The sequence below is a fragment of the Paramormyrops kingsleyae genome, chromosome 24, assembly GCF_048594095.1.
Source record: "Paramormyrops kingsleyae isolate MSU_618 chromosome 24, PKINGS_0.4, whole genome shotgun sequence".
Classification (NCBI taxonomy): Eukaryota; Metazoa; Chordata; class Actinopteri; order Osteoglossiformes; family Mormyridae; genus Paramormyrops; species Paramormyrops kingsleyae.
Genome location: NC_132820.1, coordinates 27,055,730 through 27,126,593, shown reverse-complemented (window position 1 = coordinate 27,126,593; position 70,864 = coordinate 27,055,730). Strand labels below are relative to the sequence as shown.

The 70,864-nt window shown below is 44.5% G+C and overlaps 2 protein-coding genes and 3 long non-coding RNA genes across 6 annotated transcripts in view; 2 read left to right on the top strand and 3 right to left on the bottom strand.

Moving 5' to 3' along the window:
* The first annotated feature begins 19,953 nt into the window (after positions 1–19,953).
* Positions 19,954–20,695, top strand: LOC140582425 (uncharacterized). The gene is made up of 2 exons (XR_011985394.1): positions 19,954–20,313; positions 20,523–20,695. It is a non-coding gene; the product is annotated as an uncharacterized lncRNA (long non-coding RNA).
* A 2,898-nt stretch (positions 20,696–23,593) lies between these two features.
* LOC140582244 (nicotinamide/nicotinic acid mononucleotide adenylyltransferase 1-like) lies at positions 23,594–29,996 on the bottom strand. The gene is made up of 6 exons (XM_072706468.1): positions 29,990–29,996; positions 29,039–29,262; positions 27,298–27,406; positions 26,859–27,042; positions 26,681–26,748; positions 23,594–25,301 (listed from the first exon to the last, which is right to left on the bottom strand). Exons 1-6 carry the CDS (start codon positions 29,994–29,996, stop codon positions 24,820–24,822), a joined length of 1,074 nt encoding a protein of 357 aa, XP_072562569.1. The 3' UTR covers positions 23,594–24,819.
* A 3,655-nt stretch (positions 29,997–33,651) lies between these two features.
* On the top strand, positions 33,652–39,379 carry LOC140582420 (nicotinamide/nicotinic acid mononucleotide adenylyltransferase 1-like; the record flags this gene model as incomplete). The annotated part of the gene is made up of 5 exons (XM_072706777.1): positions 33,652–33,759; positions 35,555–35,663; positions 35,919–36,102; positions 36,213–36,280; positions 37,672–39,379. Coding segments are annotated over 5 exons (951 nt in total), but the record flags the coding sequence as incomplete, so codon positions are not given.
* A 1,482-nt stretch (positions 39,380–40,861) lies between these two features.
* On the bottom strand, positions 40,862–43,463 carry LOC140582423 (uncharacterized). The gene is made up of 4 exons (XR_011985391.1): positions 42,666–43,463; positions 42,006–42,456; positions 41,559–41,630; positions 40,862–41,425 (listed from the first exon to the last, which is right to left on the bottom strand). It is a non-coding gene; the product is annotated as an uncharacterized lncRNA (long non-coding RNA).
* Positions 43,464–62,354: 18,891 nt separating this feature from the next.
* LOC140582222 (uncharacterized) overlaps positions 62,355–70,864 on the bottom strand; it is a 13,115-nt gene continuing 4,605 nt past the window's right edge. Inside the window, exons 1-3 of one of the 2 annotated variants that reach the window (XR_011985174.1) lie at positions 69,747–70,864; positions 68,450–69,252; positions 62,355–68,317 (exon numbers count right to left, since the gene is read on the bottom strand). The exon at positions 69,747–70,864 is cut by the window's right edge and continues 1,491 nt beyond it. This is a non-coding gene — a long non-coding RNA (uncharacterized lncRNA). The remainder of the gene's footprint in view (positions 68,318–68,449; positions 69,253–69,746) is intronic. The other variant, XR_011985173.1, reaches the window with a different exon arrangement.

The following is a 70,864-nucleotide window of genomic DNA, read 5'->3' as shown; positions in this document are numbered from 1 at the left end:
CTCCTGCTGAAGGTGCCTGTCTGCTTCCTGCTGAAGGTGCCTGTCTGCTTCCTGCTGCTGAAGGTGCCTGTCTGCTTCCTGCTGAAGGTGCCTGTCTGCTTTCTCCTGCTGAAGGTGCCTGTCTGCTTCCTGCTGCTGATGGTGCCTGTCTGCTTTCTCCTGCTGAAGGTGCCTGTCTGCTTCCTGCTGCTGAAGGTGCCTGTCTGCTTTCTCCTGCTGAAGGTACCTGTCTGCTTTCTCCTGCTGAAGGTACCTGTCTGCTTTCTCCTGCTGAAGGTGCCTGTCTGCTTCCTCCTGCTGAAGGTGCCTGTCTGCTTCCTGCTGCTGAAGGTACCTGTCTGCTTCCTGCTGCTGAAGGTGCCTGTCTGCTTCCTGCTGCTGAAGGTACCTGTCTGCTTCCTGCTGCTGAAGGTGCCTGTCTGCTTTCTGCCGCTGAAGGTGCCTGTCTGCTTTCTCCTGCTGAAGGTGCCTGTCTGCTTTCTCCTGCTGAAGGTACCTGTCTGCTTCCTGCTGCTGAAGGTGCCTGTCTGCTTTCTCCTGCTGAAGGTGCCTGTCTGCTTTCTCCTGCTGAAGGTGCCTGTCTGCTTCCTGCTGCTGAAGGTGCCTGTCTGCTTTCTGCTGCTGAAGGTGCCTGTCTGCTTTCTCCTGCTGAAGGTACCTGTCTGCTTCCTGCTGCTGAAGGTGTCTGTCTGCTTTCTGCCGCTGAAGGTGCCTGTCTGCTATCTCCTGCTGAAGGTGCCTGTCTGCTTTCTCCTGCTGAAGGCGCCTGTCTGCTTCCTGCTGCTGAAGGTGCCTGTCTGCTTCCTGCTGCTGAAGGTGCCTGTCTGCTTCCTGCTGCTGAAGGCCCCTGTCTGCTTTCTCCTGCTGAAGGTGCCTGTCTGCTTCCTGCTGAAGGTGCCTGTCTGCTTTCTCCTGTTGAAGGTACCTGTCTGCTTCCTGCTGCTGAAGGTGCCTGTCTGCTTTCTCCTGCTGAAGGTACCTGTCTGCTTCCTGCTGCTGAAGGTGCCTGTCTGCTTTCTGCTGCTGAAGGTGCCTGTCTGCTTTCTCCTGCTGAAGGCGCCTGTCTGCTATCTCCTGCTGAAGGTGCCTGTCTGCTTCCTGCTGCTGAAGGTGCCTGTCTGCTTCCTGCTGCTGAAGGTGCCTGTCTGCTTCCTGCTGCTGAAGGCCCCTGTCTGCTTTCTCCTGCTGAAGGTGCCTGTCTGCTTCCTGCTGAAGGTGCCTGTCTGCTTTCTCCTGCTGAAGGTTCCTGTCTGCTTCCTGCTGCTGAAGGTGCCTGTCTGCTTTCTCCTGCTGAAGGTATCTGTCTGCTTCCTGCTGCTGAAGGCGCCTGTCTGCTATCTCCTGCTGAAGGTGTTTGTCTGCTATCTCCTGCTGAAGGTGCCTGTCTGCTTTCTCCTGCTGAAGGTGCCTGTCTGCTTTCTCCTGTTGAAGGCGCCTGTCTGCTTTCTCCTGCTGAAGGTACCTGTCTGCTTTCTCCTGCTGAAGGTACCTGTCTGCTTTCTCTTGCTGAAGGCGCCTGTCTGCTGTCTCCTGCTGAAGGCGCCTGTCTGCTATCTCCTGCTGAAGGTGCCTGTCTGCTTCCTGCTGCTGAAGGTGCCTGTCTGCTTCCTGCTGAAGGTGCCTGTCTGCTTTCTCCTGCTGAAGGTGCCTGTCTGCTTTCTCCTGTTGAAGGCGCCTGTCTGCTATCTCCTGCTGAAGGTGCCTGTCTGCTTCCTGCTGAAGGCGCCTGTCTGCTATCTACTGCTGAAGGTGCCTGTCTGCTTCCTGCTGCTGAAGGTGCCTGTCTGCTTCCTGCTGAAGGTGCCTGTCTGCTTTCTTTTGCTGAAGGTGCCTGTCTGCTTTCTCCTGTTGAAGGCGCCTGTCTGCTATCTCCTGCTGAAGGTGCCTGTCTGCTTCCTGTTGAAGGCGCCTGTCTGCTATCTCCTGCTGAAGGTGCCTGTCTGCTTTCTCCTGCTGAATGTGCCTGTCTGCTTTCTCCTGCTGATGGTGCCTGTCTGCTTTCTCCTGCTGAAGGTGCCTGTCTGCTTCCTGCTGCTGAAGGTGCCTGTCTGCTTTCTCCTGCTGAAGGTGCCTGTCTGCTTTCTCCTGCTGAAGGTACCTGTCTGCTTCCTGCTGCTGAAGGTGCCTGTCTGCTTTCTGCTGCTGAAGGTGCCTGTCTGCTATCTCCTGCTGAAGGTGCCTGTCTGCTTTCTCCTGCTGAAGGCGCCTGTCTGCTATCTCCTGCTGAAGGTGCCTGTCTGCTTCCTGCTGCTGAAGGTGCCTGTCTGCTTCCTGCTGCTGAAGGTGCCTGTCTGCTTCCTGCTGAAGGTGCCTGTCTGCTTTCTCCTGCTGAAGGTGCCTGTCTGCTTTCTCCTGTTGAAGGCGCCTGTCTGCTATCTCCTGCTGAAGGTGCCTGTCTGCTTCCTGCTGAAGGCGCCTGTCTGCTATCTCCTGCTGAAGGTGCCTGTCTGCTTCCTGCTGCTGAAGGTGCCTGTCTGCTTCCTGCTGAAGGTGCCTGTCTGCTTTCTCCTGCTGAAGGTGCCTGTCTACTTTCTCCTGTTGAAGGCGCCTGTCTGCTATCTCCTGCTGAAGGTGCCTGTCTGCTTCCTGTTGAAGGCGCCTGTCTGCTATCTCCTGCTGAAGGTGCCTGTCTGCTTTCTCCTGCTGAAGGTGCCTGTCTGCTTTCTCCTGCTGATGGTGCCTGTCTGCTTTCTCCTGCTGAAGGTGCCTGTCTGCTTTCTCCTGTTGAAGGCGCCTGTCTGCTATCTCCTGCTGAAGGTGCCTGTCTGCTTCCTGCTGAAGGCGCCTGTCTGCTATCTCCTGCTGAAGGTGCCTGTCTGCTATCTCCTGCTGAAGGTGCCTGTCTGCTTCCTGCTGCTGAAGGTGCCTGTCTGCTTCCTGCTGAAGGTGCCTGTCTGCTTCCTGCAAAAGGTGCCTGTCTGATTTCTCCTGCTAAAGGTGTCTGTCTGCTTCCTGCTGCTGAAGGTGCCTGTCTGCTTTCTGCTGCTGAAGGTGCCTGTCTGCTTTCTCCTGCTGAAGGCGCCTGTCTGCTATCTCCTGCTGAAGGTGCCTGTCTGCTTCCTGCTGCTGAAGGTGCCTGTCTGCTTCCTGCTGCTGAAGGTGCCTGTCTGCTTCCTGCTGCTGAAGGTGCCTGTCTGCTTCCTGCTGAAGGTGCCTGTCTGCTTTCTCCTGCTGAAGGTTCCTGTCTGCTTCCTGCTGCTGAAGGTGCCTGTCTGCTTTCTCCTGCTGAAGGTATCTGTCTGCTTCCTGCTGCTGAAGGCGCCTGTCTGCTATCTCCTGCTGAAGGTGTCTGTCTGCTATCTCCTGCTGAAGGTGCCTGTCTGCTTTCTCCTGCTGAAGGTGCCTGTCTGCTTTCTCCTGTTGAAGGCGCCTGTCTGCTTTCTCCTGCTGAAGGTACCTGTCTGCTTTCTCCTGCTGAAGGTACCTGTCTGCTTTCTCTTGCTGAAGGCGCCTGTCTGCTATCTCCTGCTGAAGGCGCCTGTCTGCTATCTCCTGCTGAAGGTGCCTGTCTGCTTCCTGCTGCTGAAGGTGCCTGTCTGCTTCCTGCTGAAGGTGCCTGTCTGCTTTCTCCTGCTGAAGGTGCCTGTCTGCTTTCTCCTGTTGAAGGCGCCTGTCTGCTATCTCCTGCTGAAGGTGCCTGTCTGCTTCCTGCTGAAGGCGCCTGTCTGCTATCTACTGCTGAAGGTGCCTGTCTGCTTCCTGCTGCTGAAGGTGCCTGTCTGCTTCCTGCTGAAGGTGCCTGTCTGCTTTCTTTTGCTGAAGGTGCCTGTCTGCTTTCTCCTGTTGAAGGCGCCTGTCTGCTATCTCCTGCTGAAGGTGCCTGTCTGCTTCCTGTTGAAGGCGCCTGTCTGCTATCTCCTGCTGAAGGTGCCTGTCTGCTTTCTCCTGCTGAATGTGCCTGTCTGCTTTCTCCTGCTGATGGTGCCTGTCTGCTTTCTCCTGCTGAAGGTGCCTGTCTGCTTCCTGCTGCTGAAGGTGCCTGTCTGCTTTCTCCTGCTGAAGGTGCCTGTCTGCTTTCTCCTGCTGAAGGTACCTGTCTGCTTCCTGCTGCTGAAGGTGCCTGTCTGCTTTCTGCTGCTGAAGGTGCCTGTCTGCTATCTCCTGCTGAAGGTGCCTGTCTGCTTTCTCCTGCTGAAGGCGCCTGTCTGCTATCTCCTGCTGAAGGTGCCTGTCTGCTTCCTGCTGCTGAAGGTGCCTGTCTGCTTCCTGCTGAAGGTGCCTGTCTGCTTTCTCCTGCTGAAGGTGCCTGTCTGCTTTCTCCTGTTGAAGGCGCCTGTCTGCTATCTCCTGCTGAAGGTGCCTGTCTGCTTTCTCCTGTTGAAGGTGCCTGTCTGCTATCTTCTGCTGAAGGCGCCTGTCTGCTTCCTGCTGCTGAAGACACCTGTCTGCTTTCTCCTGCTGAAGACGCCTGTCTGCGATCTCCTGCTGAAGGTGCCTGTCTGCTTCCTGCTGCTGAAGGTGCCTGTCTGCTTTCTCCTGCTGAAGGTGCCTGTCTGCATCCTGCTGAAGGTGCCTGTCTGCTTTCTCCTGCTGAAGGCGCCTGTGTGCTTCCTGCTGCTGAAGGTACCTGTCTGCTTCCTGCTGCTGAAGGCACCTGTCTGCTTTCTCCTGCTGAAGGTACCTGTCTGCTTCCTGCTGCTGAAGGTACCTGTCTGCTTTCTCCTGCTGAAGGTACCTGTCTGCTTTCTCTTGCTGAAGGTGCCTGTCTGCTATCTCCTGCTGAAGGCGCCTGTCTGCTTTCTCCTGTTGAAGGCGCCTGTCTGCTATCTCCTGCTGAAGGTGCCTGTCTGCTTCCTGCTGAAGGCGCCTGTCTGCTATCTACTGCTGAAGGTGCCTGTCTGCTTCCTGCTGCTGAAGGTGCCTGTCTGCTTCCTGCTGAAGGTGCCTGTCTGCTTTCTCCTGCTGAAGGTGCCTGTCTGCTTTCTCCTGTTGAAGGCGCCTGTCTGCTATCTCCTGCTGAAGGTGCCTGTCTGCTTCCTGTTGAAGGCGCCTGTCTGCTATCTCCTGCTGAAGGTGCCTGTCTGCTTTCTCCTGCTGAAGGTGCCTGTCTGCTTTCTCCTGCTGATGGTGCCTGTCTGCTTTCTCCTGCTGAAGGTGCCTGTCTGCTTCCTGCTGCTGAAGGTGCCTGTCTGCTTTCTCCTGCTGAAGGTGCCTGTCTGCTTCCTGCTGCTGAAGGTGCCTGTCTGCTTCCTGCTGCTGAAGGTGCCTGTCTGCTTCCTGCTGAAGGTGCCTGTCTGCTTCCTGCAGAAGGTGCCTGTCTGATTTCTCCTGCTGAAGGTGCCTGTCTGCTTTCTCCTGCTGAAGGTGCCTGTCTGCTTTCTCCTGCTGAAGGTGCCTGTCTGCTATCTCCTGCTGAAGGTGCCTGTCTGCTATCTCCTGCTGAAGGTGCCCGTCTGCTTCTTGCTGAAGGTGCCTGTCTGCTTCCTGCAGAAGGTGCCTGTCTGATTTCTCCTGCTAAAGGTGTCTGTCTGCTTCCTGCTGCTGAAGGTGCCTGTCTGCTTTCTCCTGCTGAAGGTGCCTGTCTGCTTCCTGCTGAAGGTGCCTGTCTGCTTCCTGCTGCTGAAGGTGCCTGTCTGCTTCCTGCTGAAGGTGCCTGTCTGCTTTCTCCTGCTGAAGGTGCCTGTCTGCTTCCTGCTGCTGATGGTGCCTGTCTGCTTTCTCCTGCTGAAGGTGCCTGTCTGCTTCCTGCTGCTGAAGGTGCCTGTCTGCTTTCTCCTGCTGAAGGTACCTGTCTGCTTTCTCCTGCTGAAGGTACCTGTCTGCTTTCTCCTGCTGAAGGTGCCTGTCTGCTTCCTCCTGCTGAAGGTGCCTGTCTGCTTCCTGCTAAAGGTGCCTGTCTGCTTTCTCCTGCTGAAGGTACCTGTCTGCTTTCTCCTGCTGAAGGTACCTGTCTGCTTCCTGCTGCTGAAGGTACCTGTCTGCTTTCTCCTGCTGAAGGTGCCTGTCTGCTTTCTCCTGCTGAAGGTGCCTGTCTGCTTCCTGCTGCTGAAGGTGCCTGTCTGATGTCTCCTGCTGAAGGCGCCTGTCTGCTTCCTGCTGCTGAAGGTGCCTGTCTGCTTTCTCCTGCTGAAGGTGCCTGTCTGCTTCCTGCTGCTGAAGGCGCCTGTCTGCTATCTCCTGCTGAAGGTGTCTGTCTGCTATCTCCTGCTGAAGGTGCCTGTCTGCTTTCTCCTTCTGAAGGTGCCTGTCTGCTTTCTCCTGTTGAAGGTGCCTGTCTGCTATCTCCTGCTGAAGACGCCTGTCTGCTTTCTCCTGCTGAAGGCGCCTGTCTGCGATCTCCTGCTGAAGGTGCCTGTCTGCTTCCTGCTGCTGAAGGTGCCTGTCTGCTTTCTCCTGCTGAAGGTGCCTGTCTGCTTCCTGCTGCTGAAGGTGCCTGTCTGCTTTCTCCTGCTGAAGGTGCCTGTCTGCTTCCTGCTGCTGAAGGTACCTGTCTGCTTCCTGCTGCTGAAGGCACCTGTCTGCTTTCTCCTGCTGAAGGTACCTGTCTGCTTTCTCTTGCTGAAGGTGCCTGTCTGCTATCTCCTGCTGAAGGCGCCTGTCTGCTTTCTCCTGTTGAAGGCGCCTGTCTGCTATCTCCTGCTGAAGGTGCCTGTCTGCTTCCTGCTGAAGGCGCCTGTCTGCTATCTACTGCTGAAGGTGCCTGTCTGCTTCCTGCTGCTGAAGGTGCCTGTCTGCTTCCTGCTGAAGGTGCCTGTCTGCTTTCTCCTGCTGAAGGTGCCTGTCTGCTTTCTCCTGTTGAAGGCGCCTGTCTGCTATCTCCTGCTGATGGTGCCTGTCTGCTTTCTCCTGCTGAAGGTGCCTGTCTGCTTTCTCCTGCTGAAGGCGCCTGTCTGCTTCCTGCTGCTGAAGGTGCCTGTCTGCTTTCTCCTGCTGAAGGTGCCTGTCTGCTTCCTGCTGCTGAAGGTGCCTGTCTGCTTTCTCCTGCTGAAGGCGCCTGTGTGCTTCCTGCTGCTGAAGGTACCTGTCTGCTTCCTGCTGCTGAAGGCACCTGTCTGCTTTCTCCTGCTGAAGGTACCTGTCTGCTTCCTGCTGCTGAAGGTACCTGTCTGCTTTCTCCTGCTGAAGGTACCTGTCTGCTTTCTCTTGCTGAAGGTGCCTGTCTGCTATCTCCTGCTGAAGGCGCCTGTCTGCTATCTCCTGCTGAAGGTGCCTGTCTGCTTCCTGCTGCTGAAGGTGCCTGTCTGCTTCCTGGTGAAGGTGCCTGTCTGCTATCTCCTGCTGAAGGTGCCTGTCTGCTTCCTGCTGCTGAAGGTGCCTGTCTGCTTCCTGCTGAAGGTGCCTGTCTGCTTTCTCCTGCTGAAGGTGCCTGTCTGCTTCCTGCAGAAGGTGCCTGTCTGATTTCTCCTGCTGAAGGTGCCTGTCTGCTTCCTGCTGCTGAAGGTGCCTGTCTGCTTTCTCCTGCTGAAGGTGCCTGTCTGCTTTCTCCTGCTGAAGGTGCCTGTCTGCTTTCTCCTGCTGAAGGTGCCTGTCTGCTATCTCCTGCTGAAGGTGCCTGTCTGCTTCCTGCTGCTGAAGGTGCCTGTCTGCTTTCTCCTGCTGAAGGTGCCTGTCTGCTTCCTGCTGCTGAAGGTGCCTGTCTGCTTTCTCCTGCTGAAGGCGCCTGTGTGCTTCCTGCTGCTGAAGGTACCTGTCTGCTTCCTGCTGCTGAAGGCACCTGTCTGCTTTCTCCTGCTGAAGGTACCTGTCTGCTTCCTGCTGCTGAAGGTACCTGTCTGCTTTCTCCTGCTGAAGGTACCTGTCTGCTTTCTCTTGCTGAAGGTGCCTGTCTGCTATCTCCTGCTGAAGGCGCCTGTCTGCTATCTCCTGCTGAAGGTGCCTGTCTGCTTCCTGCTGCTGAAGGTGCCTGTCTGCTTCCTGGTGAAGGTGCCTGTCTGCTATCTCCTGCTGATGGTGCCTGTCTGCTTCCTGCTGCTGAAGGTGCCTGTCTGCTTCCTGCTGAAGGTGCCTGTCTGCTTTCTCCTGCTGAAGGTGCCTGTCTGCTTCCTGCAGAAGGTGCCTGTCTGATTTCTCCTGCTGAAGGTGCCTGTCTGCTTCCTGCTGCTGAAGGTGCCTGTCTGCTTTCTCCTGCTGAAGGTGCCTGTCTGCTTTCTCCTGCTGAAGGTGCCTGTCTGCTATCTCCTGCTGAAGGTGCCTGTCTGCTTCCTGCTGCTGAAGGTGACTGTCTGCTTCTTGCTGAAGGTGCCTGTCTGCTTCCTGCAGAAGGTGCCTGTCTGATTTCTCCTGCTAAAGGTGTCTGTCTGCTTCCTGCTGCTGAAGGTGCCTGTCTGCTTTCTGCTGCTGAAGGTGCCTGTCTGCTTTCTCCTGCTGAAGGCGCCTGTCTGCTATCTCCTGCTGAAGGTGCCTGTCTGCTTCCTGCTGCTGAAGGTGCCTGTCTGCTTCCTGCTGCTGAAGGTGCCTGTCTGCTTCCTGCTGCTGAAGGCCCCTGTCTGCTTTCTCCTGCTGAAGGTGCCTGTCTGCTTCCTGCTGAAGGTGCCTGTCTGCTTTCTCCTGCTGAAGGTTCCTGTCTGCTTCCTGCTGCTGAAGGTGCCTGTCTGCTTTCTCCTGCTGAAGGTATCTGTCTGCTTCCTGCTGCTGAAGGCGCCTGTCTGCTATCTCCTGCTGAAGGTGTCTGTCTGCTATCTCCTGCTGAAGGTGCCTGTCTGCTTTCTCCTGCTGAAGGTGCCTGTCTGCTTTCTCCTGTTAAAGGCGCCTGTCTGCTTTCTCCTGCTGAAGGTACCTGTCTGCTTTCTCCTGCTGAAGGTACCTGTCTGCTTTCTCTTGCTGAAGGCGCCTGTCTGCTATCTCCTGCTGAAGGCGCCAGTCTGCTATCTCCTGCTGAAGGTGCCTGTCTGCTTCCTGCTCCTGAAGGTGCCTGTCTGCTTCCTGCTGAAGGTGCCTGTCTGCTTTCTCCTGCTGAAGGTGCCTGTCTGCTTTCTCCTGTTGAAGGCGCCTGTCTGCTATCTCCTGCTGAAGGTGCCTGTCTGCTTCCTGCTGAAGGCGCCTGTCTGCTATCTACTGCTGAAGGTGCCTGTCTGCTTCCTGCTGCTGAAGGTGCCTGTCTGCTTCCTGCTGAAGGTGCCTGTCTGCTTTCTCCTGTTGAAGGCGCCTGTCTGCTATCTCCTGCTGAAGGTGCCTGTCTGCTTCCTGTTGAAGGCGCCTGTCTGCTATCTCCTGCTGAAGGTGCCTGTCTGCTTTCTCCTGCTGATGGTGCCTGTCTGCTTTCTCCTGCTGAAGGTGCCTGTCTGCTTCCTGCTGCTGAAGGTACCTGTCTGCTTTCTCCTGCTGAAGGTGCCTGTCTGCTATCTCCTGCTGAAGGTGCCTGTCTGCTTCCTGCTGAAGGCGCCTGTCTGCTATCTCCTGCTGAAGGTGCCTGTCTGCTTTCTCCTGCTGAAGGTACCTGTCTGCTTTCTCTTGCTGAAGGTACCTGTCTGCTTCCTGCTGAAGGCGCCTGTCTGCTATCTCCTGCTGAAGGCGCCTGTCTGCTTTCTCCTGCTGAAGGTGCCTGTCTGCTTCCTGCTGCTGAAGGTGCCTGTCTGCTTCCTGCTGAAGGTGCCTGTCTGCTTTCTCCTGCTGAAGGTGCCTGTCTGCTTCCTGCTGCTGAAGGTGCCTGTCTGCTTCCTGCTGAAGGTGCCTGTCTGCTTTCTCCTGCTGAAGGTGCCTGTCTGCTTTCTCCTGTTGAAGGTGCCTGTCTGCTATCTCCTGCTGAAGGTGCCTGTCTGCTTCCTGCTGAAGGTGCCTGTCTGCTTCCTGCAGAAGGTGCCTGTCTGATTTCTCCTGCTGAAGGTGCCTGTCTGATTTCTCCTGCTGAAGGCGCCTGTCTGCTTCCTGCTGCTGAAGGTGCCTGTCTGCTTCCTGCTGAAGTTTCCTGTCTGCTTCCTGCTGAAGGTGCCTGTCTGCTTCCTGCAGAAGGTGCCTGTCTGCTTTCTCCTGCTGAAGGTGCCTGTCTGCTATCTCCTGCTGAAGGCGCCTGTCTGCTTTCTCCTGCTGAAGGTGCCTGTCTGCTTTCTCCTGCTGAAGGTGCATGTCTGCTTCGTGCTGCATCTGCTTCGTGCTGCATCTCCTTCACGCACGCTTTCTGCATGCCCCAAGTCTTCTGTGGCACCTCGGACATGACCAGTAACCATAACTTTGAGGGCTACATGAAAGGAGAGTCTATATAACAATTTTCTTTGCCAGTTTAATCCCATCTGTTTAAAATTTTTGAAGGCGCCTATCTGCTATCTCCTGCTGAAGGTGCCTGTCTGCTTTCTCCTGCTGATGGTGCCTGTCTGCTTTCTCCTGCTGAAGGTGCCTGTCTGCTTCCTGCTGCTGAAGGTACCTGTCTGCTTTCTCCTGCTGAAGGTGCCTGTCTGCTATCTCCTGCTGAAGGTACCTGTCTGCTTTCTCTTGCTGAAGGTGCCTGTCTGCTTCCTGCTGAAGGCGCCTGTCTGCTATCTCCTGCTGAAGGTGCCTGTCTGCTTTCTCCTGCTGAAGGTACCTGTCTGCTTTCTCTTGCTGAAGGTACCTGTCTGCTTCCTGCTGAAGGCGCCTGTCTGCTATCTCCTGCTGAAGGTGCCTGTCTGCTTTCTCCTGCTGATGGTGCCTGTCTGCTTTCTCCTGCTGAAGGCGCCTGTGTGCTTCCTGCTGCTGAAGGTACCTGTCTGCTTTCTCCTGCTGAAGGTACCTGTCTGCTTCCTGCTGCTGAAGGTACCTGTCTGCTTTCTCCTGCTGAAGGTACCTGTCTGCTTTCTCTTGCTGAAGGTACCTGTCTGCTTCCTGCTGCTGAAGGTACCTGTCTGCTTTCTCCTGCTGAAGGTACCTGTCTGCTTCCTGCTGCTGAAGGTACCTGTCTGCTTTCTCCTGCTGAAGGTACCTGTCTGCTTTCTCTTGCTGAAGGTGCCTGTCTGCTTTCTCCTGCTGAAGGTGCCTGTCTGCTTTCTCCTGCTGATGGTGCCTGTCTGCTTTCTCCTGCTGAAGGTGCCTGTCTGCTTCCTGCTGCTGAAGGTGCCTGTCTGCTTTCTCCTGCTGAAGGCGCCTGTCTGCTTCCTGCTGCTGAAGACACCTGTCTGCTTTCTCCTGCTGAAGGTGCCTGTCTGCTTCCTGCAGAAGGTGCCTGTCTGATTTCTCCTGCTAAAGGTGTCTGTCTGCTTCCTGCTGCTGAAGACGCCTGTCTGCTTTCTCCTGCTGAAGGTGCCTGTCTGCTTCCTGCTGCTGAAGGTGCCTGTCTGCTTTCTCCTGCTGAAGGTGCCTGTCTGCTTCCTGCTGAAGGTGCCTGTCTGCTTCCTGCTGCTGAAGGTGCCTGTCTGCTTCCTGCTGCTGAAGGTGCCTGTCTGCTTCCTGCTGCTGAAGGTGCCTGTCTGCTTCCTGCAGAAGGTGCCTGTCTGATTTCTCCTGCTGAAGGTGCCTGTCTGCTTTCTCCTGCTGAAGGTGCCTGTCTGCTTTCTCCTGCTGAAGGTACCTGTCTGCTTTCTCCTGCTGAAGGTGCCTGTCTGCTTCCTGCTGCTGATGGTGCCTGTCTGCTTCCTCCTGCTGAAGGTGCCTGTCTGCTTCCTGCTAAAGGTGCCTGTCTGCTTTCTCCTGCTGAAGGTACCTGTCTGCTTTCTCCTGCTGAAGGTACCTGTCTGCTTTCTCCTGCTGAAGGTACCTGTCTGCTTCCTGCTGCTGAAGGTACCTGTCTGCTTTCTCCTGCTGAAGGTACCTGTCTGCTTTCTCCTGCTGAAGGTACCTGTCTGCTTCCTGCTGCTGAAGGTACCTGTCTGCTTTCTCCTGTTGAAGGCGCCTGTCTGCTATCTCCTGCTGAAGGTGCCTGTCTGCTTCCTGCTGCTGAAGGTGCCTGTCTGCTTTCTCCTGCTGAAGGTGCCTGTCTGCTTTCTCCTGCTGAAGGTACCTGTCTGCTTTCTCCTGCTGAAGGTGCCTGTCTGCTTTCTCTTGCTGAAGGCGCCTGTCTGCTATCTCCTGCTGAAGGCGCCTGTCTGCTTCCTGCTAAAGGTGCCTGTCTGCTTTCTCCTGCTGAAGGTGCCTGTCTGCTTCCTGCTGCTGAAGGTGCCTGTCTGCTTTCTCCTGCTGAAGGTGCCTGTCTGCTTTCTCCTGCTGAAGGTACCTGTCTGCTTTCTCCTGCTGAAGGTGCCTGTCTGCTTTCTCTTGCTGAAGGCGCCTGTCTGCTATCTCCTGCTGAAGGCGCCTGTCTGCTTCCTGCTAAAGGTGCCTGTCTGCTTTCTCCTGCTGAAGGTGCCTGTCTGCTTCCTGCTGCTGAAGGTGCCTGTCTGCTTCCTGCTGAAGGTGCCTGTCTGCTTTCTCCTGCTGAAGGTGCCTGTCTGCTTCCTGCTGCTGAAGGTGCCTGTCTGCTTCCTGCTGAAGGTGCCTGTCTGCTTTCTCCTGCTGAAGGTGCCTGTCTGCTTTCTCCTGTTGAAGGTGCCTGTCTGCTATCTCCTGCTGAAGGTGCCTGTCTGCTTCCTGCTGAAGGTGCCTGTCTGCTTCCTGCAGAAGGTGCCTGTCTGATTTCTCCTGCTGAAGGTGCCTGTCTGATTTCTCCTGCTGAAGGCGCCTGTCTGCTTCCTGCTGCTGAAGGTGCCTGTCTGCTTCCTGCTGAAGTTTCCTGTCTGCTTCCTGCTGAAGGTGCCTGTCTGCTTCCTGCAGAAGGTGCCTGTCTGCTTTCTCCTGCTGAAGGTGCCTGTCTGCTATCTCCTGCTGAAGGCGCCTGTCTGCTTTCTCCTGCTGAAGGTGCCTGTCTGCTTTCTCCTGCTGAAGGTGCATGTCTGCTTCGTGCTGCATCTGCTTCGTGCTGCATCTCCTTCACGCACGCTTTCTGCATGCCCCAAGTCTTCTGTGGCACCTCGGACATGACCAGTAACCATAACTTTGAGGGCTACATGAAAGGAGAGTCTATATAACAATTTTCTTTGCCAGTTTAATCCCATCTGTTTAAAATTATGATTTCTGCAGTTTCTTTGTTTTATTATGGGTTGGGTGGTAGTCTCAACGTACCCATGATACATTGTTTTTATGGGCAGCAAAATTAAAATGTTTATAAGACTTCCGGTCGATAGGGGGATGTGAAAGGAACAAGGTAGAGGAGCTCCCGCTAACTTTTTCAAAATCCCCACTCCTCAATCTTTCAATCCATAACTAAAGTGTTATATTTTGCTCGGTTTAATTTTTTTCTTCTTTTTTTCTCGGTTTTTGTTTTTTAATTGCGCTTAAATGACCTCAAAACGCGTCAAAGCGGGGGAAAAGGAGGATGCGACACCTGGCTTAAATATGGCGGCCATCACCTTGCTTTTAGAGGAGCACAGAGAAACACTAGCGACCGAGTTCAGAACGTCTTTTAGTTCAATGGAAACTAAACTCGACGAAGTTCGGTCTGCAGTGCAAGACCATGGGCAACGGCTCGGGTCTCTCGAGCTTGTCTCGGAGGATCTAAGCCAGCGTGTTAAAGAACTAGAGAATGTTTGCTCCGGCCTCAGCGACAGCAATACTAAACTACTGGCCAAAGTTACCGATTTGGAGAGCCGAAGCAGACGACAAATCTTGCGCATCTTGGGGCTGGCGGAATCTGAAGGTGGCGTCCTACAGAGTTTTTTGCGGGTCTACTGTGCGACGTTTTTGGAAATGGTACGCTACCCACCCCGCCGGAGATTGATAGAGCCCATCGGTCACCTGTAGCAAAGCCGGATCCAGGACGGAGACCACCGCCTATTATCATCCGCCTCCATCGCTATCAGACAAAGGATACTCTGATCCGAGAAGCCCGACGGAGGGGGAAGCTCGGGTACCATGGTCAGCAGATCCGCATCGTGGAGGACTATTGCCCGGAGGTTTTGGGTCAACGCGTAGAATACAGAGAAGTGATGGCCGAGTTGTATAAACGCGGACTCAAACCTGCCTTGTTGTACCCTGCACAACTCCGCATCACCCTTCTCAACGGTGACAGGAAGTGGCTACGCTCGGTCGCCGAGGCGAGGAAATTTGTGGATGGCCTACCTACTACGTTGGAATTTTCGTGAACGTCTGCTTGGATCGTATTAAACTGAATATTACTGCCTTCTTCGTGTTTGCCTTTATGGTACAGAATTTGGATGTCTATGGCGGACTCGCTCAGATTGCTGTGGTGGCTACCACGTTTATCCGCATGGTAGTTACGTGAGCACTTCACTCTGCCTGAATTTATTTACTTTTTTTTTCTTTCTCTCCCTGTTGTTTTCAGATTGTGCAAAGATGCTTATAGGCAGTCTTGAACCTAATGGTTTGTATTTCTGTTATTTTGGAACATTGTTAATATACTTTGCCAATTTTCAGCAGTATGTAAACTTGGTAATATATTTTGCGTTGGTTTTGTTATGGATATGTTTTTTCAAGAAGTTCATAGTTAACCTTGGAGTGTATTTGAGTACCCAAAATTTATTTGGGAGCTGGAGATTTTTTGAGCGAGACAGGAAGAGTTTCTTTGTGAGGGTACACAATAGGTGTCTTGGTGAACTTGCTGCTAGTTTTTTTGGCAGCTTTCCTGTTGATGGGTAGGGGGGTGGGTAGTGGGTGCGGGGGGGGGGGACATCCTCTAGTGCCAGTCAAATCTCAGGAGATCGTTTTGGTTATGTCAGGACTATTTTGTTATCCATATCTGGAACCTTGTCTTTCAATGTACATGTTAACCTGTTTTTTTAAGATGGAGAATGGGTAGTCATTTAAACTTGGTGAGTTGGAATGTCAAGGGTTTAAACCACCCTGTTAAAAGAAGGAAGGTGTTCTCACACCTCAAACACTATATAACACCAAAGTAATACTGGCCAATGTATATGCCCCCAATGCTGATAATGTAGATTTTTTTGAGCGTGTTTTCTCTCTACTACCGGATCTGAGCTCATACTCTCTCATACTTGGTGGTGATTTTAACTGTTGGCTGGATCCTGTGCTAGATCGATCTTCTGCTAACCCTGTTACAATTAGTAAATCTGCTTCATTTATTCAGTCCTTTTTATCTAATTATGGTGTCTCTGATGTATGGCGTTTTCTCCATCCTAATGATAGAGGGTACTCGTTCTTCTCACAGGTCCACCATACTTATTCTAGGATTGATTATTTCCTAATTGATAGTCAGTTGATCTCACTAGTTCTCTCTTGTGATTACTGGGGCATAGTAATATCTGATCATGCCCCTGTTGTGTTATCCATGACCTTTCCCGATGTCTCCCGATACAAGAGACATTGGCGTTTTAACTCAACTCTCCTGACAGATAAGAACTTTTTGAAATTCATGGCAGAGCAAATAATATTCTTTTACCAAACAAATTCTACACCTGGGATCTCCACCCTGGTAATATGGGATACATTAAAAGCCTACCTTAGGGGACAAATTATTTCTTATACCGTTAACCTGAAGAAAAAGGCACATGCAGAGCGGCTTGAGTTGGCCAGTCAAATTAAAGAAATAGATCAGCTTTATGCTAAGTTCAAAAATCCTGAGCTGTATGATAAACGAGTGGAGCTCCAGGCTAAATTTGACCTCCTCTCGACATATTCAGTTGAACGCCAGCTTTTGAGGAGTAAGAGTTTGTTTTATATTCATAGTGATAAATCGGGCAAGATGCTAGCCAACCAGCTGAAAGGTGTCCAGGCAAAACGGCATATCACAAAAATTCGATTGGATAATGGTAACATCACTTCTGACTATTCTAAAATTAATGATACTTTCCGGACTTTCTACTCTCAACTCTATACTTCTGAAGCTCCACAAGATAGTACTCTGATGGAGAATTTTTTAAACTCTTTGAATATTCCTATGCTTTCCTCTGACAATAGGATGAGATTAGATGAACCTATTTCACAGGAGGAAATAGAGGCAGCCATTTCTTCTCTGCAGTCTGGTAAATCCCCAGGATCTGACGGTTTTCCTGTTGAATTTTTTAAAGCATTTTCATCGCTGCTATCACCTCAATTATGTTTAGTTTTGACTGATTCCCTTATGTGTGGTAAACTGCCTTCATCTTTTAATGAGGCATGCATCACCCTTGTCCCAAAAAAAGGTAAAGATCCTGTTGAATGTTCGTCATATAGGCCAATTTCCTTGTTAAATGTTGACGTTAAAATTTTAGCCAAAGTTTTAGCCCGTAGGCTGGAAAATATTATACCCTCAATTATACCCTTTTGCTTCCATGTCTCATTCTCGCCAGTGTGGGGAAGCAATAAAAAAGGCCAATAGGATGTTGGGGTACATCTCCAGGTGTGTGGAGTTTAAGTCAAGGGAGGTAATGCTAAGATTATACAATTCCTTGGTGAGACCTCACCTAGAATATTGTGTACAGGTTTGGTCACCATATCTTAAAAAGGACATAGCGGCCTTAGAAAAGGTGCAGCGTAGGGCCACAAGAATGATTCCTGGTCTTAGAGGAATGTCATACGAGGAAAGGTTATTTGAGCTAAATCTGTTCAGCCTCAAGCAAAGGAGACTGAGGGGGGACATGATCCAGGTCTATAAGATTCTAACAGGTTTGGATGCTGTTCAACCGAATAGTTACTTCAGCATTAGTTCAAATACAAGAACTCGTGGCCATAGGTGGAAATTAGCGGGAGAACATTTCAAACTGGATTTAAGGAAGCACTTCTTTACACAGCGTGTAGTCAGAGTATGGAATAGTCTTCCTGATAACGTAGTGCAAGCTGAATCCTTGGGTTCCTTTAAATCAGAGCTAGATAAGATTTTAACAACTCTGAGCTATTAGTTAAGTTCTCCCCAAGCGAGCTCGATGGGCCGAATGGCCTCCTCTCGTTTGTATAGTTCTTATGTTCTTATGTTCTTATGTTCTTATATCTGAGGATCAAACCGGCTTTATAAAAAATCGTTATTCCTATTTTAATATCCGTCGTTTATTTGATATATTATATTCCCCTTCCGGTCAGACTCCTGAATGTATCCTCTGTCTAGATGCAGAAAAGGCATTTGATCGTGTGGAATGGGAATATTTATTTGCAACTTTAGAAAAATTCAATTTTGGATCTAAATTTATCTCATGGATAAAGCTATTATATCTGTGCCCGTATGCTTCTGTTCTTACTAATTCACAACAGTCACAACCCTTTAATCTTCAACGGGGAACACGTCAAGGGTGCCCCTTAAGTCCATTGCTTTTTGATCTGGCTATAGAGCCACTTGCTATTGCACTTCGAAGCTGTGGGGATGTTTCAGGTATCTGGAGGAGAGGAGTTGAGCATAAAGTATCCCTGTACGCAGACGACTTGTTGATTTATGTGTCAAACCCGAGAATATCTCTGCCTTCCATGATTTCAATATTTACTCAATTTGGTAGTTTTTCAGGATATAAATTGAACTTGCACAAAAGTGAGTTGTTCCCTGTGGATGGAGCACCAATTTCTGAATATTCTAATTTCCCATTTAAAATGGCACAGGACCAATTTACTTACCTGGGTATAACAGTTACAAGGAAGCACAAATGGCTCTTTAAAGAAAATTTTCTTACGCTATTGAATCATACAAAACAGTCCTTGACACAATGGTCCCCTCTTTCTGTATCTTTAGTGGGGAGAATTAATTCCTTTAAAATGAACGTACTACCTAAATTTTTGTATCTGTTCCAGTCAATACCTACCTTTATTCCTAAATCTTTTTTTGTTTCTTTAGATTTCTTTAGGGCAGCGTGTGGCTCAGTGGGCTAAGCCTGTGTGCTTGTAATCACATGGTCACCGGTTCAAACCCAGCCTCAGCACATCTGTGGGTCCTTGAGCAAGGTCCTTAACCCCCAACTCCCTGGGCGCCCCAACAGGTGGCTGCCCTTCACGGACAACTTACTCTATGAAAAAGAGCAAGTTGAGGGAGGCATAAAAACAATTTCCCCACGGGGATCAATACAGTATCTATTATTATTCAGATATATCCTCTTATATATAGAGAGGAAGGCATCCCCGTTTGAATAAAGCTCATCTCCAGAAATCTAGGCGTTATGGAGGCCTGGCTTTGCCTAATTTCCGTTATTACTATTGGGCAGCTAATATACGCTGTATTGCGTTTTGCTTCTATTCCCAAAACAGATAATTGTCCATCCTGGGTGTCATTGGAATTGAATTCAGCTAAAGAATCTTCTGTTTTGGCACTTCTTGGATCCTCACTTCCTTTAGCCCGAAACAAGTCAATTGATAATCCGTTTGTCTGGCATACTGTGAGAGTATGGGCTCAGATGAGAAAACACTTCAATTTAACTGGTTTTTCTCTTTTGAGTCCAATTTTATCAAATCATCTTTTTCAGCCCTCCTTATCCGACCCTGTATTTTATGATTGGCATAGAAAGGGAATTGTGTGTTTTAATGATTTGTTTTTCAACAATAGCTTCGCATCTTTTACTCAACTTTCTGATAGATTTGATCTCCCAAATACTCATTTTTTTAGATATCTGCAGATTAGACACTTTCTCAAATCTCTAATTCGGACTTTCCCTGAGTCACCAGTTATGAATGCAGCTGATATGTTTCTTACTTTGCAACCAACGCGCAAAGGGTTAATATCCGTTATTTATGACAAACTGGCTGGTATGAAATGTCCTTCTATTAATAGAATCAAAACTGCTTGGGAACAGGATTTTAACGTGTCATTGAGTGAGGACACTTGGGACTCAATATTTAAGTTGGTTAATTCAACATCTTTATGTGCCCGCCATTGTCTTTTACAGTTTAAAGTTGTGCACAGAGTTCATATGTCCAAAGTCAAACTATCGCGTATTTACCCGAATGTGGATCCCCGCTGTGACAAATGTGGAAATGAGGATGCTTCGCTTATTCACATGTACTGGTCGTGTCCTAGTCTTGAAGAATACTGGAGGGGGATATTTCAAACCCTGTCCTTAGTCCTCAAACAGCCTATACACCCCGACCCTTTGGTCGCGCTCTTTGGCCTCAGTGATGCTGATACATGTCTGACCCCGGTGAAACGCCGGACACTATCCTTTGCTTCCCTTCTAGCCAGACGTGCAGTCTTACTCAGATGGAAAGGTGCTGCTCCACCCACCCATGCTCAATGGATGAGGGACCTTATGTCCTGTTTAAGCCTCGAAAAGATACGCTACTCGATTAGTGATACCAGTAAAGAATTTCAGAAGGTATGGGGGCCCTTCCTGGAGTATTTTTCAAGTCTTCGGTCTCAGACTCCGTCAATTAGTAATACCCAGTAAGGTTCCAGAAACAATATTGTCGTCGTGTTCTTTTTAATTAGTCAATCTGGCAAGAGGATGGGGTTATTATGTGGTAAGGTTTTTGGGTTTAGAGTTGCACACCTTGTTATCATTACTGGTTTTTGAATATGTCTAAATTATCTTTTTTTTCTTTAATACTCTACTGCAATGTTATCTGATTTCTTCATGCAACCCTTTTAGAATTGACTAATTTAGTGAGGTCATATTTAGTGAGGTCTTTTGAAATAACGTGTGTGGTTTTTGGTTTGTTGTTGGTGTCTTTCTCAGGTTTAAAATCAATAAAAACATCTTTGAGAAAAAAAAAATGTTTATAATTCATTGCTAAATATGGTAAGCAGAACAATCTTTCCACAGAATAAAAAACAATGTATCAACTTGCATACAGTTTTTAAATTTTTACTTACATAGTATTACATAGCATAGTAATGTAGTAGATTTCCAACCATTAGGAATACTGGGGATGGAGAATATAATGAAAGTATTTCTGAGTGTTTACTTATGAATTGTAACTTTTTTATTACTATAGCTACATGGGTTAGCTATAGTAATATTTCATGGGAGATCTGAAAATGTGTTATTAAACTGTGCCGTTACTCAATAAGAAATGCTTCCAGTTACTTGATATGAAAATAAATGACAAAGGCAAACCTGTCTGGATGTAGGAAAAATGAAGTTACTCATTAGACCATATTACTTTTTTCCGTTGCTCAGGGATCCAGGTTTTGTGCTCCGGGCAGCAGCTGATGCATCTAGCACTTTTAAAATTATTACAGCTCTTCAGCAGAGATTGTTATTCCAAATGACCTGCTCTTCACCCTTTTGTGCAGATGAATAAGTCTTGAGAAAAGGCCTTTAATCACAGGTTCATCACTGTCGTGTTTTCTGCATCTAAGGAGTCGGGGAGGAAGCGTTGCTGAGATCCACAGGCAGCCACACTGTGGGGGATTAATGTGCTTCACCACTTCTGCTCCTTCAGATATCAGGGCAGTGCTGCGTAAGGTAGCCCTCAAAGCTCAAAGTGAAGCACAGGAAGGTGGCGGAGCAGCACGGGGACGTCTATGTGGTGAAGACCCTCAGCCACCTGAGGGACTATTCCTTCTGCTTCAGGCTGAATGAGGAGTTTGAGGAGTTCACCAAGGGACTGGATGAAAGGCATTGCAAGGTATGGGAGAGAGCAGCCAACAGACACGATTTATTTCAGAATTGTTTGTACTGTAATGCTATCCACACCTTCTGATTAAGAGCTAAAGCCATGAAAGTGAATGCGAAAGTTCAAACAAGGAGACCTAATGAACGCCAGCGTGTCCAATCACAGCGGTCCAGGTTTTATATAAAGAGTAAATCTAACCCACTTCTTTAACTCCTTTACAGCTATTCGTTCTCCCGCCTCCTCCCCTCCACCTCCTTCGCCTCCTGCCTGGTCGCCCGGCCAGATCTGTCAGCTTCTGAGTCGATGGAACCAACGATCAAGAGACGGGCTTCGCCAAATCACTGTTCACATGCTCATTTAAATTTGTTCAACAAATAAACACTTGTCAACTATCTATTGAGGTCTCCTTGGTTGAAATCACAGGTGCCTTAGATATGCTGTTTGCTGCTTCTTGCCTAAACGGTAACTAATAGCTTTGCTCGGGCTTCGTCCGGCACTCATCAATGCAGTCGCCATGATGCAGGCAAAGCACATGATCATTTGCTGACCTGTTCCTGTCCATCCTCGCAGTCAGTGGTGAGATGGGAGAGTAACACGCTGGTTTGCATACAAACGGGTGAGAAGATGAACCGTGGCTGGGCCCACTGGATCCAGGATGATAGACAATCCAGGGCAACAGTCTTTGTAATGCCATTAGTAATGCAATAAAGCAATACTGAAAGCAGCATTTCTGCTAATTTAAATGTATCAGATTTAACCAACAAGCACACAATTACTATTGCAGAGATATTTTTTTAAAACATTATTCAGTGGATAGCACTGTCGTTTCACACCTTCAGGAACAGTTTGAATCTTGGCTCCACAACATGTGTGTAGAGTTTCCCCATCACAACCCTGTCCAGAATGAGTGATTGAAAATGGATAGGTGATTTACAAATGTATTCCCCTGTATTACACTGTAGGTTGGCCATGAATGCAGGTGAAGAATATTTGTTTGCTGGGTTTAAGTACTGACTCAGATATATTATGATGTTTTTTCAGTGATGAAGGGAACATTAATGTAGGCATGGCCTTCAGAGCCACATGTGTTGTATTTTTACTAGACAGCAACAGGTATGTATATCATATTTCAAATGAATTGAATATAACTTTTAGTAGTTTTCTCTTATTTTTTTTTCCTGAAACTCAGATTAACACTTCGAACAGCTGTGTCACATATGAATAGATCTGTCTTTTTCCTTTCCAGGAACTGTTCTGTGAAGATCAAGTCTGCAAACAAGTTTTCAGAAAGAATGCTTCATCATGCACTGAAATGTATGAGGCATTTTTTAAAGCACCATAGAAAATAGAAAAAGAAAATAGTCATCATTATATAGAATTTGTTTAAAGAGTATTTTTTCCTGTCCATTCCTCAAATTGTCAGCTAAAAGTCTTGTTTGGTTAATATAAGCATTATTGTGTTTCCAGTCTTTGGATTATTTCAGTACATTCGGCGTCTGACCACCTTGTGTTTCCCATTTGCGTTTCTGCTTTAGTGCTCCTTGGGTGTCTGTTATAGACCGTCTCAGGACGGGCAATAAAGTGCGTGTCTTCTCTGGCAAGCAAGTCTCAGTGTCTCTGCTCCATCGGTGCCTCGATCCGCCCAGCACCGAAATGTGTTTTCATCTCGCCGTCAGTGTGCCTCTTTTGCTCAGAATCAGCATCGCAGTTGAGTGTCACGCATCCACTTTGTTTTATGGTCCAAAAAGACCACCTATTCTACAGTTAATGCTTTAAACAGATTCTTTGAGTAGGGTGAACTATGCAAAAGTGGGACACTTTTCGGCAAATGATTTAGAAAAATGTCTTGAAAACCATTTGTGTGGACATTTAGACAATCTATAATCAATATTTAAGAGTTAAATGGGATAAAACATAAAGGGGCGCTTCCCATTTCTTGATGAGCTTGTTTAGGTAAAGTGGGACAGTGGTGTTTTTATATAGAGGCAACATATTCTTTAATTGCACAAAGCAATATTGACCAAGCCATAAATAAAATCATTGTCTTTAAATCCCCTTGAAACATTGCTTGGTATATTTTGCCGACAAAAATTAATATATATTTTTTTGAAGAATGTGCTTTATTTTTTAAAGACTATTTCCAGCTGTCTTTTACTAAAAACCAACATCTTAAACAATATAACCCATTATATGCTTCTAGAGCCTTATCTTTCGAAAGAGTTATTTTGTTTGTCGGTCCACTTGCCGTGCGGTCGCGCTACACATTGAAATTCTGAGAACATCCATCATAAACATCTCACACAAATGAAGACAGTTGGTGAAGACCAAGCCCCATTGTAGCATCATACACTGTTTGTTTTCTTAAGTTGTTGATTTCTTTAAAGTAGCATAGGGCAAAGCTTAAATGTCCCACTTTACCTGATGTCCCACTTTTGCTTAACTCACCCTATTATTATACAGACGTACAGGTAAAATGCATGCAACCTATTTTGAGACTATTTGACTTGGTTTATTAATTACTAGTAGGCTAATTAAGTAGCAATTATAATTAAGTAGTAGTGCACGAAAGCTCACAATTAAGTTGTAATGGAACTACTTCGAAGTTCACCTGTTGTCCATAAAAAAAAAAAAGTCGACTGCGACCTCGTTTGACCCTATTTTAAATGTTTTTGTATGTGAGATTCGTAATATCGTTTTCACCGAGGTGATCTGAGTAAGTTTGTGTGGGTAATTCAGCAACCAGCAATATCCATCAATATGTCCGTTAACATCAGTGGTACCTGGGACATGGTCATTAATGTTAATTTTGATGCCTATATGGTTTCACTCGGTGAGTATGACGAGTTGAACTACTTTTCCCTGAAATGTAATTTTCTGACTTCGGGTTCCAGAATGGAGTCTTCTTGCACATTTAGCTGTCGCCTGGCTGTTTCTGTGTAGCTGCAGTGTTTAATAGACCTAATATTGGATGTCACTAGTAACCAGGTCTTATGGAATATAACCCTAAATGTGTCGCCACTAAGTGGGTCACGTAACAAGGGATCCACACCAGTCCTACTGATTTGTGGCCATTTTTGTGCTTCACAAGAAAAAAAAATGGCAGCCACTCTGTACACACCGGTCCACTCATACACGCAAACATACACACAGTCTGAAAACACAGTGTCCGAGGGGGCGAGCAAAAGAGTAATCCAGTAAACAGGCAGGAGATCAAAAACCAGAAATACAATCAAACCAAAGCAAAAGTACAAAAGGGCAAAAGCAAAAATCAGAAAAGCAATAACCAAAACTGTCAAAGTCAAACTGAACTTTATTGTCATCTTTCCGTATACAAGTATACGGAATATATACAGTAGAGATTCTGTGCAAGACAAGAAGAGTGCAAATGAACTGAGAAGCATTTTAAGTAAAGTGCAGTAAACGCTAACAGCTTTCTGGCGCAGAAGCAAAGTGCAAAGTAAGATTGTTTGTGCAAAATGATTTTTTGTGCAAGTACGGTATGAATAAAATATATCTATGTGCAAATACAGTATAAATACAGTACGATACATGTGAAAATACAGTATAACAACGTATAAGTATAATATCAGAGGGCATATATGTAGCAGCAGGGTCAGTTTAAAATGTAAATTTAAAAAAAAAAAAATAGGAAAACAGTGTAGGTCAGGTGGGTTACGAGAGGGTTGAGGTAGATTGGAGGACCCTGGGGGGTAGCATGGTGTTGAGAAGCCTGACAGCCTGAGGATAAAAACTGTCGTGCAGCCTGGCTGTGATGCTGCAGATTCTCCTCCTGGATGGCAGCAGGGTAAACGGTTCATGTGAGGGTGTGAGGAGTCCTGCACAATGCTGCAGGCTTTTCGAACTGTCCTTGTGGTGAATGTGTCTTGTAGTGAGGGCAGTGGCACCCCGATGATATTCTCAGCTCTTCTAACTATCCTCTGCAGGTACTTGCGATCGGAAACGTTGCCGTTTCTGTATCAGACGGTGATGCAGCTGGTTAGAACGCTCTCAATGGTGCTTCTATAGAACGTAGTGAGGATGGGAGGGGAAGGCTCGCTCATTTCAGCCGCCGCAGGAAGTGTTGTCTCTGCTAGGCTTTCTTGGTGAGGGAGGTGCTGTTGGTCGTCCATGCAAGTTCCTCGGTGATGTGCACCCCAAGGAACTTGGTGCTCTCCACAATCTCCACAGCTGAGCCACTGACGTTAAGTGGAGAATGTGCAGGACGTGTCTGTCATACACCATAATCAAACCAATAAAGTAAACCAATAATAATCAAGCAATGAGCAGAGCTCTCGAATTGTCTTCGGCTTTTCAGGTCAAGGAGCCGGAAATGACGGAGGGTGCATTGGTAAGTCCTGGGCGGAGCAAAGGCCAAACGGAGGGCGTGCTGCAGACGAGACCTGTGGGCGGAGCCAAGCTTGCAGCGGCACGTAACAGGAGATCCCAAACAAATGGGAAGGTAGAAATGGCAAGATGACGAGGCTACAGACGGGCAGAGTGGCAGTGGGGGGGCTGGCCTCAGTCATACTTCCCTGCATGTTTCTGCAGAGGAGCCGACATAACATCTGCGTTCCTCTGCTCATTCTCAGCGGTGTAGAGGCGCCGCTGCCGGATGTAGCTGAGGACCGGTTGAGGTAGCAGGTTCTGCACAGTCTGACCACACTGCAGCATGCGGGGGATGTCTGCGCTCGACTCCTTGACCGTCGACTCGCACACCATGTGGATGTTGTGGAAATGTGGCCGGAGGTCGTCGGAGCCCTGAATAATGGCCTCCAGGTCGGATCCATCGTCGGTGATGCACACCAGTCCAAAGTTTTTGATGATCTCCTCGATGTGCTCGAGCTTCCACAGCCCCGGCACCACAAAGGAGTTCAGCATGTCAGCACCACAGAGAAGCATCAACCGTGGCCCGTCACGAAGACAGGAAGCATCGACAGACATACACATGGATAATTCACTTGGCAGTGGATAACTAAAACTAAATTCCACCAGCTTGTGATCTGAGATTCCAACGAATGAACCAGATGTACCGTCATGGTTCTGGACGGCACGGGAACGAGGCATGGTGCACAAAGAAGGGGCGGACGACCCACTTGCGGCTCCAGCAAACAAAACAGGGTTTATTAAACAAAACTGAAAACACTATAAACACAACTAAACCAAAAAGACCACAAGGGGTCAAAAACAGAAAGGGGAATAAACAAGACTAAATAACAAAAACCAAATACACGCAGAACACTGAAAATATCAAAACCATCAACCAACGATAATCATACACATAGACACGACGCGACGCGATGAACCAGCGGGGAACAGAACAAAAGGCAGGAACTAATATACTACAAGGGTAACGAGACTAACACAGGACAGGTGAGGCTAATTAACAAAACCAAGGAAACAGGGCACAGGTGAAACCAATAAACTCAAAAGGAACTGAAAACAGGGAAACTAGGAACTGACCAAGGAAACGGAAACTAAACACTGGAATTAAACATGGGGCACACAATCAGGGGCACAAGGAACATAACCAAAACCAACTACAAAATCAGACATAAGAACTAAAGGAACTCAAATGAAACACTAGGGAGCCAAAATACCAAAATAGGAGGTGGGATTCAAACACACGACAGAAGGATACTCAGAACAGAAGGGTATACAGACAACCACATGCTCAACACATTGAGCCACAAGACCAGACAGGTAACAGGGGAAACTCAAAGACAAAACATGAAGGACGGGATGACCAGCAATGCCTGCTGGTCAAACGGGGAAAGGACACGGAAGGAGCACAGCAGGGGCCGACCCTGACATGTACATACATTCTGTACACCGGTGGAACAAACAAGATCCAAGGTATGACCCTTATCATGCATTGGAAAATCAATATGCTGCACAAAACTGAAAGAATTCAGTACTGAACACAGCTCACTAGCCGATGGACAGTCAGTATCCACATGAATATTAAAATCACCAAGCAAAATCACAGCGGTAGACATGCCACAAACAAGACTAAGCATCTCATTGAGATCAAGGAAAAAATTAGGGTGAGGCTTCGGAGGTCTGTAGATTAATATGACGTGCAACGGAGCCTTTCCAGCAATTTTACAAGCCAGATATTCAAAGGATGTAATCCCATGAAACTCAACAATTGCGGTTTTAACACAGTCACGGTGTATCACGGCTAGACCACCACCCCTGCCCGTCAGACGGGGTTTACAAAGAAAACTATAACCCAGAGGTGTAAGTCGATTTAGGTGCAAGTTATCTTCTGGTTTCTGCCATGTTTCCACAAGCAGCAACATGTCCAGATTTTTAGCAACAGTCAGGTCGTTGAGGAAAGCAGTCTTATCCGTCAGCGACCTACAGTTCAGGAGCGCACAGCGGAGAGTGTGTAGTCCTTCGTTATGCCAGTCTAGTTCCTGGGAGAGCAGTTCCTGCCGGTGATGCCTGGGAGCAGATGTTAAAGATCAGTTCAGCCAACAGGGGGTGTAATAGTCAAAGGAAAGGACTCATAGTTGAAAGACGGGGCCCTTCTTTCACCCTTAGGGCGAGCTCACCTTAGCACTTTGACTGTCTCCAGCCATTCGGCCTGCCTGCTCTCCCAGCTGTCCACCTCAATCCAGCTGTGGTTCTCTACCGCCAGCTTGGCCATTTCCACCCGATGGCTGGCCTCGATCAGGCCCTTCTCGTTGTAGCCATCGCCCACTGGTGATATGATCCCCTTCACAACTTCATAATGTCCTGGGGAAGCCAAGCACAGCACAGGTGTCCTATGTTGAGTATGGTTCATACTTTTTAACAAAGTAAGTTTCACATTTAAACTCTGTGGAGCTAAAAGTTAACACGCTATGAACCAGCAAAGAGGCTGGGTATGTCATACTTAATGTTCCCAAAAAATTACAACTTTTTATATAAAAAATCAAGTTGGCATAAGCATTTTGTTAGTAGCTTATGACAGGCCAGTGCGCCGTGTATGAAGGCTAGCAGGCGGAGTACCTTTGATCTGCAGGTGCTCACGTGCCAGTTCAAACATGCGCAAGTGCATGTTTGTGACTGGGTTGTAGGAGCCACAAGACAGCAGCACCACATTGGTTTTCTTTGGTACCTGCAGAAAATGCATTGGGAAACATTACAAAATTACACTACATGTAGTCACATGCAGTTTTCTGAATGGGCAGAAGGACAGGGTCCAGTGACAGCACCAGTCTGCTAGTGACCTTCCAACTATCAGCCAGATGCTTCAGCTTCTTACTCCAACTTCTTAGTTTTATAATAATATTTAATGATAGAAATAAACGAGGTACAAGGAACTCAGTCGATATATTACATACCAAACTTAAAACCAGCTACCAGGGAAAATCGAAATCGACATGTTGATTTTTTGCATATGTAAAATCGACATGTTGATTTTTTTGCATCTAAAGGCGTGCAAATTTGATGTCATTTTTGCCCTCGTTGGTCTTCCATACGAAATAGCAAAAACAAGTTGTAGAACTTCGAAGCTTCCAACGTCACAGTCACATGGCAATTGCTGTCCGTCTTTTTGATTCGTCCGCACACGCAGTTAAGTTCGTCACACGACTGTGGGCGTGGTTTACTGGAGCTGGGTTCAAAAGTGCATGCACGCGTTCGAAGCTTCCAGTGTCCTCAGTCACATTGTAACTGCTGGTCAAGTACAATGTCTCGGAAACGTCCCATCGCTAGCGCTAAGTGCGCTGACACTGCACGGAGCTTTGATGAGGTATTTTGTTGCCCGAGTGCTTAAATACACGGAGTGCTGTACATGTGTTGATTACAAATGGAGATGATCGGTTCATTTGGGATTGTATCTCGTTTGGGCAAAAAGCCAACAAGACCTATTATCTTCCGCTTTGATTGATGTTCTGGTAGTAAAGCGTTAGAGTTTTTATTTTGTTTTATATGAGATATGCGATGAAACTACGTCTGTTCTATTCATGTTCACAATAACTTCGAATTAGGATAGGCAGTCCCCAGAGCAAAAATTTGCTGCTCAAAGCTTGCTCTTCTACAGCTCAGGAAACAAAATTGAGATTCTGATTTCAGCCTCATTTTAGTTTCCATTTTGTGTGGTTTGTTTCTGATATGTTTCTCCTAAAATTCACTAGGAGAAATAGATGAGACAGGACAACTAGCAACAGGAGTCATACTTGAGACTTAAGGGAGATGGCTCACTAAACTCAACTCAGTCTTATTAATGGCTCATTTTTTCTCCTTAGTAAAAGAAAATGAGCAGTACTAGAGCCACTACGGAGAAACAAATCCCCACACCCACACATACACACAAAATCAATATTACAGTAATGGACACTTTTATAAATGCTGAAACAATTAAGGCCTTTATTAAAACAGCCAAGTTTACAACACTTTGCACATTGGCACATTAATTTTTAACAGATGAATAGCATATTACCACAAATTTAGTGTCCATCACTACAATGCAAACGCTCCAAATCCTACCAAATACAGAACCCACCCACTGGTATTGTGTGTGGGTCATTGGTATTGCCTGAGAACATTGAGGCTGGTACAATGGCTGAGTAACAGGCAATGACCGTGTAGGTTGAGGCTGATACTGTGGGTGGGTAGAAGGAGATGACTGAGCAGGTGGAGGCTGGGACTGTAGCTTATAAGGCAGAGGTGACTGAATAGGTGGAGGCTGGTTGACACTGCACGCCACAGAAATTGGGTATTGCTGTGCAGAGGTGGATTGAACTACCTGAGGCAGTGATGGGAGGTTGTAGAATCTCTCAGCAGCAGCATCTTTTGTTTTTATGTCCTTCCTTGTGCCCTTCTTAGCATCCACCGTCTTGTCAGCTGTTCCAATATAGTCCACTGTGGCACTGTAGAACTTGTTGTCAGACCATCTTGCCAGTACTACATCTCCTGGCTTCAGATCTCTGAAGCAAGCAATGGGTTTATCATCTTTCTGTAATATATCACCTTAAAAAATTCTTAAAAAGCCTTAAAAATTTTTGTAGTGTATCCATCCTCAAATGTCAAAAACACAAAAAGACCTTAAAATGAAGACAGAGTGAATAATGGAGATTTTACTACATCTTAATTTATAAACTACTCAAAACAGGGTAGGGTGATGCCTAATGAACTGTCATATCACAATGTTCAAAATGAAACAACGTGATGAACGATGGCATCATCTCAGAGTATGGGGAGATAGGTAGTATACAGAGTACTGAGGAAAACCAGTGTTCACAATAAAAGTTAAAATCAACAGAAAGCTGCCGTCTTTCCTGTGCGATACAGACCCAATTCACTGCAGCCAGAGCCTATTACTCAGCATTCAACCTCCTGCTCTCCATCATTACTTTTATGGTTTTGTTGCAGCCAAATTCACAATATAGTTGGTCCCATTAGCATATTTCTGTGCCTGTTGTCAGACAATGTTGTATGAAACAGTGTTTTATCATAGCCCAAATCATATGAATATGGGCATGTCCATGTTAGTTGGCTTTGGGTCTGTTATTTCAGTATATAATGTTACAATGATTTAATATGCTGCAAATGAAACAGCTTCTTATGTTTATTTATAATTCATGTATGCTACCAGGTAGAGTGCACTCAGTCCACTGTGGCCCCCACCCTAGATACTAGGTATCATCTAAGATTTTGGTTGCCATATCACCAAAATTAAAAGTTAACCCCTTGGGACCGGCCATCCCGCCGGCGGGATCTGACAGAAATTTCGCAAAACCGTTTAAATAACTCCGCGAGTTTTTGTCATATACACATTTTAAAAATACTCTCAGAAACCTTGGACGGTCTACTTTTCAAATATATATAGGTAGAAACTAAATATATTTTTACAGCTTCGTGATACGAATTGAAAGAACAAGAGTGACTGACTTAAGCGTCTGCGTCTCGAAGCGGCTCTGATCGCCCACCCACTTGCAAATCGCGCTATTCGCATGATAATAACATGATAATCCGACAGTTAGTATTGGGTAAAGAAATATGTGAATACGCCCATTGTGACCGAAATAAACAAGAGCACATGTCTGGGTAGTGTTTACACTGATCGGCTACAATATAGCACACGGATACGTCTCTGCCGCTGAAGCTTTGCGCCAGTGTTGCCACTTTCAGCAGCGAAGCTCATACCTGTGTTCATAGCTCAGTGGGCTAAGCCTGTGTGCCTGCAATCACGTGGTCGCCGATTCAAACGCAGCGTATTTAGAACGTGAATAGCGATCTTCCGCTGAGAGCGGTCCCAAACGCTCCCGACGCAAGTAAAACCAAGAAAGGTGACACGATTTGCTTTTTTGCCTATTTAACCTAATTTTAAAAACTTTAATACTTCTGACAATGGAAGTTTTGAAAAGAAGACAGATAACGGATTTAGTCAGTGTTTTTTTCATGATTCTACATAATGATTTCAGCGAGATATAAACTGAAATACACGAGAAAGATACGCGGTCGATGATGCCCTCGTCCCCAGAGCGTCAATAATAGTCACTGCATCATATTTATCGCTTTCTATATTTATATAGTCACAGTTTTTCATTTTTCATTCCATCTATCAATAAACTGTGAAAGGGATTTTATTGTTGCTACTTTTCTTGCGTTTCAAACTGCCTTTCCAAAGTGATGGGTGTGGGGTGCAGTGACATTCCAGACTGATGGGCCATTGACAGTATGCAAACTACTACAGGTGTGAGGACACCTATCTCATCAATATTCATTGTGAAGACCACTGACTTTGAGAAAAAGAGTGTCACTCCAAAGTTCTAACACTTTAGTAATCAAACCATATAAAATTTCTGAATGTCACTTTCACCTATGTGTAGCCAACCCCTGTGTCTATAAGCTTCAGAGTTCAAAAGTCTTACCTAGAAATGTCTATAATGTGATTTTTTACAATTTCTCAGCATGTCTGAAAATAGGTTTTTGAAAAGTATATGTTTAAAGTTGATTTTAACAAAAAATAGAATAATAACATTCTAAGAGGTCTCAGATTATTGGTGCTGAGTTTGTGCTGAATAAAAGCAAATGTATCACTTTGGGATAAATGTTTTTTAGATAGGTGAAATATTTTAAAATGTCAAGGCATGTCAGACTACCTCGAAAGTGGAAAAAAGGCCTCAGGGCCCAGGGGGTTAAAATAAAAAGATTTTAAGAAATAGTATAAAAGAGTTGTGCAGTAATGTAAGAATAATTCAATTACCATCTTGGTCATCTTTGGATGAGCCAGGATTTTGTTCATAAAGTCTCATCTTCTTTGGTGGGTAGCGTGCTCTTTTGGGCAAATCTTTTTCCCCTGGCAGGCATTCCAATCTGTGAATAACAGTACAGTATTTCAATTTTAAAGTGGTTCTTATGTTAATTCAGCTTCAATTCTTTTAATTTAATATTAAAAGTACATCTCATAAGTTGTTGCAGCAATTTTTGGTTGATACCATTTGCTACACAGTTTTGGAACTGAATTTAACCATATTATAACAGAAAAGACATTGACATTATATCAGTGTCCATTCATCCGACGAGTAGTTGTAGCACGTCAAAGTGGACCAAATTTTTTGAAACGACGGGAAAGCACGAAAATCTCAACATAAATTACAAATTCGAAAACGAGCCAGGAAAGGGGTTTCTCCTCTACACCATAAGAGGGAATCACCATGGAATACCCAAAAACAGTCAATCCACAGCCGAGTTTTTGGGGGAAGCCCATGAGCAACGTATCAAGCGCCCAGCAGGTGCAGCTGGAGAAAAAGGCCGCCGCCGATCGCGGGGATTGTAACATACCTAATATTATTACTTATACAAAATACGTCTACGAATTTTTTAAAAAGATTTTTAATTAACAAAAATCGTTTACATATAACAAACATGTTAGATTAGAAATGCATATTCAGATAGATAGTGACGTTCTCTTAACCTTTATTATTTTACCTCGACAAAGTCACATTTTTAGCTCAAATGGCGATTATGTTTTATTGATTCTAACTCTATTTAGCTCTATAACAACATATTTGCTGGGCCGGCTCGATTTTCATAATTATTACCTTGATAAATCTACAGTATTAAGGATTTTACTTTTCCAATTAGCATTTAATTGCAGGCCTAATCACATTATGAAATACTGCGATGTAATTTTTCAATATGTGCAGCCCTACATTGATGGCTAAATTAATTCGTTAGTCTTAATACGCAATTGTAATTCCAGTTTTGAAACAAGACAAAAACTAATTTCTCATCTATTTAACAATAAAATCTTGACGCTTCTTAAAATTTCTACCGTAGTTTTAACGTCATTAACGGATTAATACGCGAATAAGCCAGCGACCCTATTTATCTCAGCAGGGCTCGCGACCAACTGAGAGCTAGGCGTACGTACTGTACACCTATCCAAAGTTACAAACCTGTGATTAATGGGTGCGAAAATCAACGCATCTTGCATATGTCGGATTCTAATGATTAAGTTACAGCTATAACTGAAAAGCTACAACCTCCATTAAAATAGAGTATTTCGGCCGAAGTCGTCGGCTTCCCGCAGTTTTCAGAAGACAGCCTGCAGTAATTACTATTTGCCGCACATGCCGACCAGATTTCAAAAAGTATTGTAACCAACATAAATACAAAACTTCACTGAAATTATATTCAACAAAAAATTATCTTTCTTTCTTTTACGAGGCAGTACCTCTCTCCTTCGTCCCTCGCATCTTTCGCGCTCACTTAACGGTCACAGTTTAAGTCAGCCTAATTTGTAAATTAACCAATCACGATGCACCATGTGTAATAGATAGCGCTCTTCACCAATGACATTTTCTAATTCTGACATTGTGCCTATACAGTACATCAGCCAGAAGGTTCACAGTTCAGAGCTTTTTGCGCCAAGTTTGTACAACTTCAGAAAGCGGTAAGTGGATATAAAGCCATTAAATATTACTTTTACCCAAGAATGAATAATTAAATTTTTGTAGTAGTACGCAAGTGTAGGTATGTTGAATTCGATTGTACTCAGAGGTAGGAAAAAGTATCTGCGACTGGTGAATCAGTGGGAAGATGGTATGTACATATAAGTAGGCTAATTATAAGTACATTTACTCAAGTACTGTACTTAAGTACAATTCTAAGATACTTGTACTTTAGTTCAGTATTTTTATTTCATGGCACATCTAATTCGACTAGATTTCAGGGACAAATATTGAATTTCAATGGTAGTGGGATAAGTCTTTTTTTAAAACACATATACTGTATAGACTAAGGCTGGGCAATATATCGACTTTTTACGATATGTCGATATGTTTTCATACGGGATATATGATGAGACAATATCGTTTATATCGATATAGTTAAAGTTGCTTTAAAATTATACTCGTAGAGCCGCTAATCCGCCTGTTTCTCCTCACCCTGTCCGTCTCTTGCAAAACTGTGCCTGCCCCTCTCCCCTCTCCGAACACAATCCACCCCTCCTCTCAAAAAGTAAGGCCATTTGAACACTAAACATATCTTCTTACAAATTATTATTGTTGTTAATGATTGCGTAACAGGCCTATGTTGTGTGAGGATTCAAGGTGGCAAAATGGAAGACATTTTCATATAGAAAACTTTAAGTGAGAGCCAACCAGGAGGTAAAAAAAATATATAAGAACGGATTTTATTTTGAAATTGCACTGCGTTGAAATAGTAATTATATCGCACTGACAAATGAGTCTAAGGCTACGTTCACACTGCCATGCTGAAGTAACTCAAATCGGATTTTTTGCCTTAATGTGACACAGATCTGGGGTGAGTTTCCCGAAGCCTTCTTAACACTACAGTACGTCGTTCGTTAGTTATATCTTTTAACACAGAACTTAAGAACGACGTAGCGTTAAGAACGCTTCGGGAAACTCACCCCTGATCTTTTCAGGGCTGTGTGGACACGCAAATGAAACTATTTGGGGAAATGAATCTGTTCAAACTAAAATGGAAGGAACCTATCGTAATATAGTAGTATTTGAAATAATTGCCACGTGGCTACAATGCCAAAGAAAAATAAAGAGCCTGAAGTCAAAGTTTAAAGAGGCAAAAGACTCGAATTAGCTCAGCGGTCACGGCCACACAACGTGCCAATTTTACGACCAGCTTTTTACCCGTGTAAAAAGTCGTGTAAAAACGTATCAATGTGCGCATGCGTGACGTTTCGGAGGACTGATGCGTTCATGATACAGTTCACATGTACTTATGAATGTGAACCGTCAAGATAGACAAATCCGATCTGAGCAAAAAATCGGAATTGAACAATGTGGCTGGCAGTGTGAATGTAGCCTTAAACTCTGTTTTATGAGGTGGTCCATGAAACATAACTGAATTATGTCTCATGGGATACTTACAGAAAATATAGTTATTACCAATAACTATACCAATACCAGCTTTGCAGCATATAAAGTCATTTTGAATTCATTCAGCCTATAACAGAATATTAAAAATTATAAACAAATTGTGTGGAGGATAATGAGATCAACTTAAGATATTATTATATATGCATTAAAGGCAGAGAAATTAGTATGATCGAGACATAGGAAAGAAGTTGGGATGAGAATGGAATAAGTTCATAGGGAGCACTCTTGGTTTTCTCTGCCTGAGATCAAAAAGAGACACAAAAGCTGAGAAAATATGAGAATTATTTTAGACCTTGATGAAATCTCATTTGAAACTTAAAAGGAGTCTAATTTGAGATTTTGTGCATCTTTTAGAATAAAATGAGAAACAGGAGAAATAAGCCATAGTCTCGTTATGGTTTCTCACAGACTTCATACTTGTCTAGGAGAAATAAAGGAAATATATTTGAGAGCTCTTTTCTAATTTTCTTTTCCTCTGGGTCACTTTGAAAATCACAAAAAGTGTCACTTGTGCTGTAATTTGGATCGCAACTGAAATGCATAATTTAAGGTTGCTCAGTAGTGTGGTGCATTATATCCTTATCTATAAACAGATTTCTGTTATGGAAATCACTTTCAGAATTCTGTTGAGGGAAATATTCAATGGAGTATTACGGATTATTGTTGGATTAAGTACTGAAATATTATTATAAAACTAAGAAGTTGGAGTAAGAAGCTGAAGCATCTGGCTTGTTTTGGTGTATCACTCACTGGGTTAAGACCTTAGGCTGATAGTTGGAAGGTCACTAGCAGACTGGTGCTGTCACTGGACCCTGTCCTTCTGCCCATTCAGAAAACTGCATGTGACTACATGTAGTGTAATTTTGTAATGTTTCCCAATGCATTTTCTGCAGGTACCAAAGAAAACCAATGTGGTGCTGCTGTCTTGTGGCTCCTACAACCCAGTCACAAACATGCACTTGCGCATGTTTGAACTGGCACGTGAGCACCTGCAGATCAAAGGTACTCCGCCTGCTAGCCTTCATACACGGTGCACTGGCCTGTCATAAGCTACTAACAAAATGCTTATGCCAACTTGATTTTTTATATAAAAAGTTGTAATTTTTTGGGAACATTAAGTATGACATACCCAGCCTCTTTGCTGGTTCATAGCGTGTTAACTTTTAGCTCCACAGAGTTTAAATGTGAAACTTACTTTGTTAAAAAGTATGAACCATACTCAACATAGGACACCTGTGCTGTGCTTGGCTTCCCCAGGACATTATGAAGTTGTGAAGGGGATCATATCACCAGTGGGCGATGGCTACAACGAGAAGGGCCTGATCGAGGCCAGCCATCGGGTGGAAATGGCCAAGCTGGCGGTAGAAAACCACAGCTGGATTGAGGTGGACAGCTGGGAGAGCAGGCAGGCCGAATGGCTGGAGACAGTCAAAGTGCTAAGGTGAGCTCGCCCTAAGGGTGAAAGAAGGGCCCCGTCTTTCAACTATGAGTCCTTTCCTTTGACTATTACACCCCCTGTTGGCTGAACTGATCTTTAACATCTGCTCCCAGGCATCACCGGCAGGAACTGCTCTCCCAGGAACTAGACTGGCATAACGAAGGACTACACACTCTCCGCTGTGCGCTCCTGAACTGTAGGTCGCTGACGGATAAGACTGCTTTCCTCAACGACCTGACTGTTGCTAAAAATCTGGACATGTTGCTGCTTGTGGAAACATGGCAGAAACCAGAAGATAACTTGCACCTAAATCGACTTACACCTCTGGGTTATAGTTTTCTTTGTAAACCCCGTCTGACGGGCAGGGGTGGTGGTCTAGCCGTGATACACCGTGACTGTGTTAAAACCGCAATTGTTGAGTTTCATGGGATTACATCCTTTGAATATCTGGCTTGTAAAATTGCTGGAAAGGCTCCGTTGCACGTCATATTAATCTACAGACCTCCGAAGCCTCACCCTAATTTTTTCCTTGATCTCAATGAGATGCTTAGTCTTGTTTGTGGCATGTCTACCGCTGTGATTTTGCTTGGTGATTTTAATATTCATGTGGATACTGACTGTCCATCGGCTAGTGAGCTGTGTTCAGTACTGAATTCTTTCAGTTTTGTGCAGCATATTGATTTTCCAACGCATGATAAGGGTCATACCTTGGATCTTGTTTGTTCCACCGGTGTACAGAATGTATGTACATGTCAGGGTCGGCCCCTGCTGTGCTCCTTCCGTGTCCCTTCCCCGTTTGACCAGCAGGCATTGCTGGTCATCCCGTCCTTCATGTTTTGTCTTTGAGTTTCCCCTGTTACCTGTCTGGTCTTGTGGCTCAATGTGTTGAGCATGTGGTTGTCTGTATACCCTTCTGTTCTGAGTATCCTTCTGTCGTGTGTTTGAATCCCACCTCCTATTTTGGTATTTTGGCTCCCTAGTGTTTCATTTGAGTTCCTTTAGTTCTTATGTCTGATTTTGTAGTTGGTTTTGGTTATGTTCCTTGTGCCCCTGATTGTGTCTTTACATGTTTAATTCCAGTGTTTAGTTTCCGTTTCCTTGGTCAGTTCCTAGTTTCCCTGTTTTCAGTTCCTTTTGAGTTTATTGGTTTCACCTGTGCCCTGTTTCCTTGGTTTTGTTAATTAGCCTCACCTGTCCTGTGTTAGTCTCGTTACCCTTGTAGTATATTAGTTCCTGCCTTTTGTTCTGTTCCCCGCTGGTTCATCGCGTCGCGTCGCGTCGTGTCTATGTGTATGATTATCGTTGGTTGATGGTTTTGATATTTTCAGTGTTCTGTGTGTATTCGGTTTTTGTTATTTAGTCTTGTTTATTCCCCTTTCTGTTTTTGACCCCTTGTGGTCTTTTTGGTTTAGTTGTGTTTATAGTGTTTTCAGTTTTGTTTAATAAACCCTGTTTTGTTTGCTGGAGCCGCAAGTGGGTCGTCCGCCCCTTCTTTGTGCACCATGCCTCGTTCCCGTTCCCGTGCCGTCCAGAACCATGACGGTACATCTGGTTCATTCGTTGGAATCTCAGATCACAAGCTGGTGGAATTTAGTTTCAGTTATCCACTGCCAAGTGAATTATCCATGTCTATGTCTGTCGATGCTTCCTGTCTTCGTGACGGGCCGCGGTTGATGCTTCTCTGTGGTGCTGACATGCTGAACTCCTTTGTGGTGCCGGGGCTGTGGAAGCCCGAGCACATCGAGGAGATCATCAAAAACTTTGGACTGGTGTGCCTCACCGACGATGGATCCGACCTGGAGGCCATTATTCAGGGCTCCGACGACCTCCGGCCACATTTCCACAACATCCACATGGTGTGCGAGTCGACGGTCAAGGAGTCGAGCGCAGACATCCCCCGCATGCTGCAGTGTGGTCAGACTGTGCAGAACCTGCTACCTCAACCGGTCCTCAGCTACATCCGGCAGCGGCGCCTCTACACCGCTGAGAATGAGCAGAGGAACGCAGATGTTATGTCGGCTCCTCTGCAGAAACATGCAGGGAAGTATGACTGAGGCCAGCCCCCCCACTGCCACTCTGCCCGTCTGTAGCCTCGTCATCTTGCCATTTCTACCTTCCCATTTGTTTGGGATCTCCTGTTACGTGCCGCTGCAAGCTTGGCTCCGCCCACAGGTCTCGTCTGCAGCACGCCCTCCGTTTGGCCTTTGCTCCGCCCAGGACTTACCAATGCACCCTCCGTCATTTCCGGCTCCTTGACCTGAAAAGCCGAAGACAATTCGAGAGCTCTGCTCATTGCTTGATTATTATTGGTTTACTTTATTGGTTTGATTATGGTGTATGACAGACACGTCCTGCACATTCTCCACTTAACGTCAGTGGCTCAGCTGTGGAGATTGTGGAGAGCACCAAGTTCCTTGGGGTGCACATCACCGAGGAACTTGCATGGACGACCAACAGCACCTCCCTCACCAAGAAAGCCTAGCAGAGACAACACTTCCTGCGGCGGCTGAAATGAGCGAGCCTTCCCCTCCCATCCTCACTACGTTCTATAGAAGCACCATTGAGAGCGTTCTAACCAGCTGCATCACCGTCTGATACAGAAACGGCAACGTTTCCGATCGCAAGTACCTGCAGAGGATAGTTAGAAGAGCTGAGAATATCATCGGGGTGCCACTGCCCTCACTACAAGACACATTCACCACAAGGACAGTTCGAAAAGCCTGCAGCATTGTGCAGGACTCCTCACACCCTCACATGAACCGTTTACCCTGCTGCCATCCAGGAGGAGAATCTGCAGCATCACAGCCAGGCTGCACGACAGTTTTTATCCTCAGGCTGTCAGGCTTCTCAACACCATGCTACCCCCCAGGGTCCTCCAATCTACCTCAACCCTCTCGTAACCCACCTGACCTACACTGTTTTCCTATTTTTTTTTTTTTAAATTTACATTTTAAACTGACCCTGCTGCTACATATATGCCCTCTGATATTATACTTATACGTTGTTATACTGTATTTTCACATGTATCGTACTGTATTTATACTGTATTTGCACATAGATATATTTTATTCATACCGTACTTGCACAAAAAATCATTTTGCACAAACAATCTTACTTTGCACTTTGCTTCTGCGCCAGAAAGCTGTTAGCGTTTACTGCACTTTACTTAAAATGCTTCTCAGTTCATTTGCACTCTTCTTGTCTTGCACAGAATCTCTACTGTATATATTCCGTATACTTGTATACGGAAAGATGACAATAAAGTTCAGTTTGACTTTGACAGTTTTGGTTATTGCTTTTCTGATTTTTGCTTTTGCCCTTTTGTACTTTTGCTTTGGTTTGATTGTATTTCTGGTTTTTGATCTCCTGCCTGTTTACTGGATTACTCTTTTGCTCGCCCCCTCGGACACTGTGTTTTCAGACTGTGTGTATGTTTGCGTGTATGAGTGGACCGGTGTGTACAGAGTGGCTGCCATTTTTTTTTCTTGTGAAGCACAAAAATGGCCACAAATCAGTAGGACTGGTGTGGATCCCTTGTTACGTGACCCACTTAGTGGCGACACATTTAGGGTTATATTCCATAAGACCTGGTTACTAGTGACATCCAATATTAGGTCTATTAAACACTGCAGCTACACAGAAACAGCCAGGCGACAGCTAAATGTGCAAGAAGACTCCATTCTGGAACCCGAAGTCAGAAAATTACATTTCAGGGAAAAGTAGTTCAACTCGTCATACTCACCGAGTGAAACCATATAGGCATCAAAATTAACATTAATGACCATGTCCCAGGTACCACTGATGTTAACGGACATATTGATGGATATTGCTGGTTGCTGAATTACCCACACAAACTTACTCAGATCACCTCGGTGAAAACGATATTACGAATCTCACATACAAAAACATTTAAAATAGGGTCAAACGAGGTCGCAGTCGACTTTTTTTTTTTTATGGACAACAGGTGAACTTCGAAGTAGTTCCATTACAACTTAATTGTGAGCTTTCGTGCACTACTACTTAATTATAATTGCTACTTAATTAGCCTACTAGTAATTAATAAACCAAGTCAAATAGTCTCAAAATAGGTTGCATGCATTTTACCTGTACGTCTGTATAATAATAGGGTGAGTTAAGCAAAAGTGGGACATCAGGTAAAGTGGGACATTTAAGCTTTGCCCTATGCTACTTTAAAGAAATCAACAACTTAAGAAAACAAACAGTGTATGATGCTACAATGGGGCTTGGTCTTCACCAACTGTCTTCATTTGTGTGAGATGTTTATGATGGATGTTCTCAGAATTTCAATGTGTAGCGCGACCGCACGGCAAGTGGACCGACAAACAAAATAACTCTTTCGAAAGATAAGGCTCTAGAAGCATATAATGGGTTATATTGTTTAAGATGTTGGTTTTTAGTAAAAGACAGCTGGAAATAGTCTTTAAAAAATAAAGCACATTCTTCAAAAAAATATATATTAATTTCTGTCGGCAAAATATACCAAGCAATGTTTCAAGGGGATTTAAAGACAATGATTTTATTTATGGTTTGGTCAATATTGCTTTGTGCAATTAAAGAATATGTTGCCTCTATATAAAAACACCACTGTCCCACTTTACCTAAACAAGCTCATCAAGAAATGGGAAGCGCCCCTTTATGTTTTATCCCATTTAACTCTTAAATATTGATTATAGATTGTCTAAATGTCCACACAAATGGTTTTCAAGACATTTTTCTAAATCATTTGCCGAAAAGTGTCCCACTTTTGCATAGTTCACCCTACTCAAAGAATCTGTTTAAAGCATTAACTGTAGAATAGGTGGTCTTTTTGGACCATAAAACAAAGTGGATGCGTGACACTCAACTGCGATGCTGATTCTGAGCAAAAGAGGCACACTGACGGCGAGATGAAAACACATTTCGGTGCTGGGCGGATCGAGGCACCGATGGAGCAGAGACACTGAGACTTGCTTGCCAGAGAAGACACGCACTTTATTGCCCGTCCTGAGACGGTCTATAACAGACACCCAAGGAGCACTAAAGCAGAAACGCAAATGGGAAACACAAGGTGGTCAGACGCCGAATGTACTGAAATAATCCAAAGACTGGAAACACAATAATGCTTATATTAACCAAACAAGACTTTTAGCTGACAATTTGAGGAATGGACAGGAAAAAATACTCTTTAAACAAATTCTATATAATGATGACTATTTTCTTTTTCTATTTTCTATGGTGCTTTAAAAAATGCCTCATACATTTCAGTGCATGATGAAGCATTCTTTCTGAAAACTTGTTTGCAGACTTGATCTTCACAGAACAGTTCCTGGAAAGGAAAAAGACAGATCTATTCATATGTGACACAGCTGTTCGAAATGTTAATCTGAGTTTCAGGAAAAAAAAATAAGAGAAAACTACTAAAAGTTATATTCAATTCATTTGAAATATGATATACATACCTGTTGCTGTCTAGTAAAAATACAACACATGTGGCTCTGAAGGCCATGCCTACATTAATGTTCCCTTCATCACTGAAAAAACATCATAATATATCTGAGTCAGTACTTAAACCCAGCAAACAAATATTCTTCACCTGCATTCATGGCCAACCTACAGTGTAATACAGGGGGATACATTTGTAAATCACCTATCCATTTTCAATCACTCATTCTGGACAGGGTTGTGATGGGGAAACTCTACACACATGTTGTGGAGCCAAGATTCAAACTGTTCCTGAAGGTGTGAAACGACAGTGCTATCCACTGAATAATGTTTTAAAAAAATATCTCTGCAATAGTAATTGTGTGCTTGTTGGTTAAATCTGATACATTTAAATTAGCAGAAATGCTGCTTTCAGTATTGCTTTATTGCATTACTAATGGCATTACAAAGACTGCTGCTGTTACCAGGTGAAGTCTATCATCCTGGATCCAGTGGGCCCAGCCACGGTTCATCTTCTCACCCGTTTGTATGCAAACCAGCGTGTTACTCTCCCATCTCACCACTGACTGCGAGGATGGACAGGAACAGGTCAGCAAATGATCATGTGCTTTGCCTGCATCATGGCGACTGCATTGATGAGTGCCGGACGAAGCCCGAGCAAAGCTATTAGTTACCGTTTAGGCAAGAAGCAGCAAACAGCATATCTAAGGCACCTGTGATTTCAACCAAGGAGACCTCAATAGATAGTTGACAAGTGTTTATTTGTTGAACAAATTTAAATGAGCATGTGAACAGTGATTTGGCGAAGCCCGTCTCTTGATCGTTGGTTCCATCGACTCAGAAGCTGACAGATCTGGCCGGGCGACCAGGCAGGAGGCGAAGGAGGTGGAGGGGAGGAGGCGGGAGAACGAATAGCTGTAAAGGAGTTAAAGAAGTGGGTTAGATTTACTCTTTATATAAAACCTGGACCGCTGTGATTGGACACGCTGGCGTTCATTAGGTCTCCTTGTTTGAACTTTCGCATTCACTTTCATGGCTTTAGCTGTTAATCAGAAGGTGTGGATAGCATTACAGTACAAACAATTCTGAAATAAATCGTGTCTGTTGGCTGCTCTCTCCCATACCTTGCAATGCCTTTCATCCAGTCCCTTGGTGAACTCCTCAAACTCCTCATTCAGCCTGAAGCAGAAGGAATAGTCCCTCAGGTGGCTGAGGGTCTTCACCACATAGACGTCCCCGTGCTGCTCCGCCACCTTCCTGTGCTTCACTTTGAGCTTTGAGGGCTACCTTACGCAGCACTGCCCTGATATCTGAAGGAGCAGAAGTGGTGAAGCACATTAATCCCCCACAGTGTGGCTGCCTGTGGATCTCAGCAACGCTTCCTCCCCGACTCCTTAGATGCAGAAAACACGACAGTGATGAACCTGTGATTAAAGGCCTTTTCTCAAGACTCATTCATCTGCACAAAAGGGTGAAGAGCAGGTCATTTGGAATAACAATCTCTGCTGAAGAGCTGTAATAATTTTAAAAGTGCTAGATGCATCAGCTGCTGCCCGGAGCACAAAACCTGGATCCCTGAGCAACGGAAAAAAGTAATATGGTCTAATGAGTAACTTCATTTTTCCTACATCCAGACAGGTTTGCCTTTGTCATTTATTTTCATATCAAGTAACTGGAAGCATTTCTTATTGAGTAACGGCACAGTTTAATAACACATTTTCAGATCTCCCATGAAATATTACTATAGCTAACCCATGTAGCTATAGTAATAAAAAAGTTACAATTCATAAGTAAACACTCAGAAATACTTTCATTATATTCTCCATCCCCAGTATTCCTAATGGTTGGAAATCTACTACATTACTATGCTATGTAATACTATGTAAGTAAAAATTTAAAAAACTGTATGCAAGTTGATACATTGTTTTTTATTCTGTGGAAAGATTGTTCTGCTTACCATATTTAGCAATGAATTATAATTTTTTTTTTTTCTCAAAGATATTTTTATTGATTTTAAACCTGAGAAAGACACCAGCAACAAAACAAAAAGCACACACGTTATTTCAAAAGACCTCACTAAATATGACCTCACTAAATCACCGGGGTCAGACATGTATCAGCATCACTGAGGCCAAAGAGCGCGACCAAAGGGTCGGGGTGTATAGGCTGTTTGAGGACTAAGGACAGGGTTTGAAATATCCCCCTCCAGTATTCTTCAAGACTAGGACACGACCAGTACATGTGATTAAGCGAAGCATCCTCATTTCCACACTTGTCACAGTGGGGATCCACATTCGGGTAAATACGCGATAGTTTGACTTTGGACATTTGAACTCTGTGCACAACTTTAAACTGTAAAAGACAATGGCGGGCACATAAAGATGTTGAATTAACCAACTTAAATATTGAGTCCCAAGTGTCCTCACTCAATGACACGTTAAAATCCTGTTCCCAAGCAGTTTTGATTCTATTAATAGAGGGACATTTCATACCAGCCAGTTTGTCATAAATAACGGATATTAACCCTTTGCGCGTTGGTTGCAAAGTAAGAAACATATCAGCTGCATTCATAACTGGTGACTCAGGGAAAGTCCGAATTAGAGATTTGAGAAAGTGTCTAATCTGCAGATATCTAAAAAAAATGAGTATTTGGGAGATCATAAGAACATAAGAACTATACAAACGAGAGGAGGCCATTCGGCCCATCGAGCTCGCTTGGGGAGAACTTAACTAATAGCTCAGAGTTGTTAAAATCTTATCTAGCTCTGATTTAAAGGAACCCAAGGATTCAGCTTGCACTACGTTATCAGGAAGACTATTCCATACTCTGACTACACGCTGTGTAAAGAAGTGCTTCCTTAAATCCAGTTTGAAATGTTCTCCCGCTAATTTCCACCTATGGCCACGAGTTCTTGTATTTGAACTAATGCTGAAGTAACTATTCGGTTGAACAGCATCCAAACCTGTTAGAATCTTATAGACCTGGATCATGTCCCCCCTCAGTCTCCTTTGCTTGAGGCTGAACAGATTTAGCTCAAATAACCTTTCCTCGTATGACATTCCTCTAAGACCAGGAATCATTCTTGTGGCCCTACGCTGCACCTTTTCTAAGGCCGCTATGTCCTTTTTAAGATATGGTGACCAAACCTGTACACAATATTCTAGGTGAGGTCTCACCAAGGAATTGTATAATCTTAGCATTACCTCCCTTGACTTAAACTCCACACACCTGGAGATGTACCCCAACATCCTATTGGCCTTTTTTATTGCTTCCCCACACTGGCGAGAATGAGACATGGAAGCATCAACATACACACCAAGGTCTTTCTCATAATCAGCTACCTTTATTTCAGTAGGTCCCATAAAATACCTGTACTTTATATTTCTGCTCCCTACATGGAGTACCTTACATTTGTCTATGTTAAATTTCATCTGCCAGGTGTCAGCCCAGTCACTAATTAAATTAAGATCCCGCTGTAGCTGCTGAGCCGCTAGTTCAGTATCTGCTACACCACCCACCTTGGTGTCATCTGCAAATTTCACCAGTTTACTGTATATATTGGTGTCTATATCATTTATGTAAATTAGGAACAAAAGTGGTCCTAAAATTGAACCCTGCGGTACCCCACTATGAACGCAGGCCCACTGTGACATCGAGCCTCTTATAACTACTCGCTGCTTCCTATCCGTTAACCAGTTATCAATCCAAGTCGCTACAGTTCCTAAAATACCTGTCGCTTTGAGTTTAAGTGAGAGCCTCTTGTGGGGAACAACATCAAAAGCCTTTTGGAAATCTAAATAGATGACATCATAGGCCTTCTTATCATCAACTTCCTGAGTAGCTTCCTCAAAAAACTCCAACAGATTTGTTAAACAGGATCTACCTCTCCTAAATCCATGCTGGCTATCCCTCAAAATGTTATTTGAGTCCAGGTAATCTACCATTTTCTCTTTGATTATAGCCTCCATAACTTTACCAGTTATACAAGTTAGACTGATTGGCCTATAGTTTGACAAATTACTTCTATCCCCTTTTTTGAAAATGGGCGTTATGTTGGCATGCTTCCAATCAGAAGGTACCACACCTTCAGATAAGGATTTTTGAAACAGTAATGTTAAGGGTCGGCAAATAATATCCCTCATCTCTTTTAACACTATAGGTAAGATGCCATCAGGGCCCTGTGATTTATTTATTTTGAGCTTAGCTAGGCTTTGCAAAACATCAGCTTCAGTTATATATATATTAGTTATAGACGATGTTGAATTAGTAATAAGAACTGGTAAGTTACTAGTGTCCTCGACAGTGAATACCCGTGCAAAACTATCATTGAACTCATTTACTATGTCAATGTCGTTTTCAATTATAAGACCCTTACTATCCTGCAGATTAGTAATTTCAGCTTTTAGAGCTCTTTTAGAGTTAAAATACTGGAAGAAACTTTTAACGTCATCCTTAGCCTCCAATGCGATCTTCCTTTCGACATTCCTTTTAGCTCGTCTAATGTCATTTTTTAATTCAGCCTGTAGATTTAGATACTCTTGCTTTATTATGTCATCATCAGTTATTTTCCATCTCTGGAACAAAGCCCTTTTCCTCCTTACTTTATACTTTATGTCCCTATTAAACCACCTAGGTTGCAATTTCCTAGATTTATTCTTGCTAGAAACAGGTATGAAGTCCTCTTGTACTTGCAATAATGTGCTTTTAAAAAATTCCCATGCCTCTTCAACAGTTTTGTTATTTAACTCCATCCAGTTCACGGTTTCTAGTTTTAATCTCATACAATTGAAGTTAGCCTTCCTAACATTATATATTTTTGATTTGGACTTTGCTCTTCGGGCACTAAACTTAACCTCAAATTTAACCATGTTATGATCGCTACTGTCAAGTGGTTCTAAAACATCTAATTTACCAATCCTGTCCTGGTTATTAGACAAAACAAGATCAAGAATGGCATCTCCCCTGGTAGGGGTGTTAACAAACTGAGTAAAAAAACAATCCTGTACTAATTCCACCATCTCAAGTTCATTTTCAGAAGAGCCAGCAACAATGTCCCACTGTATCCCCGGTAGATTAAAATCACCCATAACTAAATCTATCAGAAAGTTGAGTAAAAGATGCGAAGCTATTGTTGAAAAACAAATCATTAAAACACACAATTCCCTTTCTATGCCAATCATAAAATACAGGGTCGGATAAGGAGGGCTGAAAAAGATGATTTGATAAAATTGGACTCAAAAGAGAAAAACCAGTTAAATTGAAGTGTTTTCTCATCTGAGCCCATACTCTCACAGTATGCCAGACAACCGGATTATCAATTGACTTGTTTCGGGCTAAAGGAAGTGAGGATCCAAGAAGTGCCAAAACAGAAGATTCTTTAGCTGAATTCAATTCCAATGACACCCAGGATGGAGAATTATCTGTTTTGGGAATAGAAGCAAAACGCAATACAGCGTATATTAGCTGCCCAATAGTAATAATGGAAATTAGGCAAAGCCAGGCCTGCATAACGCCTAGATTTCTGGAGATGAGCTTTATTCAAACGGGGATGCCTTCCTCTCCATATATAAGAGGATATATCTGAATAATAATAATAATTGATACTTTATTGATCCCCGTGGGGAAATTGTTTTTACGCCTCCCTCAACTTGCTCTTTTTCATAGAGTAAGTTGTCTGTGAAGGGCAGCCACCTGTTGGGGCGCCCAGGGAGCTGGGGGTTAAGGGCCTTGCTCAAGGACCCACAGATGTGCTGAGGCTGGGTTTGAACCGGTGACCTTGTGATTACAGACACACAGGCTTAGCCCACTGAGCCACACGCTGCCCTAAAGAAACCTAAAGAAACAAAAAAAGATTTAGGAATAAAGGTAGGTATTGACTGGAACAGATACAAAAATTTAGGTAGTACGTTCATTTTAACGGAATTAATTCTCCCCACTAAAGATACAGAAAGAGGGGACCATTGTGTCAAGGACTGTTTTGTATGATTCAATAGCGTAAGAAAATTTTCTTTAAAGAGCCATTTGTGCTTCCTTGTAACTGTTATACCCAGGTAAGTAAATTGGTCCTGTGCCATTTTAAATGGGAAATTAGAATATTCAGAAATTGGTGCTCCATCCACAGGGAACAACTCACTTTTGTGCAAGTTCAATTTATATCCTGAAAAACTACCAAATTGAGTAAATATTGAAATCATGGAAGGCAGAGATATTCTCGGGTTTGACACATAAATCAACAAGTCGTCTGCGTACAGGGATACTTTATGCTCAACTCCTCTCCTCCAGATACCTGAAACATCCCCACAGCTTCGAAGTGCAATAGCAAGTGGCTCTATAGCCAGATCAAAAAGCAATAGACTTAAGGGGCACCCTTGACGTGTTCCCCGTTGAAGATTAAAGGGTTGTGACTGTTGTGAATTAGTAAGAACAGAAGCGTACGGGCACAGATATAATAGCTTTATCCATGAGATAAATTTAGATCCAAAATTGAATTTTTCTAAAGTTGCAAATAAATATTCCCATTCCACACGATCAAATGCCTTTTCTGCATCTAGACAGAGGATACATTCAGGAGTCTGACCGGAAGGGGAATATAATATATCAAATAAACGACGCATATTAAAATAGGAATAACGATTTTTTATAAAGCCGGTTTGATCCTCAGATATAATTGAGGGTATAATATTTTCCAGCCTACGGGCTAAAACTTTGGCTAAAATTTTAACGTCAACATTTAACAAGGAAATTGGCCTATATGACGAACATTCAACAGGATCTTTACCTTTTTTTGGGACAAGGGTGATGCATGCCTCATTAAAAGATGAAGGCAGTTTACCACACATAAGGGAATCAGTCAAAACTAAACATAATTGAGGTGATAGCAGCGATGAAAATGCTTTAAAAATTCAACAGGAAAACCGTCAGATCCTGGGGATTTACCAGACTGCAGAGAAGAAATGGCTGCCTCTATTTCCTCCTGTGAAATAGGTTCATCTAATCTCATCCTATTGTCAGAGGAAAGCATAGGAATATTCAAAGAGTTTAAAAAATTCTCCATCAGAGTACTATCTTGTGGAGCTTCAGAAGTATAGAGTTGAGAGTAGAAAGTCCGGAAAGTATCATTAATTTTAGAATAGTCAGAAGTGATGTTACCATTATCCAATCGAATTTTTGTGATATGCCGTTTTGCCTGGACACCTTTCAGCTGGTTGGCTAGCATCTTGCCCGATTTATCACTATGAATATAAAACAAACTCTTACTCCTCAAAAGCTGGCGTTCAATTGAATATGTCGAGAGGAGGTCAAATTTAGCCTGGAGCTCCACTCGTTTATCATACAGCTCAGGATTTTTGAACTTAGCATAAAGCTGATCTATTTCTTTAATTTGACTGGCCAACTCAAGCCGCTCTGCATGTGCCTTTTTCTTCAGGTTAACGGTATAAGAAATAATTTGTCCCCTAAGGTAGGCTTTTAATGTATCCCATATTACCAGGGTGGAGATCCCAGGTGTAGAATTTGTTTGGTAAAAGAATATTATTTGCTCTGCCATGAATTTCAAAAAGTTCTTATCTGTCAGGAGAGTTGAGATGTCTCTTGTATCGGGAGACATCGGGAAAGGTCATGGATAACACAACAGGGGCATGATCAGATATTACTATGCCCCGGTAATCACAAGAGAGAACTAGTGAGATCAACTGACTATCAATTAGGAAATAATCAATCCTAGAATAAGTATGGTGGACCTGTGAGAAGAACGAGTACCCTCTATCATTAGGATGGAGAAAACGCCATACATCAGAGACACCATAATTAGATAAAAAGGACTGAATAAATGAAGCAGATTTACTAATTGTAACAGGGTTAGCAGAAGATCGATCTAGCACAGGATCCAGCCAACAGTTAAAATCACCACCAAGTATGAGAGAGTATGAGCTCAGATCCGGTAGTAGAGAGAAAACACGCTCAAAAAAATCTACATTATCAGCATTGGGGGCATATACATTGGCCAGTATTACTTTGGTGTTATATAGTGTTTGAGGTGTGAGAACACCTTCCTTCTTTTAACGGGGTGGTTTAAACCCTTGACATTCCAACTCACCAAGTTTAAATGACTACCCATTCTTCATCTTAAAAAAGCAGGTTAACATGTACATTGAAAGACAAGGTTCCAGATATGGATAACAAAATAGTCCTGACATAACCAAAACGATCTCCTGAGATTTGACTGGCACTAGAGGATGTCCCCCCCCCCCCCCGCACCCACTACCCACCCCCCTACCCATCAACAGGAAGGCTGCCAAAAAAACTAGCAGCAAGTTCACCAAGACACCTATTGTGTACCCTCACAAAGAAACTCTTCCTGTCTCGCTCAAAAAATCTCCAGCTCCCAAATAAATTTTGGGTACTCAAATACACTCCAAGGTTAACTATGAACTTCTTGAAAAAACATATCCATAACAAAACCAACGCAAAATATATTACCAAGTTGACATACTGCTGAAAATTGGCAAAGTATATTAACAATGTACCAAAATAACAGAAATACAAACCATTAGGTTCAAGACTGCCTATAAGCATCTTTGCACAATCCGAAAACAACAGGGAGAGAAAGAAAAAAAAAGTAAATAAATTCAGGCAGAGTGAAGTGCTCACGTAACTACCATGCGGATAAACGTGGTAGCCACCACAGCAATCTGAGCGAGTCCGCCATAGACATCCAAATTCTGTACCATAAAGGCAAACACGAAGAAGGCAGTAATATTCAGTTTAATACGATCCAAGCAGACGTTCACGAAGATTCCAACGTAGTAGGTAGGCCATCCACAAATTTCCTCGCCTCGGCGACCGAGCGTAGCCACTTCCTGTCACCGTTGAGAAGGGTGATGCGGAGTTGTGCAGGGTACAACAAGGCAGGTTTGAGTCCGCGTTTATACAACTCGGCCATTACTTCTCTGTATTCTACGCGTTGACCCAAAACCTCCGGGCAATAGTCCTCCACGATGCGGATCTGCTGACCATGGTACTCGAGCTTCCCCCTCCGTCGGGCTTCTCGGATCAGAGTATCCTTTGTCTGATAGCGATGGAGGCGGATGATAACAGGCGGTGGTCTCCGTCCTGGATCCGGCTTTGCTACAGGTGACCGATGGGCTCTATCAATCTCCGGCGGGGTGGGTAGCGTACCATTTCCAAAAACGTCGCACAGTAGACCCGCAAAAAACTCTGTAGGACGCCACCTTCAGATTCCGCCAGCCCCAAGATGCGCAAGTTTTGTCGTCTGCTTCGGCTCTCCAAATCGGTAACTTTGGCCAGTAGTTTAGTATTGCTGTCGCTGAGGCCGGAGCAAACATTCTCTAGTTCTTTAACACGCTGGCTTAGATCCTCCGAGACAAGCTCGAGAGACCCGAGCCGTTGCCCATGGTCTTGCACTGCAGACCGAACTTCGTCGAGTTTAGTTTCCATTGAACTAAAAGACGTTCTGAACTCGGTCGCTAGTGTTTCTCTGTGCTCCTCTAAAAGCAAGGTGATGGCCGCCATATTTAAGCCAGGTGTCGCGTTCTCCTTTTCCCCCGCTTTGACGCGTTTTGAGGTCATTTAAGCGCAATTAAAAAACAAAAACCGAGAATAAAAGAAGAAAAAAATTAAACCGAGCAAAATATAACACTTTAGTTATGGATTGAAAGATTGAGGAGTGGGGATTTTGAAAAAGTTAGCGGGAGCTCCTCTACCTTGTTCCTTTCACATCCCCCTATCGACCGGAAGTCTTATAAACATTTTAATTTTGCTGCCCATAAAAACAATGTATCATGGGTACGTTGAGACTACCATCCAACTCATAATAAAACAAAGAAACTGCAGAAATCATAATTTTAAACAGATGGGATTAAACTGGCAAAGAAAATTGTTATATAGACTCTCCTTTCATGTAGCCCTCAAAGTTATGGTTACTGGTCATGTCCGAGGTGCCACAGAAGACTTGGGGCATGCTGAAAGTGTGCGTGAAGGAGATGCAGCACGAAGCAGACATGCACCTTGAGCAGGAGAAAGCAGACAGGCACCTTCAGCAGGAGAAAGCAGACAGGCACCTTCAGCAGCAGGAAGCAGACAGGCACCTTCAGCAGCAGGAAGCAGACAGGTACCTTCAGCAGCAGGAAGCAGACAGGCGCCTTCAGCAGGAGAAAGCAGACAGGCACCTTCAGCAGGAGAAATCAGACAGGCACCTTCTGCAGGAAGCAGACAGGCACCTTCAGCAGGAAGCAGACAGGCACCTTCAGCAGCAGGAAGCAGACAGGCACCTTCAGCAGGAGATAGCAGACAGGCACCTTCAGCAGCAGGAAGCAGACAGGTACCTTCAACAGGAGAAAGCAGACAGGCACCTTCAGCAGGAGAAAGCAGACAGGCACCTTCAACAGGAGAAAGCAGACAGGCACCTTCAACAGGAGAAAGCAGACAGGCACCTTCAGCAGCAGGAAGCAGACAGGCACCTTCAGCAGGAGAAAGCAGACAGGCACCTTCAGCGGCAGAAAGCAGACAGGCACCTTCAGCAGCAGGAAGCAGACAGGCGCCTTCAGCAGCAGGAAGCAGACAGGTACCTTCAGCAGGAGAAAGCAGACAGGTACCTTCAGCAGGAGAAAGCAGACAGGTGCCTTCAACAGGAGAAAGCAGACAGGCGCCTTCAACAGGAGAAAGCAGACAGGCACCTTCAGCAGCAGGAAGCAGACAGGCACCTTCAGCAGGAGAAAGCAGACAGGCACCTTCAGCGGCAGAAAGCAGACAGGCACCTTCAGCGGCAGGAAGCAGACAGGCGCCTTCAGCAGCAGGAAGCAGACAGGTACCTTCAGCAGGAGAAAGCAGACAGGTGCCTTCAGCAGCAGGAAGCAGACAGGCACCTTCAGCAGCAGGAAGCAGACAGGTACCTTCAGCAGGAGAAAGCAGACAGGCACCTTCAGCAGCAGAAAGCAGACAGGCACCTTCAGCAGCAGGAAGCAGACAGGCACCTTCAGCAGCAGAAAGCAGACAGGCACCTTCAGCAGCAGAAAGCAGACAGGCACCTTCAGCAGCAGGAAGCAGACAGGCACCTTCAGCAGCAGAAAGCAGACAGGTACCTTCAGCAGGAGAAAGCAGACAGGCACCTTCAGCAGCAGGAAGCAGACAGGCACCTTCAGCAGCAGAAAGCAGACAGGCACCTTCAGCAGCAGAAAGCAGACAGGCACCTTCAGCAGCAGGAAGCAGACAGGCACCTTCAGCAGCAGGAAGCAGACAGGCACCTTCAGCAGCAGGAAGCAGACAGGCACCTTCAGCAGCAGGAAGCAGACAGGCACCTTCAGCAGGAGAAAGCAGACAGGCACCTTCAGCAGGAAGCAGACAGGCGCCTTCAGCAGGAGAAAGCAGACAGGCGCCTTCAGCAGGAGAAAGCAGACAGGCACCTTCAGCAGGAGGAAGCAGACAGGCACCTTCAGCAGGAGAAAGCAGACAGGCACCTTCAGCTAGACCCTCACTGCAAAGGAGGAGACGGGGAGGCAGGAGGCTTTAAACAACACGGGCATAATGGAAAGTGTCTAATCAACTAATCAGTTTGAAGTGGGAGGCTGAAGCAGCACCCCTTATATCTGGGGTTTCCACATCAGGTTAGGCAGGTTTCTCAAAATTGTAAACTTTTAAAAGCCTCTTTCCAGAAACACCCCCGAACCAACCTCACCTCCCTGCTACTGACCTCACTGTCCTACTGCCTTATCACACACACACACACACACACACACATACGCGCGCGCGCACGCATAGATCACTTTTGGGGACCTATGTCAGAACACCCTCACCTTGGGGACAAGGTTTTCCCAGTGCTTTGGAACCAAAATTATTGCTAAATACGGCTGATACGCATGCCGTCTACACGCCCATCAGTTGAAATTTCCAAAAAAATCCATTTTTAAAAGTATGAAAAAAACCCTTGCAAATGAGGTCATGTATTTTTTAGGTGAATTTTGAGGACATAGTGACACACACACACAAAGTCCAGTTCAGCACTAATCTGAGGACATTTTTCACAAATGAGGACAAAAAACAGTTGTCAAGAAGAACTGACAATAAAATGTAATTCTCACTGTTTACAGTTTGCAAGAAGCATCAAATGCATTTTGTGATTGTTAGGAACAGTTTTTAAGTTGTTTGCTATTCATAACACGGGGGGGGGGACATGAATCTATAGAACTGATCAGGAGAATGAAGTGTTAATGTGCAATGGAAATGCTGCAGAAAATAAGCAGTCTATTATTATCCATCGTGACAAATGGATAACTAGGGACAAAAAATTGTGACTAACAAGAACTTTTTATTTACTGTTTTTTCCATCCTATATGTACGTATGTAGGTATACATATACAGTATACACACAGGTATAAAATGGCATCTTTCATTAAACAAGACATAAGAATATACATTTCAAAATCATAAAGTCATAACTTGCTTTTAAAACTTAAAAAAATAGCTGCTGTTTGAAATATAAAGACGTGAGGGCTGAGTGAACATATGAAGCCTCGTATAGCTCTCAACTCTACTGTTCTGAAAAAATAAGACTATTATTATTCAACCTTAACAAACTCTTTTGTTCTTTGAAATACATCATACCTTTTCTCTTTAATGCTGTTATTCTATTTTTTACATAGAATTTAACCCCAGTCCATGTTCTGCTTTTAAGAGCTTCAGGTTCTGCACTGAGACACTGGAGACACTCTTTCTTTCCAGGAACTCTACAAATTCTCATGAAGTTCATCATATGTCTCTCAACAGCTTTTACTTCCTCAACATTCCATGTTCGCTTGGATGATGCTTTGCCGCCACCACAACCAACATCCACATCTTCACTGTGAGACAGAGTAGAGTCAACAGACAAATTCTGTACATCACCAGACCTATGATCTTCAGGCAGACCATCATTCTGTTTGTCAGGTTCCTCTTCCTCAGAACTAGATGAGTCATCAATGGTTGTTGGGTCGATTTTATAATCACAAACATTTCAGAAACGTATTAATAAACCTTTTAATTTAAACAGATTTCTGAATATACTTATTTAAAGATACTTTATATTTCTAATTATAAACACAAACATTTAATAAACTTTTCTAAATAAATCTTTAAGTTTAAAAATATTTATGACTATACAGTCATTTAAAGATACATTTAACAATACTAGCATACCATCTAGGTTGATTTCAATTTCATCCAATTTTTTCCCTTTGAAATCTGAAAGAGTTCCTTTTTCCATTGCCATTAACACTTTGCTCATTTTTGCCAGCTGAAGTGTTCCTTCAGGCAAGCGGTAATATTCCCTATGGACACGGATGTCATGGCCCAAAAAGTCAGCCAATTGGTCTGCTTCATTTTCTTCAGGATTTTAAACTTTGGACATCATGGCAATGTGTTTGCGAAGTTTAGTGGATGACAATGCTTCCGGTTGTTTAGCACCGCATTCTTTGGCAAACTGCTGTATGCAGTCCCTGCCACGGTATGCAGAAAGTGCCCCCGGTCGAGCAAACAAAAAAGGGTTTTCTGTTGGAACACCACATTGTTCTCTAAACTCCATCAGGAGCTCCATGGAATGAACCATGGAAGGTTTTAAAAGAACAGGAACCTTCCTACCTCGCTTGCCCCTAATCTCAAGACGCATAAAGTGTTCTTTCAAAGTCCGACATGCAGATGGCAAGATCATCATGAAGTTCTTTTTTGTTTCTTGATGCAAAGATGGACATGTGCATTTTTGAGACCTCACCCTCTCTTCTCCAGTTGAAAAGGATGACCTGTGTGAGGGTAACCTTGGTTAGTCCAGTGTAGCTGTCTCGTGAAGGACAAATCTTAAGTAGCCTAAGCATTTCTTCTTGCTTTTTTTCCAGGTGTGAGTGCAACAGTTTCACATCTTGAGTAAAGGGCAGCAACTGAGGTGTGTTCCACTTTGCTTCCCTTAGTGTAGTTAAGGCACAGCTAGAAATGCACTCACTCCACTTAGACTGATGTACTTGAACGTAACGACGAGCAGATTTTGCTAGATCATTATCTCCAACAATTGTGGCATTCATTGCTCTCAACAATGCTTGCAATTTTCTTAAGAGAATGACCAAGTTTCATAGCCAGTGATGGAATTTGGTATGAATGTGTTTCTTCATCGTAGCCAGCTACTACTTTCATGGCTTTAACCACATGAGGGAAGTTGGACGGTATAACAAAATCTTCCATCTTGCGCAGTGGTGTGCACTTTTGTGCTTCCTGCAGAAGTCTACCAATCTCTCTAAGTTTCTGCCGTATGTAATCATGCTTGCCCTTGTCTGATCCTATTTTATTGAAGAAATGCTGTCCCACCTGGAGGATACATCTATCACTCCTAACTATGGAAGAAATTTCATTATATGCCATGTTGCAAAGCACGTCCTTGAAGCTCTGGTTAACATCTAGACCTACTGGTGTAGACATTGCACATAATGATCGAACATATTTTTTACCACCTTCCGATGGATCTGGATTTGGATTTTGCGGACAGATTTTAATATGTTTCCAAAGGGTGTCCTTAGAGTACAGACCTTGACAGTGAAGGCAATGTATGTAATCTTTAGCTTTTCTGGTCTTCGTAGGACGATAACAAGCAACCATGTTTCCTGATCCTACTCTGACAGCATCTACATTATGAGTAAAATTGCCACGTTTCCTCAGAATGCTTAGCTGGATGTGACGTTCTCTTGAATTCTTTGAAAATCGTAAAACTTTTGCAACTTCTTTCTCAGAACTATGGGCAGATTCTAAATGTCTTGCGATTTTTGAAAATGGTTTTCCACAAAATAAGCAGTACTGCTTCTTGGTGTATTTGCCCTGTACACTTTGAGATGATGACACGCTGATGGAGTTACAAGCAAAAACACTTTCTTCACTATGTGGGAAATCTTGGGTTAACAATTGAGAAGACTTTCTCGTCTTAGTAGGCTCATTGTGAATCTGTTCTTTTTGTCTTGATAATTCCGGAAATCTTTGGCCGCTTTGGGATTTCTTGACAACAGGAGATAGAGAACTACTTTGGTTGGACTCATCGGAGGAGCTTCCGTCGCTATCTGGCACACAGTCTGCATCACTATAGTCAGTGTATTCAGAAACATCAGATAAACTGTAAGTGTTCATCACAGTCTCCTGCAAAAGAAATAAGAATTCAATGGTTAGTGCTTCAAATTACATGAGGTTAATTACAATTATACCATCTTAAGCATAAAATCAGGAAACTACCAATTTTGTATTTTGTTATGACAGTTCCACGCAGGGAAAACTGATTCAACATGCAATAAAATCCAACTAGCTGGCTTTATTTTAAACACTGCAGAAATAAAATAAACACTTCAAACTTTATGTTGGGCTATTGTAAACTGAATACAGTGGTACCTCAGTTCTCGAACTCATTAGAACTCGAATTTCTTAAAAGTCGAACCAACCAGTTCGAAAAAAAATTACCTAGAGCTCGATCTGAGTCTCAGAAGTCAAACCGTGAATGCCGACCTAAGATAACTTGTACGCGCGGGAAAATGAGTCACGTGGGGAAATGAGTCACGCCTCACGTCTCTCAGCGGAAACAAAGGGTAAAGTTTCAGTCTCAGCCTCGCATTCGCTGTGATAGCATCGTGCATGTTTACACTAGCTGAATACAAGTATTTAGACAGTAAAAATTCATTTAGACAATGATAGACAGTAACAGTAATTATTATTATATAATAAAAAAACTGTAAAAAAATAAAGATTTCTTATTCATTATTTTAATATTGATAATAAACCATTAATACGTTTAATTATAATAACATTGTTGTGCAGAGTGGGGATGGAACGGAGACAAAGGCACAGACGTCAGGGTATCAGGGAATACGGGGTTTAATTACAGGTAAGGCAGGCAAACTGCAGACGGACAATACAATGACTGGGCTGGGAAAACAAACTGAAACATGGACAAAATACAGAGGACTAATGACAACAACCAGAAACAGTTGATCACACGGGGATTCCACACGGGGTTAATGAGGGGGCGTGGAACGATCGAGGCAGGACACATTGTTTGGATACATTTCTTTTCTTACTTTACAAATGATTAACACAGATGATGTGTTTAGTACAGTATATGCTCTTCTTGTTTTATCTGGTTTATTTTGTGGTTAAATGCAAAAAAAAAAAAAAAAACATATTTAGGTGTCATTTTTTGGGGCCGGGAACCAATTAATTGGTTTTCCATTATTTCTTATGGGGAAAATTCGATCACAACTCAAACTTTTTAGGATTCGATCCGGAGTTCTGAACGGATTATATTCGAGTTCTGAGGTACCACTGTATCTGTAAGCTTAACTTTATCATGTAAACTGAAAACAAGTAAAAAGTGTGAAGTATTTTAAATTTTACAGATTTTCAGAAACTGTAGGTAGAGAAAAATGAAAGAGAACCAAAAGCCAATGTTCAAAATGTCAAGTCAAGTCAAGTCAAGTAGGCTTTATTGTCACTTCAACCATATACAGGTAGTACACAGTGAAACGAAGCAACGTTCCTCCAGGACCAAGGTGCTACATGCAACATAGATTTACAACATAAATTAACAGAAAAACTAAAACTAGCTAACTAAGAGGCCTAGTTAGCTGGCTAGCAGAGACAAGACAGATTGACAAAATAATTTTACAACATAGTGCACGTTCGAGTGTGCAAACAAGAGCAACAACAAAAGTGCGATAAACACGACATAACATAACATAATAATATGGTGTTGAGGTGATGAGTTGAGGTAGTGGAGAAACAGTAGAGGTTCCTTAACGTAGCAGCAAGAATTTATGAATTAGTGCAAAAAGTAATCCAGTATTGAATATGAGCAGGCAGCAGGGAGATGGCAGGATGAGGACAGTGTGCAGGACAGTGAGCAGGTAGCAGGGAGATGGCAGGATGAGGACAGTGTACAGGCAGCAGGGAGATGGCAGGATGAGGACAGTGAGCAGGCAGCAGGAAGATGGCAGGATGAGGACAGTGTACAGGCAGCAGGGAGATGGCAGGATGAGGACAGTGTACAGGCAGCAGGGAGATGGCAGGATGAGGACAGTGTGCAGGCAGCAGGGAGATGGCAGGATGAGGACAGTGAGCAGGCAGCAGGAAGATGGCAGGATGAGGACAGTGTGCAGGCAGCAGGAAGATGGCAGGATGAGGACAGTGTGCAGGCAGCAGGGAGATGGCAGGATGAGGACAGTGTGCAGGCAGCAGGGAGATGGCAGGATGAGGACAGTGAGCAGGCAGCAGGGAGATGGCAGGATGAGGACAGTGTGCAGGCAGCAGGGAGATGGCAGGATGAGGACAGTGAGCAGGCAGCAGGGAGATGGCAGGATGAGGACAGTGAGCAGGCAGCAGGGAGATGGCAGGATGAGGACAGTGTACAGGCAGCAGGAAGATGGCAGGATGAGGACAGTGAGCAGGCAGCAGGAAGATGGCAGGATGAGGACAGTGAGCAGGCAGCAGGAAGATGGCAGGATGAGGACAGTGAGCAGGACAGTGAGCAGGAAGATGGCAGGATGAGGACAGTGAGCAGGACAGTGAGCAGGAAGCAGGGAGATGGCAGGATGAGGACAGTGTGCAGGCAGCAGGGAGATGGCAGGATGAGGACAGTGTGCAGGCAGCAGGGAGATGGCAGGATGAGGACAGTGAGCAGGCAGCAGGGAGATGGCAGGATGAGGACAGTGAGCAGGCAGCAGGGAGATGGCAGGATGAGCACAGTGTGCAGGCAGCAGGGAGATGGCAGGATGAGGACAGTGAGCAGGCAGCAGGGAGATGGCAGGATGAGGACAGTGTACAGGCAGCAGGAAGATGGCAGGATGAGCACAGTGTGCAGGCAGCAGGAAGATGGCAGGATGAGCACAGTGTGCAGGCAGCAGGAAGATGGCAGGATGAGGACAGTGTACAGGCAGCAGGGAGATGGCAGGATGAGGACAGTGAGCAGGCAGCAGGAAGATGGCAGGATGAGGACAGTGAGCAGGCAGCAGGAAGATGGCAGGATGAGGACAGTGAGCAGGCAGCAGGAAGATGGCAGGATGAGGACAGTGAGCAGGCAGCAGGAAGATGGCAGGATGAGGACAGTGAGCAGGTAGCAGGGAGATGGCAGGATGAGCACAGTGAGCAGGTAGCAGGGAGATGGCAGGATGAGGACAGTGAGCAGGTAGCAGGGAGATGGCAGGATGAGGACAGTGAGCAGGTAGCAGGGAGATGGCAGGATGAGGACAGTGAGCAGGTAGCAGGGAGATGGCAGGATGAGCACAGTGAGCAGGTAGCAGGGAGATGGCAGGAGGTGAGTTAGAAATTAAGCTGTACTTTAAGATCTACTGCATCATCAAGACAGATATTAGCCTAACATTTAAATATGTATTTCTGAAGGCTGTTGGAGCTGGGGGGACTGAGAGGGCAGGAATAACACCAGACTGCTGGACCAGACCAGGCTGTTTGTAAATGTATAGGCTTATTACTTTTACTAGTATACTTCTCCTAGGATAATTCCTGGGAGTTATCAAAACCAAGTTCTTTTGGATAGGGATAAGGATAATGAGATCTTCTGTATTGATTCTCATTTTGTCGCATGTCCAGACCATGACTGTGTGTTACATACATGTCAGTAAACACCCCTAGCGCATCTTGCACTCTTAACATTGATCCTGGTGGCGACTATTCGTATTGACGCGGTAGCGGAGCGTAATGGTCATAGAAGTGTCATGAAGGCAGTACCCCCCAATTATGGAGGGTAATTCACACTCTGCAGGAGGGGGATGGACAATTTAAATTCAGAGGTACAGTGACAGCGTGACCGGTATTGGTGGGGAAGGTGAAAATGCAACCTTTCCCTATATGTCTTGCAAACAAGGTAGTGAAATTGAAGCAATACCGAATTTCCGGAGGGTAGCAGGAGATATCTGAAAAAAAACAACTTCTGGCATGTAATTGGACATTATTAGAAATGGAACAGATGACAATAGGACACGATGTCCTACTATGACCTAGAATTCATATTATGATTGTTATTTGTATACTGATTCTCAGTCAGTAGCGAATGGTATACCTGTTTGGATGCCTACGTGGAGAAATCAAAATTGGAAAATTAGGAACAAGGAAGTTTGCGGTAAAGAATTATGGGAGCGAGTCTGGAAATAAGTAAAGAGAATAAAAACACAGGTATGTGGGTTCAACAATAAGACGAACCACCTAAACCTGCAGAAGTTATAGCTATGGGACAAGATAACACCGTGGATGTTATGGAGCCAGGCGCCAAAATTGCCGACATCTCCCAGTTAATAAATGTTAGTTATGAGAAAACTAATGTGCATGTGAGTTCTTCTTTATGTGTATAGGATGGTTCTGGTGGTGGGTGTGGCCGACACTGCTGGTGATGTTCGGCTATGCTGCAGTCCCAGGGACCAAGATGGAACACATTTCCACCTTCAAGCTTAGGTGGAAAAACAGCACCGAGACCCGGCAGCAGGACAACTTCACTTGTCCAGCCAACAAATCCTGCTTCATCATTGTGAACAGGAGCAAATGTGAACTGGAGTGAGATGTACTTCTGGAGGGGGTGTTATAGGGGAGAGAACATTCCCATCCTCGCATCTGCCAGAGTGCCCCCTCAAGTGGGTGTGGGGGTGTGACTTAACTCGATGGATGAATTGGACTGAATGTACTATGACTCATGGAGGTCGACCGATATGGGTTTTTCAATAGCTGATGCCGATATTTAGGAGTCAGGGTCAGGCGATGGCCGATATATGCTGCCGATTTTTTTTGGCCGATAATTAGACGTTTTCCCCTTTATATGCATGTTAAAATATCCCACTAATAATGACAAACGATACACAAAATTTCTCAACTTAGCATTTATTGAATACAGAATTGTGTAAATTTAAATATACACTTCACAAAAACACAATACAACTTGTAAAGAACAACAAACTTATTAACAAAAATAGCAGCATCAGAATCTCTATAGATATAGCAGGAAACTCCTCTTTTCTGAGGGAAGGAAAATTGTAAACAATACAAAAAAGAATGAGCATGTTATCCTCAGTTTTAATCCCACTTCCAGTCCCTGAGTCTTCCTCGCCCCACCCATCCCTCACAGCCATCAGACAGCAATTACTAAAACAGAAGAAAAAATACAAGGTTAGCATTTTTATTATATTGCCTTCATCTTTAATTCATTGTACAATTCCAGTATTCCATGCACATTAAGACAATTACACTCCAATACATTTCGAAAGGAAAAAAAAACACTAGTAACTAAGTGCATCATGGTATGATGAGTAGTGTACAAGGTCCAAAACCTTTGACTAACAAATCTGGTGGTTGAGTCATGGCAATTGTACTTCTCTCTGAAAGACAGAAATGTTTAACTGCTCATCCATGCCAATGGTTTTTGAGTGAACCTAAGTGTGCCTGTTTGTTTCTTCGAGAGCCCTATAGCCCCCTCACATCATTTTAAAACACAGGTGGGTGTGTATGAATGTGTGTGTGTGTGTAACTGAAGTGTGTGCAATTAAACACGAGTCAGGTCAGGACACGAGCTCGGCACCGCGGGCAGACGGAGGAATCCTGCACGCCCCACCCTATTCCCCCCAAAAAAAAAAGGACTAGATGGTCAGTATTGTCAGAGGAATAGAAAAGGAATAGATGGTCAGGTGCATTTAAACTGGGTGAGCAGGCAAGGCATGTCACCCCACTACTAGCAGACGGTATGCTTGGGATGTATTTTTAAGTTTTTTTTTATATATTCCCTCCACCACCACCCCTCTGCGGAGGACTGCTTTATTTTTAATTTCCATTACAAAAAAAAACCACAAAAACAAATAAAGAAAAACAAAAATTAATAATAATAATGAAACTAAAATAAAACAAACGAGCGGCAACAACAGTAACAGCAACAACAAAACTGATAACTGCAGCTGCAACTGTGATAAGAACAATAACAATAAACCGCAACACCAACCAGCACAATACAAATTTACAACTTACTATCATTACGGTTGTGCCACTGTGGGTCAGGGTCCCGGTGGGTGTGTCGGGTACTCTCCGGACCCTTCCGGGACCACCCGCAACACCCGGCACACTGCGCTGGCCCATAGGGAGGGGATCAAACGGGGCCCCCCCTCAGACTACCTCAATATGTGTATGTGTAAGGTGTGTACATGTGGGTGTGTATGAATGTGTGTGTATGAACTGCAATTAAAAACTGTGGGGCATTAAAAGTGAGGGAGTGGTCAGGGCACGAGCTCCCCACTGCTGGGGAAAGAAAACAAGACGACAGAGCAGTATCTGTTGTACAAAACTTGCAAACACTAGGGTTGTATCCTCTGTTCGATCTGTGTCTACTGTTGTTCCTTCTTTCCCTATCTCTTAAATCCCGTGACACCTAAAGAACAGTGAGGTAAGGATGGCCTAGTACATGGGGAAGGCCTATGTGGGAATCTTCACCACAGGGTTTGGGCCCCGATGCCTGTTGCAATCGGTTCTTCCCTGGGCTCCTCACTGGTCCGTGTGTCCTATCCTATCCCTGCCGGTGGGGGAACAACTTTACAGTGTGACACATGAGTCCAGCTTTTCCTTCCCTGACACAACACTGCAGCTGCTGTAACCAACATCACTTGATGTGGTCTGTGCCACTTAGGCTCTAATGGCTTGTTTCTAAATGATTTTATCATGACCCACTGACCAGGGATGATTGTGTGTCCACCTTCTGGTGGAGTCTGCCCACACGACTCAACTCTCTCTCTGGCAATTTGTACTGCCTTTGTGAGGTTTTCACAGTAAGCGATCAGGGCATCTGAAGCAAGGTGTAGCTCAGCATTTCTAAGATCAATCACACCTGGCATTGGGCGTCCAGTAATAATCTCATGAGGGATCAGTCCTACTGATCTGTTAGGTGATGCTCTCATACTACACAGTACCGCCAGCAGCGCTTTGACCCATGGTACACCTTCCTGATGCATTTTGCTGATCAAAGCTCTTCTAAATTCAGAAAAATTTGTGTGTGCTGAGGGTAAGCTCTGGGATAGTCTCTCTATATCCTTAGGTCCTAGTGATCTGTTGTACAAAACTTGCAAACACTAGGGTTGTATCCTCTGTTCGATCTGTGTCTACTGTTGTTCCTTCTTTCCCTATCTCTTAAATCCCATGACACCTAAAGAACAGTGAGGTAAGGATGGCCTAATAGATGGGGAAGGCCTATGTGGGAATCTTCACCGCAGGGTTTGGGCCCCGATGCCTGTTGCAATCGGTTCTTCCCTGGGCTCCTCACTGGTCTGTGTGTCCTATCCTATCCCTGCCGGTGGGGGAACAACTTTACAGTGTGACACATGAGTCCAGCTTTTCCTTCCCTGACACAACACTGCAGCTGCTGTAATCAACATCACTTGGTGTTAATGTCTCAGACACCTGGGCTACCAGACTAGATCTTCTTAGAATGTCACCATCTTTACCTCAAAATGCAAAACCCAATGTACCTATCTCTTTTAGTTTATATACTATTACATTGGAAGCTAGATTAAACATTTTATAAATTTGTAATCCTACAGGGTGAAGACTTTCCGATAAGTTTGGGTGCTTTGTTTCAATATGCCGCTTTAGTTTTGATGGTTTTAGAGCCCAGTTTGAAAGTGTTCATCCACACTGTGCCTTGGGTTTACAGCGCTGGCTTAAAGCAATGCATTCTGCTCCTGATGCAATGCATCATGGTTAGATTTAAACGTGGTGCTGGCGGCCCTATACGGATCAGTGGCCAGTCTCGATTTTCAAACTGCGAACTTCAAACCGAAATATTGCGCTGATGAAAAGAAGCCTTACCAAGCATTTCTCTGTCCTCCGTCTCCCTGCTCTCCCATGCCTTGCCAGTTTACCTTGTCTAAGATCCTTACCTTTTGTGCCTTCCCTCAGTCCAGCTCCCGATCCTGACCTACCGGTCCTGCTGAGCCCGATTCCTCCTGTCCTCCTCCCCGCTTGTTCTCCTGTCCTGTGTTCACTCGTCGGACGGATCTCTCGGCTGTCGCCCCTCGCTTACGGACCACGACCACGATTATCGCCTGCTGTTCCTTGACCTGTCTGCCTGATCGCCACCCTGGGAGAAGCTCCCTTAATTACCTCGCACAGCCGCTCCGATTTACTTTTGCTTGAGCGTCGACTTAGACGAGTTACAAGCCGGCGACTTGGACCAGTTTTACTGTATAATAAATGGTGTCTAGTCCAAATGAGGCCGAAGCTGAAACAACCATCAGAGTGGCTCGTGACATGCTGACAAGGCCTGTTCGATAGTTCTTTTCTTTCAGTATTTTTATTTTTCTGTATTTTTTTTTATTTAACGTGTGCATTGTATATTTTGTTTGTTTTTTTAAATAAAAACTCTTAACGAACACCTTTGTATTTTTTATATATTATAAATAAAATATATTAGTATTAATACGTGTTCAACACTAAAGCAAACGTAGAAATAATTATTGGCAATCGTAGGATAATAAGAGGGTCGGGGAATCATCGCGTAGGATAATAAGAGGGTCGGGATATTTTCGCGTAGGATAATAAGAGGGTCGGGGAATCACCGCGTAGGATAGTAAGAGGGTCGGGGAATCATCGCGTAGGATAATAAGAGGGTCGGGATATTTTCGCGTAGGATAATAAGAGGGTCGGGGAATCATCGCGTAGGATAATAAGAGGGTCGGGATATTTTCGCGTAGGATAATAAGAGGGTCGGGGAATCATTGCGTAGGATAGTAAGAGGGTCGGGATATTTTCGCGTAGGATAATAAGAGGGTCGGGGAATCATCGCGGAGTTTCACTTAGATGTAGCGTTTTCATCGCTGTTGAGACGGAAAATGTCGCGATCGCATCGTCTGGACGGAGCTGTTTCAACGCCGCTAAGCAGTGCCAATGTGCAAAAGCCTGAAATGCTACTATAGATGTCGACCTTTCAAGAATTAACGTATCAGCGACGTAGCACGCACCGATATACAGTACTTGTGCTGACTGGGTCACTTAATTGTCACACTGACTATCTCTAACAATTATAAAGCAGCATTTTGAAAACCGCTTTAAAAAAATAACGGGTAAAACACTTACCTTGGCTTCTGGCCAAACGAAATTTGTATTTCCCCCTACCTTGTTTGCCCTTCAGTTCTACTGAAGACCCATATCAGGTCCTTTTTTTCCTTTGGATGATGTTTTTTTTTCCTTGATTGTTTTTTTTTCCCTTTGCATGTTCTTTTTTTCCGTTGGATGTTTTTCTTTTTCTTTCTTTTCTTCTTTGGATTTTAATTTACGGAACAAGAGCAGCACATTATAATAATGTCTGCTGGAAGCACCAACTGAACGCAGTGAAACAGTACCCAGCTCTTTTATAGGGAGTGTCAACCCGATGTTTACGTAACCAAAGATCTAGAACGTTGAGTCTCACTTTTCATTGGTTTCCCAGCTATGATGTCAAAATAATATTTGCTGATTGGTCGAAAATGTTAAAATGCCCCCGAGTACTGTAAAAAACAACTGAAGATTTTGTTACCCTACGAAGCGGTCATAATTTAAAAATATATATATATTTTTTTTAATCTTCTGCGCCCAAGTTATATTCAGCTAATTTTAGCAGGCCACAATTAGACTAGGCCACCCTTATTTTGTCAGAGCTTAAGGAAAGTTCCCCAAATAACACGTTAAACATAAAAAATATTTTAACTTTATTAAGCAATCAAAATACATAAATCATGGGTTTGTTCAAAAGGCATACACCTATATGCTGCACCCCAATACAGCCAACAAAAGAACAAGTTGCCCAGAGTTCGCTCAGGTGCACCTGTCATGCCCCGCTCCGTCCGATCCTAATGTGTGCCACGCCCCCTCGTTAACCTCATGTGGAATCCCAGTGTTTTACAGCTGTTTCGGATTGTTGTCATTAGTTCAGTGTATTTAGTCCGCGTTCCTGTTTGTATCCCCAGTCCGGTCATTGACGTTGTAGTGTCATGCGTTGTTCCCAGTCTGTTAGTCCTGTCGCCTGATTAAACCCTCGTCTTGCCCTACCTACTGGCTCCGCTCTCCTGCTTTCCGGCTCGCTCGCCCTGCGATCATAACAGCACCCCACAGCACAACCTTAAAAACACATCCAGCACAGATGATCGACACTAGTGAATGACACCGCAAACACTACAGGATCAATTTAGACTCATCAATCAACCTATCCTGCACATACACTGAAAAAAATGAAACATTGGATCAACTTAAAATATTACTTCATTTTTTCACACTTATTTTTTTCAAGTCAGTTCAACTTAAAGTAGTCAATCTAATACACAGGTGTCAAACTCCAGTCCTGGGGGGCCGGAGCCCTGCACATTTTTGGGTTTCCCCTCATTTAACACACCTGATTTAACTCCTTGTACTAATTACCACACAGTTCTTGAGCTGAATCATTTATGGTGGAACAGGGAAGGGACTAAGCTACACAGGGCTCTGACCCTCCAGGACTGCAGTTTGACACCCTTGCCATCGGGTGTTAAGTCAATGTGTCTCAACCTCTTCCCAAATTGCAAGCCCAAAATGGGTGGCCCATATCTGCCCCATTTTAATGTGCACTCATTTGAACTTATTTGGGCATTCAGCTGCTGTGTTTTACTAATCCACCATAATAAGAAAGACTCAGACCAACATAGCCTTTTCTCATTTAAGCATAATAGAAAAGGTGTTTTCAATCAGGTTACAAACCAGTCATGTTCACCTGAGAACTGCATGTGGATAGGATCAAAATGCACTACTCAGACCAATTAACATACACCAACACAGGCAACCTGGAAATAGTGAGAGCAACAGGTGGTAAATACTAATATCAGTGCCATACCATCCTCAATCGTGGTGGGTTTCTAAATGAAACTCTGAATATTAAATGAGCAAAGTGATTTGATTTGTTCTTCTATCCCAAGTTGTGGTCTAAAAGCAATAAGGCCACCAACCATTATATCTGCTTTAGCAGAAACGCACTCCTTCCACCATTAAGCTCTCACCTTTTCTCAGTACTGCTAAATAATTATGAGATGCAGTCTAAAACAATCTAGCTTTATTATCCGCGCTTGGTGCCATACATTTAACTCACTTTTACACCACATGCAGTTCTGGACACTCAGGAGCCCTCAGGAGCCTGTCAGAGCGCACTTTTACACCACATGCAGGGGGTGGAGTGGGATGCTACCTGCATCCCACTCCACCCCCCCAGGCAGGTTGCTTTCTGTCCCCTGGCTTCCCATACCCCTGATCACCCTGGCAGAGATGTACTTCCACTTTGATTGCGGCGATTGTCAACTAACCTCACAGGTGAAGTTACAGGTCAGCAGGTGCCTTTGCTGAAATGTTAGTGTTGGCTCCGTGTCAGACCATCCATATGAAACAGTTTGTTTGGTCACGTTTCCCCCATTATGACACCCTTTGGCCATCTGCTCCTGGTAACATGTTCAAATGAGCCATACATCAAACAGGTTTGTGGGGGAGGGGTGTTCAAGTGATTAAATACAGGGAGGAGACAGACTGTCATGCATCTTCACAGGCCCCGCTTTGCTTCTGAAAATCAGGACTTGTTTCTGTACACTTGTTGCGTGTCCTAATTTTACCCACTACTGGCGGTGATTCCCATATATCAGCACTATATCTGCCTTTTCATAATCTGTAAACCTAGGTACTGTGATGTATATTCTGCCTGTTCATGGGATAATCTCTAATCTAATCTAATGTGTATTCTACCTCTACATGGGATAATCTCTAATCTAATCTAATGTGTATTCTACCTCTACATGGGATAATCTCTAATCTAATCTAATGTGTATTCTACCTCTACATGGGATAATCTCTAATCTAATCTAATGTGTATTCTACCTCTACATGGGATAATCTCTAATCCCAGCAAGCATTATGTGTATTCTACCTCTACATGGGATAATCTCTAATCACAGGATCTGTGATGTGTATTCTGACTGTTCCTGGGGTAATCCCACAACCAGCAGTGAATATTCCATCTGTTCATAGGATAATCAGAATCAGAACTTACTTTACTGCCATTATGTACCAACATACCAGAATTGTTTGTGGTCCAATGCCAAACATGAAGTACATAATATTAAAGGAGAAACACTTCACAGAATACTATGTATAAAAATAGGAATTCAACAAAGCACACAAACATGTACGGAAGACCAGTACGATCATACAAATGATAGAATGAAAGAGATCTTATGACAACAATGAACATAGAAGAGGAGAATCATCCCTGGCTGAATGGATTGCATGTGACTGACGGGATTACTGAAGTACTAGGTGAGTTTATTTATCCCTTCTGTTCCTCTTCTGATCAACATTCTTCATTTATTAAATCAGCATTCACATAGTGCTATATTTACATCAAAGTGAAGTGCTGCTTTCTAAATTCCATTTTTAAAATGAATCCTGGGTCCAGATTATGGAGAAGTGCCTACTGGGAATTGCATTACAGAAATTGCATTACAGAAATTGCATTACTGGCTCCATCCTACCTAAAAGACCTCATCACACTCCGCACTGCACCACGATCTCTCCGATCCTCCAGCACTGCTCGACTGGTCCCACCACCCCTCAAGGCACAAGGAAGACACACCTCCCGGCTCTTCTCTGTTCTGGCACCAAGTTGGTGGAATGAACTCCCCCTAGATGTCCGAACAGCTGAGTCACTGCATGTCTTCAAAAGACGACTTAAAACGCACCTTTTCCAGAAATACCTGAATTAGCACTTCTGGCATTATACTTTCATTACTTAAAAAAATAATAATAATAATAAAAAAAAAGCACTTTTCCAACAGAGTATTAGATCGATGGTACTCATAGCCTTGGTTTTTATTGAGCTAGTATCGGGAAAAATTCATTGTGGAGTCTTAAAGCACTTATGTAAGTCGCTCTGGCTAAGGGCGTCTGCCAAATGATGTAAATGTAAATGTAAATGATGGCAAAATCATAATTTTATTACTTCTACTAATAGTGAATGGCTCGCAGTGTTAATCACTAGCAAATGCACTACACAACCATTCTATGTTCTTTTAGCTGCCCCTTGTGGTGAAAACTCCCGCTGATTAAAAGATGATAACATTAGCTTTGGCTTGGCTCAGCAAGCAGTTAGGAGAAGCGGTGTCTGTACATAGCCTACAGTGTGTGAGATGGGCTTCCATTCTGTCTCCAGTGTCCCCATGCTTCTTGGAGTTCAGACACAGAGTAGGACACCTGAGTGAGGTGTCGTGGTTGTGTTGGGCTCTGCTCTGGCAGGAGGTCATCTGAGCATGGGAAGGAAGAGCACAAAAGGACAGGGCTCTACAGCAGGCAGGTGGCCCAGTGCATACTGGGTGTATATAGCTGGGTCACCTTCCTTCAGTGTGGCCGGTGAATAAAATCCCTGAAAACTGAGCTTTACCTTCATTCAATGAGAATCACCTTTTAAAATATATTTGTCTATAGTCCAAATGAAATGTTGAGAGGGGGGCTCCTTTAATGTAATGTAATGTAAAGTGCAAGAACTGGTGTTGCGCTAGCTGTCCGAATTGTAGAGCATAAGCAGAAAGGGAGACAGGATTCCTGAAGAAGTTCCATCCATCCCAAAATCTACAACTACCTTCAGCAAATAGCTTGAACACAGTCATAATGTCTAAAAGCCTTAATTACACTCATTATAATCAACCCCAGGTTCTCAGGGAATAGAATTGTTTATGACAAACAAAACATGAAGATCAACCAGTGAAATTTGAAATAATAATAAAAAAAAAACACACACACATTTGAATTCATATCTTTGTGGGGACTTTCATGTCATTTCTACAGGAAGTTTTTTGATTGCAGTCATGGATTTTTATAAAACTTAGTTTCCCCTTGTGGGGACTGAAAAAGTGGTCTGCACAATGTCAAAATAACAGGTTTTACATTGCTATACAAAAACACACCGATGAATGCTTTAAAGTATCACACAGAATCAAGGAGTCAATTTGAAGACACAGATGCAGCAGCCACAGATTTCCACATGTGCTCCATCAACAACTTGAGATACTGCTGTTCCTACGGTAAGATGATGTTCAACATCAAAAAAATGTGGACTGTCTGCGAGGGAGCTCAGAGCAACAAAAACATGGACCGGCTGCGGCATCATTACCGCGAAGATCATTACCGGGCGCACACACGCCCACACACACAAGTCAATTTAGAGACACAAATATACCTAAGTACACCTCTTTCAATCTTTGGAGTAAAACAGAGGATCCAGAGAAAATTCATATAACA

Coding starts and splice junctions, on each gene's coding strand:
- LOC140582244 (XM_072706468.1), bottom strand. Junction 27,407..29,038: donor ACCTCCCATCACTGCCTCAG/GTAGTTCAATCC, acceptor CATTTTCTGCAG/GTACCAAAGAAAACCAATGT. Junction 27,043..27,297: donor TGAGCACCTGCAGATCAAAG/GTACTCCGCCTG, acceptor TGGCTTCCCCAG/GACATTATGAAGTTGTGAAG.